The 72,089-nt window shown below is 41.5% G+C and overlaps 1 protein-coding gene across 1 annotated transcript; it reads right to left on the bottom strand.

Moving 5' to 3' along the window:
- Nucleotides 1-45,613: 45,613 nt before the first annotated feature.
- KLKB1 (kallikrein B1) lies at nt 45,614-67,052 on the bottom strand. The gene is made up of 15 exons (XM_050947739.1): nt 67,030-67,052; nt 66,330-66,388; nt 63,320-63,482; nt 62,225-62,331; nt 60,351-60,510; nt 57,817-57,926; nt 53,543-53,702; nt 52,209-52,318; nt 51,909-52,068; nt 51,688-51,803; nt 51,085-51,253; nt 48,578-48,753; nt 48,018-48,113; nt 46,557-46,696; nt 45,614-45,769 (listed from the first exon to the last, which is right to left on the bottom strand). Exons 1-15 carry the CDS (start codon nt 67,050-67,052, stop codon nt 45,614-45,616), a joined length of 1,905 nt encoding a protein of 634 aa, XP_050803696.1.
- Between the last annotated feature and the right edge of the window lie 5,037 nt (nt 67,053-72,089).

Raw genomic sequence — 72,089 nt, 5'->3', positions numbered from 1 at the left:
GGAGAGCGGTTCACCAGCAACGGAAACAACCCCATCACCTACATCGCTTCCAGAGGGACCAAGCCCAAGTCCCCAGTCTGAGGAAGAACTGGTGACCCCAGCCTCAAGGGAACAGTTCCAGACTGAGCAGGAAGCAGATGACAGCCGTCAGAAAGCGTGGGCGGCGGCACGGAGCACCCCACCGCCTCTCAGCTCTTCTAATCGATCCCGGTTTGTTATAGACCAAGGACTTTTATACAAGGAGATTCTTTCTGGTGGACACCGGGAAGAATGGCAGCCGCAAAAACAGTTGGTGGTTCCAACTAAGTACCGGGGGAAGCTCTTAAGCTTAGCCCATGATCATCCCAGTGGCCATGCTGGGGTGAACAGAACCAAGGACTGGTTGGGGAAGTCTTTCCACAGGGAGGGGATGGGCAAGGACGTTGCCAAGTATGTCCGGTCTTGTGAGGTATGCCAAAGAGTGGGAAAACCCCAAGACCAGGTCAAGGCCCCTCTCCAGCCACTCCCCATAATTGAGGTCCCATTTCAGCGAGTAGCTGTGGATATTCTGGGTCCTTTCCCAAAAAAGACGCCCAGAGGAAAGCAGTACGTACTGACTTTCATGGACTTTGCTACCCGATGGCCGGAAGCAGTAGCTCTAGGCAACACCAGGGCTAACACTGTGTGCCTGGCCCTAACAGACATTTTTGCCAGGGTAGGTTGGCCCTCCGACATCCTTACTGATTCAGGATCTAATTTCCTGGCAGGGACCATGCAAAAACTGTGGGAAACGCATGGGGTGAACCACTTGGTTGCCACCCCGTACCACCATCAAACCAATGGCCTGGTGGAAAGGTTTAATGGAACTTTGGGGGCCATGATACGTAAATTCGTCAACGAATACTCCAATAATTGAGACCTAATGTTGCAGCAGTTGCTGTTTGCCTACAGAGCTGTACCACATCCCAGTTTAGAGTTTTCACCGTTTGAACTTGTGTATGGTCACGAAGTTAAGGGGCCATTACAGTTGGTGAAGCAGCAATGGGAGGGGTTTACGCCTTCTCCAGGAACTAACATTCTGGACTTTGTAAGCAACCTACAAAGCACCCTCCGACACTCTTTAGCCCTTGCTAGAGAGAACCTAAAGGATGCTCAGGAAGAGCAAAAGGCCTGGTATGACAAACATGCCAAAGAACGTTCCTTCAAGGTAGGAGACCAGGTTATGGTCTTGAAGGCACAACAGGCCCATAAGATGGAAGCATCATGGGAAGGGCCATTCATGGTCCAAGAGCGCCTGGGAACTGTGAACTACCTCATAGCATTTCCCAATTCCTCACTAAAGCCTAGAGTGTACCATGTTAATTCTCTCAAGCCTTTCCAATCCAGAGACTTACAGGTTTGTCAGTTTACAGTCCAGGGAGATGATGCTGAGTGGCCTGATGGTGTCTACTACAAAGGGAAAAAAGACGGTGGCGTGGAAGAGGTGAACCTCTCAAGCACCCTGGAACGTCTGCAGCGGCGACAAATCAAGGAGCTGTGCACTAGCTTCGCCCCATTGTTCTCAGCCACCCCAGGACGGACTGAACGGGCATACCACTCCATTGACACAGGTAATGCTCACCCAATCAGAACCCCACCCTACCGGGTGTCTCCTCATGCCCAAGCTGCTATAGAACGGGAGATCCAGAACATGCTACAGATGGGTATAATCCACTCATCTACCAGTGCATGGGCATCTCCAGTGGTTCTGGTACCCAAACCAGATGGGGAAATACGCTTTTGCATGGACTACCGTAAGCTAAATGCGGTAACTCGTCCGGACAACTATTCAATGCCCCGCACCGATGAGCTATTGGAAAAGTTGGGACGGGCCCAGTTCATCTCTACAATAGACTTAACCAAGGGGTACTGGCAAGTACCGCTAGATGAACCTGCCAAGGAGAGGTCAGCATTCGTCACCCATGCGGGGGTGTATGAATTTAATGTCCTTCCTTTCGGGCTGCGAAATGCACCCGCCACCTTCCAGAGGCTGGTAGATGGTCTACTAGCAGGACTGGGAGAATATGCAGTTGCCTACCTCGATGATGTGGCCATTTTTTCAGACTCCTGGCCCGAACACCTACTACACCTGGAAAAGGTCTGTGAGCACATCAGGCAGGCCGGACTAACTGTTAAGGCCAAAAAGTGTCAAATAGGCCAAAACAGAGTGACTTACCTGGGGCACCAGGTGGGTCGAGGAACCATAAACCCCCTACAGGCCAAGGTGGATGCTATCCAAAAGTGGCCTGTCCCAAGGTCAAAGAAACAGGTCCAATCCTTCTTAGGCTTGGCCAGGTACTACAGGCGATTTGTACCACACTACAGCCAAATCGCTGCCCCACTGACCGACCTGACCAAAAAGACCCAGCCAAATGCAGTTAAGTGGACTGATGAGGTCAAAAGGCCTTTACCCAGCTTAAGGCGATGCTCATGTCTGACCCTGTACTCAGGGCCCCGGACTTTGACAAGCCATTCCTAGTAACCACGGATGCATCTGAGCGTGGTATAGGAGCAGTGCTCATGCAGGAAGCAACAGATCACAACTTCCATCCTGTCGTGTTTCTCAGCAAGAAACTGTCTGAGAGGGAAAGTCACTGGTCAGTCAGTGAAAAGGAATGCTATGCCATTGTGTACGCCCTGGAAAAGCTACGCCCATATGTTTGGGGACGGCGGTTCCAACTACAAACTGACCATGCTGCACTAAAGTGGCTTCATACTGCCAAGGGGAACAACAAGAAACTTCTTCGTTGGAGTTTAGCTCTCCAAGATTTTGATTTTGAAATTCAGCACATCACAGGAGCTTCTAACAAAGTAGCTGATGCACTCTCCCGTGAGAGTTTCCCAGACTCTAGTAGTTAAAAAGTGTTCTTAAAATGTAGAAGTCTGTTAGTTATATACTTAGTGGTATATGTAAAGGTGCATGTGTTGTAGTAATTTGTTTATTTTAAAGTTCTATAAGGAAATCGCCGCCAGTGAGCTTCCCCACTGTCTGCAATTTGGGGGGCGTGTCATAAACAGATAGCTAAGGGTTAATGTCTCTTTCACCTGGAAAGAAGTAATCTGAACCACCTGACCAGAGGACCAATCAGGAAACCGGATTTTTTCAACTCTGGGTGGAGGGAAGGTTGTGTCTGAGTTCTTTGTTTTCTGTCTACCTGCCTCTCTCTCAGCTTTGAGGAGTGATTTCTATTTCCTGCTCTCTAATCTTCTGTTTCCAAGTTGTGAGTACAGAGATCATAAAAGCAATAAGGGTTATTGTTTTTTTCCTTTTGTATTTACATGCCTATAGTTGCTGGAGTGCTTTGAATTGTATTCTTTTTGAATAAGGCTGTTTATTCAATATTCTTTTAAGCAATTGACCCTGTATTTGTCACCTTAATACAGAGAGACCATTTGTATGTATTTTTCTTTCTTTTTTATATAAAGCTTTCTTTTAAGACCTGTTGGAGTTTTTCTTTACTGGGGGAAATTCAGGGAAATTGAGTCTGTACTCACCAGGGAATTAGTTGGAGGAAGAAGTCAGAGGGAGATCTGTGTGTGTTAGATTTATTCACCTGACTTTGCATACCCTGTGTGTGAGGGGGGAAAGAGAGATTAACTCTCAGTAATTCTGTTCTCCAGGACTGGGAACGGGGAGGGGGGCGTCCCTCTGTTTAGATTCACAGAGCTTGTGTCTGTGTATCTCTCCAGGAGCACCTGGAGGGGGGAAGGGAAAAACGATTATTTCCCTTTGTTGTGAGACTCAAGGGATTTGGGTCTTGGGGTCCTCAGGGAAGGTTTTTGTGGGGACCAGAGTGCCCCAAAGCACTCTAATTTTTTGGGTGGTGGCAGCCGTACCAGGTCCAAGCTGGTAACTAAGCTTGGAGGTTTTCATGCTAACCCCCATATTTTGGATGCTAAGGTCCAAATCTGGGACTAGGTTATGACAACAGTCCATGTTGCAGATCTATTTGAATTAAATTGGAAAATTACCTCTTATTAGTGAGCTGCTACTTACATCTTTCTGAAACTGAATTGTTGCAGAACACATCAAATAATTATAGCACATTGCATATCACAGCTTGCTCATATAATTTTGTTGTTGAGGGGTGGGAAATGTGGTTTTTTTTCTACATGTATCCATCTCTTTAAATCTGGAACTCTGCTCCCAGGTCATCTCAGCTCCATGGAACTGGATGTGCTTGGCAGCTGGCATCCGAGATCCCTTTACACTTCCTTGACCCAGAAATCAATGGCAAGTCTTCCAACTGACTTTATTTGGATCAGATCCATAAAGAGCCATGTCTTCTTGAAGTTGCAGATGTATCAATCAAGTGTATCTTGTCTACACAATACCATGGTATTTGAGTAACAACCTCACCCCCAGATCTGTTTGGACTTTGCAAGGTTTGGTCACATAGGAGTTCACCTTACTGGATCTGCTTGAAGATCTGAATTAAGAGACATGTAAAGTTATGGGTCCAAATGCTACCTCCCACTCTGTGATGCAAAGAGAAGGAAAAGAGTGAGCAAAATGAGCAGAAAGGCTATATAAATAGTTACATGACAATACATAGCTATGTGTCAAGTGCATTGGCTGTCCAGCTAGTGAGGCAGTAGCCAAGAAGCAACAGCAGCATGGTAACCTTAACAATTGGCATTGTGATTGGGTGTCCACCCCGTACAGATCTGGAAGAGGTGAAGGTGGCCAGGTAGGCCTATTAACTTCACAAGCAGCATCTGTAGGAAGACCCAGGGAACAGGAAATTGACTGCAAGCAAGTTCAGCTGCGCATGAACAGGTGGGGCCTATAAAGCCAGGAAGCTGGCAACAGACAGGGGCAGTTGCTAGGAAAGAGGGAGAGGGAGAAGGGCTGGAGCTGATATTCCCATAGAAGGGGGAAATTAGAAGTGGTAGGAAGGAGCAGTGAGGTCTGGGAGAATAAAGACCAGAACTGTTGGGTTGAGGGTCCCTAGACTGGAACTCAGAGTGGAGGGTGGGCCTGGGTTCCCCTGCCAGCCACTGAGAGAGTGGTACCTGAGGCAGTGGATGGGAAGACTGCCCAGGACTGCTGAAGTAAATACTTTGTTATACCCTAAGAAGAGGAGAACACTGAATGACATGGGCTGAGTCATGAAAAGGACTCTGCAGTTCCTGGACTGAGAGAGGGGCTGCAGATCTGAGGGAGAGAGATGAGTGAATACATTCAACTATGGGAAAGGGCATCTGACGAGTGGCAAGCTAATCCACAGAGTGGCCAGGAGGAGGCACCAGACTAGCAGTCAGTGAACCATCCCGTGACAGGCATATTTCCCAGTATAAATCTTCATGAAAGTTTAAGGCTGCTGCAAGCTGCTTTATGTTCCATCTTTAGCTCCCATTCCCTTAGAAAAGAGAGTAGTGACCAGTCTTTGTGCAGGAAAAGAGTGGCAGCCTGCCTCTTGAGTGAGCCATGCTGCCAGAGAGAGGTACAGCAAGGCATAATGTGCTGGGATGCTCAAAACAATTTCCCCTATTGTTCAAAATTGTTTGACTACACTTGCGGGTCATTCTTAAAAAAGCTTGAGAGATCAAATAACCAAACTTAACTAAATTCTTTATCTAAAGACAAAACAGTACAATACAAAAAAGAGATGTGTATTCATTTTCCAAGAAGCAAATTCTTGCTGTGTGCTCACCTTACAGAGAAGGTATGCTCCTAAAATTAGCATTTCAGCTTGTAGTATTTACAGGATGATTTCATAAATTAAACTCTTGAAACACACAAAAATTCAACCCTCCAGTTTTTTCCAGTTCCCTAACTTGTTCTGTACCTATTTTATCTTTATTTGAATTCTAGTATTCGAGGAACAGGTCTGTGAAGGCACCACCCCAGCATGTACCAGGCAGAACAGTAATGTATTTTTGCCTTTGACAAGTTTCCTAATTTCTGTTGCAAAAGTTGACTTCAGCTTTGTAAACTGTAGTAAGATGAGGCCCTGAAACATCAACTCTTGTGTCAGAGGCCCATTCTGAGGCCTGAAGCCTGAACCAAAGTACTTCCAGGCATTGCTAAGCAAAAACTGGGCTGTGAGCCAGAGGCAGGCCCCACTCACAGAAGTTGGTGAGAAGAGGGTTGCTAGAATCAGGTGCATCCACACGTAAGTGCTAATAAGAGGAACTTGTGCCAGGATGACATCAGAACACTCCAGAGATAACGAGGAACAGGCAGGTGCATCTTAAAAACAAGGTCAAAAGGACATCATGATGGATAGATCTGTTTGAAACAACATGGTCAAAGGAGGACACAGCTCCCAAAGAGTCAAGGGGCTGTGCTTCAATACATCAGTAGGGATGAGTAATCTGTCCTGTAACTGTATAAAAGTAGGTCCCGGAGTGCACATCTGTGTCTGGCCTAGGGGGCAATGGAAATTCCTGCCACAGACTGAGCCAGTCCATTGTCAGGGGGCACAAATTCAAAGCATGTCTTATAGAGTCTAAAGGAAACTATTAACTGTGCTTCGTTTGACAATAAACCTGGCTCGGGTTCTGTCATAAACAGATGGTTAAGGGTTAATGCCTCTTTTACCTATAAAGGGTTAAAAAGTTCACCTAGCCTAGCTAATACCTGACCAGAGGAACCAATGGGGGAACAAGATGTTTCAAAAGGAAGGAGGGAAGTTTTTCCTTTGTTTAGAGTTTCAGTTTCAGCCGGAGTGAAAAAGATCAAGGAACCAGGCTCTTATCATAGTAGTAAGTTTTAGAAAGGAATAAATAGGTTTATGTTTATTTCTTTGTAACTAGTCTTATGCAATTAAAGGTAGAATCAAATTGGGTATTTGGGTATTTTTTTGTGTAACTAAATTTGTGCCCAGGGTAACATCCTCTGTGTTTTGAATCTGTTTTTGTGAGAGTAGCTGGTATGCTAATCTCCCCCAGAGGGTTTTCTTTTACCTTTCTTTTCTTTAATTAAAAGGCTTTTTCTTAATACCTGATTGATTTTTCCTTGTTTTTAGATCCAAGGGGATTGGATCTGGACTCACCAGGGATTGATGGGGGAAAGGAGGGGGTTGGTTAATTTCTCCTTGTTTTAAGATCCAAGGGGTTTGGATCTGTGTTCACCAGAAAATTGGTGAGTCCCTCAAAACTACCCAGGGAAAAAAGTAGTGCTTGGGGGATGGTGGCAGCGATACCAGATCTAAGCTGGTAATTAAGCTTAGAAGTGTCCATGCAGGTCCCCACATCTGTACCCTAAAGTTCAGAGTGGGGAAGGAACCTCAACAGGTTCCTTCGTACCTTACTCAAGTCTGTGGTCTTTGGGGGTTCTCTCAGGGTCTGATATGTCAGCTCTCTGCGCAGAACTGGGGCAGCACACAGAGGGAACACGCACGCAGCCGACTGTTATCATCATTGAACAAGAGCAGAGTGCTGCACTGGTAGCTACTGACAGCATAAACTATTGTGAGATACTTGACATGAGTGAACAGAATTATCGGGAGAGCATAATATATTCAGTTAACATAACTTCCCAACACATATGTAATGTACATTCGTATCATGCACATAATACTTAATGAGGTATATTCTATGCCTAACATTTATATATTGCCTAACATGCCATAGACCTTTTAAATCCATAGGGTGTCAATAATATGACCTCTGTTTTCTGTGCATAATCATAACCCTAAAGGGCTTTCCATATTAGAGGAAGCAGTTGGCTTCTGATTCCCATTTATCAATTATAGTATGCAAAAGGAGCCCATTTTTAAACAAATAATTTCTAAGAGAGTGAAATTCAGCAAAACTTCACTTATTAAATCATTTATTATGTTCTGCTTGTTCAGAGCCCATGGATGATGTGACTGCTATATTTATCACATTTATTCTGCCAGTGTGACTTTCACTAATAAAAATGTGTGAAATTAAAGAATAAGCATTATGTGGAAAACGAGATCTTAATTGAAATGTTCTCCTTTTTTAAAGAAACTCTGTAAAAGTTGCACACTATGCAAATATTTTTATCATACTAAGGTTCAATAGTACTTCAGAAATAGTTCCACTTTTCCTTTGATGAAAACACAAGATAATTCACTTTAGGTCTTTATGAAGGAAAATTGATTTTTTTAACTTTTTTTTTAATGCAGATGTTGACTTTCTTTTTATGTCAAACTCTTGTGTGTTTCCTTACACAGCTATTTCATCATTTACATTTGGTGTCCTTCCAACAAGGCAGAGTTTTCAGATCTTAGCTTTTGCATCAGAATTTCAGTGCTACACAGTCAAAATGCAGGTAACACTGCTCTACAGCCAAATGCTTCTGAAATAAATGTAGTCCAAATTTACTAATTCTGGGTCACTGAGAACGAAAATGATGCTTAAAATTGTTGATTGGCTCTAGTTTTCAAGATATGCTATTGGGTCAGTATATACGACCCTTGACTTGGGAATGGCAGAGGATAAGTGAGTTATAAAGGGAAGGGATCTCAATTTAAACCAGAAATGACTAAAATACATCTTTGACTGGATCTATGAATAAATCTATGACTGGGTTTGGACAGTACTTGCTTTTGAGGCAAAACAATGAATGATGCAATCTGAAGCTGGTATTGCGTCATACATTATATGAATTGCATCAAGTTATTCCTAGAAATCATGGATGATGCACTCATAACGAAGCTTACATCACTCTGCTGAACAAATTGCCCTATATCAGCTCTAGAAATCATACAGTGTCGCGCTCTCTTATTTGTCAGTGTTTGATTTTGCAAAGGGACACATTTCTGTTTAGCCAAAGTGAGCAGAGATGCCTCATACTTGTGTGAACAGTGCAGATAACTTCTGCTATATTTGTGGTGAAGTGACTTTTGCATCACAAAAGCGCAGTATAACCACTATGGTTTAGAATGCCTATCACCTTTATTTTGGCTGCAAAATTGGAGATCAAGACAAGAGGTGGGCCCCACACATATGCTGCAACACTTATGCAACAAATCTTCACCAGTGGTTGAACAGGAAAAGGAAAATCTATGCCTTTTGCAGTGCCAATGATTTGGAGAGAGCCAACGGATCGTACCAGCAATTGTTCCTTCTGCATGGTGCCTCCAGTTGGGAAAGGTGTGTCAAAGAAGAAAAAGTGGACTGTGCATTATCCAAACATTCCATCAGCTATACGCCCAGTACCCCACGGAGAAGGACTGCCGGTTCCTGATGCACCAGAATCATTCTCACTTGAGTCAGACGAGGAAGAGGAAGAGGATGAAACTTCTGGTCCTGAACCATCAATGTCACAGGACCCACCTTTTCTCCCATCCTTCTCCTCTGAACCACACCTCATAACACAAGGTGAACTGAATGACTTTGTCAGGGATTTGGAACTACCCAAGAGTAAGGTAGAGCTGTTGGGCTCCAGACTACAGCAGTGGAATCTCCTGGCAGGCTAGCAGGGCAAATGGAGCCCATCAATGCTTGCAGACTATTGCTGGACAGTGACAAGAGATGCTCCATTTAATGAATACAAGAGACAAGCCAAGAAGCGCCGAGTAGACACTGAATAGGACTAAACTATGTACATAATAGTTTTTTGCTTTTTGTTTCATAATAAATTTTATTTATATAACTCTTTTGCTGATTTTTAAAGTGTTACATAAACAGGACAGGTGAAATATTATCATGTAAAGCAACCATAAACACATGAAAAGACCTAGGTTTACAATTTATAATTAAAACTCAACTATCTACACAATATACATAGACATAAAATGTAAAAAGTTAAATATCTTAGAAACAGTAGCCAGTTGTTTTAATTGTCATATTTGAATTCAGCACATCAAAATACATAATAAATATCACATTTTACCTCTGAAGCAGACTACTGCTCAAAAATTGTAGACCAGTGTAATAAGAATATTTGTATTAAGAATATTTGCTGCCACTGGAAATTAACAACAAACAACAACAAAACATATAAATGCTTGCTTTTTATATCCAGACAATAAATTTAATTTCTTCCCTGGAAGATTATCAAATAATTAATAGTTAGCTTTCCCACCTATATGAATAGAAAATGACTTGCTGTGGCACTGTGACAGAAGAAAGGCAGAAATGAGAGATGAGCTTTCTGTCTTCTAGAGCAGAGGTTTCAACCTATGGTTTGCAGACCCCTGGGGGTCCACAGACTATCTGAGTCCATGAAAGGTAACTATGAAAATAAAGTTGAGATCCCAGAAAAGATATTCTGTTTTTCTGATCAAAGGTACGTGAATAACACCACCTACAGGTCAAAAGCCAAAGGTGTTGTCGTTACCATAGAAGCCCACAATTTAATGCCTTTTCTTATGCTGCACATGCTTGGCCCTGCATTTGACACAGCATTTATAGTTTAATGCTGTTCAGTTTTCAGTCTAAGACTACTATGGTAGGGGTTTGTAGACCACAGGTTGAATTTCTAAAGGGGTCTGCACCTCCATTTGAAAATGTTTAGGGGTCCACAAACAAAAAAAGGTTAAAAACCAGTGTTCTAGAGGAGTAAGTAACCACTCTGAGGATTGTTCCCTTATGAGTTAGAGTTTCTGGTTCCTAATTATCAGTCCTATGTACTGTGTAACCTAAGGTGACAGACTGTTCCTGCTACAGTGAAATGTAGGATAGAAAACTTCACTATGCTGTAGCAAGGCTCTGAGTGAACAACAGAAAATGCCTAAATAAAATTAAAAGGTAGTTTGCAAGTGTTGCCTTGGCAGTATAGATGCCAATGTGTAAGTGCTCACTGGAACATCACCACCTCTATTTAAATGATCCATAAAGTAGGACAAGCTTTGCAGTGCTGCTGATTGATATGCACTTCATGCCACTAATTCTTCCAGGAAGCACTTTAATCAGCATTAAGACAGTGTGAAGTGTTTGTTTGTAACTATAAAATGGACATTAAAAATACCATGTCTAGTGTTTAGACTAAGCTAATTGTTTCATAATAGAAAATCATTCGTCATAATTAGAATGGCTCCTAATAAGAATTCATCTATGGAACTACTGTATAATCCTTCCTGGGTTTCTTTTAAAAGCAAACTGGAACGCAGTCTGAAGGAACACCAGGGAAGCCTCTGCCTGGCAGAGCACTGAAGAAAAACAATCCGTCTTCAATTTCAGAGTCTGAAGGTTTCCCAAGCACTTTTCCCATACCCCAACCAGATGGTATATTTCAGTTTGTATTTTAAAAAACAAAACAAAAAACCCTCACTCAAGAACATTAAGCACCTTGATGCAGAACATAATAAAATAATGTTCATTGTTTCATTTTATATTACAATCAATTCAGGCCATATAAAAAGTACTGAGGAAATCTTCAGCCATGTCTAGAGCAGTAAAGGAGGGGAGAGACTGACTGTCTATACTGTTATTGTCATCATTTTTACAAGACTATGACAAATTTTCTGCAAAGTATGCCTTGTGAGATATCATTTGAAAACTCAGTCTGCTGAATATTGTTCTCCTTGTAAAATGTGTATATCAACATCATATGAGAAGTTATTAGATTCTACTATGTATCATTGTTGTAACATGCTCTAAGGCAGGGGTTCCCAAACTTGGTTCGCAGCTTGTTCAGGATAAGCCCCTGGCGGGCTGCGAGACGTTTTGTTTACTTGAGCTTCCGCAGGTATGGCCGCTCCCAGCTCCACAGCTTCTGTGCCACTTCCCACAGCTCCCATTGGCCGGAAACGGTGAACCATGGCCACTGGGAGCTGCGAGCAGCCATAACTGCAGATGCTCAGGTAAACAAAGCATCTCATGGCCCACACAGGGGCTTACCCTGAACAAGCCGTGAGCCAAGTTTGGGAACCCCTGCCTTAAGGTTAAGACAAGCAGACACAAACCAGTTTTTCAGAGACAAAGACACATTAGTACCCAGCCAGGTGTTGGAGCTATCCCTGACTTAAGCAGCCATTATTCAGCAATGGGAAGGTGTAAATAATAAATTTAGATTTCATCACTGAGACAGTTCAACCCACATGTCCACAAGAGACTACTTGTCGCCTGCACCCCAGTTGGGGGTAATCCTCAAAGAGGCAATGGTAGTATAGGAGAGGGAGAGACAATGGCCTCCATTTCACCTCTTCTCCTCCCATTGCTCTGCTCCATGACAAGAACTCAAAGAATTGAACTAAGGTGGAGTGGTCCTAGGAAGAAAGGAGACCTACCCTGTGAAATTTACAATAGTGTATGGTGGGACAAAATGTTTGCTTTTATGTTCACTTTGCTTGTTAAATTAGGTAATAGCTTGTGTTTTACTCTATTTTCTTTTTGTAACCAATCCTGACTTTCATGTATCATCACTTAAGTTTACTAACTACAGAAATGTAGATTTGTATTGTATTGGTCTATTTTAACCAGTGTTTTTGGATTAAGTTGTGTGGGGATAACAAAGCTGGTGCATATGTCATTTTCCTCTGATGAAATGATGTACTTTCTATGAGCTTGCATTGTTCAGTAGTGTACTGGACAGTACAAGGTGCTCATTTCTGGGGGAACAAGCCTGGGACTTGAATTTGTGGATATAACCCTGTATGTAATTCATGAGTGATTGGTCAGAATGCTCATGTATTTAGCTCAGGTGAATATGCATGCTGACACCTGTGAGAGCAGGTCAGAAGTGGCTGTTCTGAGAGCAAAGCAATATAAAAGGCAACCCAGGCTAGAGAATTTAGGGGACACAGCTGTTCAGGTGACCAGATTGTACCATAGGTAATCTCACAAGGACACGCAGGAGTAAAGCAGAAATAAGGTGCAGGGTGGATAATAGACAAAGCCTGATCCAAAGCCCACCGAAGTCAATGGAGAAAATCCTATTCGTTTCTTCAGGCCATAGGTCAGACCCTGATGAGCCCAGCTATATATAGTTTATAGCCCAGCAATAAAAACTGCACCAAAAAAAAATCACATTTCTCCCATGCTTAGAATCTACAGAATTTTGCTGCCAGACTCTATCTGCAGTGAGCATGCTCCCTCCCCATAGAAGAACCAAGTGTGCTCTAGCCCAGGGCTGTAGGAGGTGAGCAGGCCTTCCCTTGCAATTGCTCCACTCAGCACCTGTGATGTGGGAAAAATAATACTCTCCTACCTACCAGGGGTGTTGTAAAATAAATTGATTAATTTTTGTGAATCACTCAGATGTCATAGTGATAAGCACCACAGAAAAGCCCATGAGGTAATTAAGAATTCTGTATTAGAGTAGGGTTTTGATGGTGTACAATAAATAAGGCCCAGGGCTACACATTGAAAGATAAAGATAAAATGAAAGATATAATGGCTGCTTGTTCAGTGAGCACTGTCCACCTGTGCACTCAGTAAGGCTGTGAGCCTGTGGGGAAAGATAGTATGTGATCATTAATTAAAGACTGTCGCATAATGCATATGCACAAGTGGAATATTTAAGATTTCACAGGCAACCTTAATTTTGGCATTTCCTAACTTCTGAGTGCTTGATTTTGGATCCTTAATAATGTGCTTTTAATGGAGTTGTTAATGTTATATGTTTAGACATCAGAAAAGTCCTACATTAAAAACATTCCTGAGTGCTTCGTTATTCCACTTGGACAGCTAGCAAGTGCCAGAATTAAGGTGGTTTATAGTACCTTAATTTTGCCCCTTTGTTCATACATATTGCTATATATAGTCTTTAGTTATATGATTCCATTATATCACAGTGGTTGTTTAACTATCTAGTGTAAATAATTCTAAATGGTATACTATGTATTTTTATTCCTGATTATTGTAAGTCAAGTTTTTTGTTTGTTTGTTTTTTGTTATTAGCTTTGATTATGTATCCCTTCTGGGTGCCCAGTATAAAAAATAAAAGATCAAGTCATCCTGTGCTAGCAGCTCCTTGGGACAGGGACTACTTTTTCTGTGGTGCTTAACAAATTATAACAACCACCTGCTAGGAGGTCAAGAGCTGTATTTATCATGAATTGCACATATTTGCATTAAAATGTACCCAACCAGAATATTTGAAATGTTTCTTTGCACTTGTACCTCTCAGACTGATTGAATAAAAAATACTCGTGGTTTGAATTTACTAATGCTGAAACCCCAAAGTTGATCAGCTTTGCCCATATTCTAGTTCTAGCAAGATGGCGGTCTCAAGACACATTTTAGAAATTGCCTCTGATCCAGAGGGAAGCTTTTTTCAGTCTTCATAGAAGAAATAGTTATTTCTGCCATGACAAAGTCCTAAGCAGCTGTCATCTTGATTCTCCTATGTTTTGGCAAGGAGATGGAGACAGACATAATCAGCAACAGTGAATGAGTAACTTCTGAAACTAGACAGCTTTACTGACAGCTGAACATAAAAGTTAAATACTGTATCTGATGTGAGACTTCAGCCCTAGGGGGGAAGACAACTTTCAAACTTGTCATTCTATTTATGGTCAAACTCCTGCTTGTTATACAAATTTATATAAGCCAAGAAATCTATATATCCACATTTTAATTTCACAGAAATAGTAAGATCTCTCTCCTTTTAAACCAAAAAAAAAATCCCACATTTAAAACCTAATCTGGTCACATTTTATATTAAGGCTCCATTATAAAATGATTTACAAGTAATTAAAAGATGTTATAAGTGTGTTACAGACATGAGTAGTATGTGTTTGGATGGTTAACACATTCTATTGATGTGTTCATATGAGACTTAGGCTGATAAGCATCTGAAATGAGATTTAGGCACTTAAGTCATTTAGGCACAAATTCTCAAAGAGATTTGGGTGCCTAAATCCCCCTGATTACAATGGGAGTTAGGTACCTTTGAGCATCTGTGCCTTAGGCACTTTTCAGAAATGTTACCTATGTAATAAATTTCAAATTCAAGTTAAAAATTCAAATGCCAGTATCATATTAAGGATAATAATGTCTGTCTGAATTAAAATCTAGATCTGACAAATTACACTAGTCTAATCCTCCACTAGTGCTGCCTGATGTTGCATGTTCTCTGCCAGTGTGTCCACACATGTATTTTGTTCTCAGTCCACCTGGCCTGATGGGGCTGGAAGGCATATACACTTTCATGACTGCACCAAGTCCTAAAGTATACTTTGCTTCACATATGGGCATCGGCTTGATTTGGTTACGCTCGTTCAGGAAAACAAATCATATTCTATCTCCTCAGTGCTATAGGACAATAAGAAAAATATTCTTACCAAACACACCTCCCCCTGAAGGGCAGATTGCACAGTGGATAAAAGTTACATTAAACATTTAAGCACACTATTCTTTATTGAGAATTTGATAGTATTTAAGTGTAATCTAAGCCAACTACTTCCCTCAGGACTAATACCACAAAGTGTTAAACACCCTCACTCCCCATTGACTTCAGCACTCAAAACCAGGGCCACCCAGAGGGGGGGGGCAAGTGGGGCAATTTGCCCCAGGCCCCGGGCCCCACAGGGGCCCCATGAGCCATTCTGGGTTTTCGGCAGCACTTCGACGTGGGCCCTTCACTTTCTCCAGGTCTTCGTCAGCTGGTCCTTCAGTGCAGCAGAAGACTCAGAGCGAGTGAAGGACCCGCTGCTGAAGCCTCAGTGTGCCACCCGGTGAGTACAAGCGGCACAAGCGGCGGGGCGGGGGAGGGGAGAAGCCACGATCGGCAGCACTTAGGCTGCTCTACCGCTGCCACTTCATTCTTCAGCTGCATTCGGCGGCGGGTCCTTCCCTCTGAGAGGGACCCACTACTGAATTGCCGCCGAAAACCTGGCCCTTCCCCAGGCCCACTGAATACTCTGTGAAGCCCTGCTCAAAACCTGTGGAAAACAGTCTAATACATTTTAGGTTTGCACATCTATTGTCCTTGCAGCATAGAAAAGAATAAGGACAGAAAAGAAAAAGGAATTAAGTTAAATTTCTGGTTCTCCTCTTTTCTCCCTCTTTCCAGGAATACAGAGAAAATGCAGGTCTACTTGGGACCATGCATACAATTAAGGAATGTGCTCAGATACCACAATGATGGGTGCTGTATGTGTGAATGGCAAATGGACAGATAGATCAAGAGGGACAGAGGGAGATAACTATTTTAAACTAGAAGTATAATTAGTAATGGAAGCTATAGGAAAATTATGGAAAGCATGAAAAGTAAATGCATATTGTACACATTTTCAACTTATCATAGTCTTTAAGAATTAACTGATAAAGAAAAATGAAAGAACCAACAGCAAATAAAACATTCATGTAATAGCTGCTCTTCTGTATGCTTTTTTAAATAAAGAGATACATCCTCTTTCTAAAAACTTTCAATGTTTTCTTCACCTTCCATCAAGGAAGAGTTAGAAACACCTTGTAGAGGTAACTGCTCACCCAGGGTAAATGATGAGGAAATGATTTTAATTTGAAAAGAGAATATTATTTTTCACATGTCCCTAATAAATTGCTTTCTGACCAGGCAAGCAGACTTTGACATAAATGCTTTTTCTGGCAGATGGTGAAACCACAACAATGCTTAAGCTTACATTGGAACAAAGTTGTTATTTAACTTACACAAGATAGGGGAATATAATTCTTTAATACTTTTTTCCTAGCACATAACCAGACTTCATTTAATGTTTATATATATATCTAATGGCCCATTACGGGATTTACCTCTGACTACCAGGTGAAAAGTATTTGCTAATATCTTATTCTAAAGAGTCGGAAGACTGATTCAAATTTCTCCTCTTTGGACTCGGAAGAATACACAATAAGCTTAAAAGCCTCGATACATTTATGGAGTACAAACTAGACCATTGTCCCCAAAAAAGCTCCCTTCAGTACTGATGTCCTCAAAGACAGGTATTCCCAAGCAACACAAGTGGTGCTAAAACTATTCTGGGGACATACAATAGCCAAGGTTGGGGTTGTGAGATAGACATCAACAACAAAAACTAACTATTTGTGGTAGGGGAGGGAGAGAGAAAAGGAGTAGCCTAAAAACTTTATCCATTTTAATTTGAGATCTTAGATTTTTAATGCAGCAACATTCAAGTCTTGAGTCCCAAATGAGCCTCTCTACTTACCACACCCTCCCTCCTCCATTCACTGTAAATTTCACTTTCCATTATTCTAGAAGGATATTAATATAAAAAATCATGTTTTCCATTAACCGTGAAGGAAATACCATAGTCATTACAGCAGACACCAACCATGAACAAATAGGATATTTTGTTGTAGAATAAAATATTGATGCAGAGTATCTTTAAAATGTCACAGGTGATGGACTGGTAAGTAAAACTGGGTTTTGCCAACATCTCACACTGCATGAGTGATTTCCACTATAGGACCAGTTCCTTGGCAGGCGTAGACCATCATATCAAAATGATGATGTATTTAGGCCCATACCCAGTCTCTGACAGTGGCCATTACCAGATGCTGAGAGGAAGGAGCAAGAAACCATTTTGTAGTGAATTATGGAATACTTTAAAAAAGTCAGATTGGTTCATGACCTGAAGCATGATGGTTTATATTCCATATAAAAAAGGGAATAGCTTATCCTAGTAGAACTGAAGATGTTCCCATAACTCTCATACTATGGCTAATCCTTCTCCAGGGTGGCCACACACGCATTCCCAGAATACTGGACATTCCAGTACCTCTAAGAACAGTGTGGACCTGCTCCTGCAAATATGGTGCAAGCAAGGTCATGCCGATGGGGGCAGGGCAGCATGCTCTTCAAAATAGCATCCCCACCTAGTACTGGACAAAAGAACATTTGTTTTTGTCTCTATGAGACACACGAACCTTAGAAAAGCAATACTATCCAGCATAAAACCAGACAAATGGCCCACCTATGTTGTGGCACTGAGTTCTGCAGATTAAGTATGTGTAAAATATAATTCATTGTATTAATTTTAAATTGTTGCCTTTTGATTTAATTGATTATCCTTGTTCTTGCATTGTGATAAAGGGTAAATAGAACAATCTGATTTACCTTGTTTTATTATTAGTTCTTCCATCAATGTGTAATTTGTCCTGTGCAGACATTTAAAGACCTCATAGCACTTTTTGTAAAAAAATAGGATTTTGCCTTAGTGTCTTGGGTCAAAAATATCCAGTGTCATACACTGTGTTGTGTATCAGTTTGTTAATACCCTCTACCTCCAAGGAGCCAAATTTCAATGGTTCTGGATGTACCAGACATTTGGACCCTGCAGTCCTTTCTGAATGTCAATGAATATTTTTATTTAAAAAAAAATCACAGAAAATATATATGCTGCATATTTTAAAGTTACATTAGTATAGTACATTCAAAATTGTATGATACAAATACAATGCTGCCCATGATATGTAATTTGTCATCTAACAGCACTGAAAGACAAAGCATTTATTAGTAAACTCTGGCATGCATTGGTGTATTGGGACAAAATTTGCTGCATAAACAGCAGTTTTCTTACAAATGCACTACATTACCTCATCTGCCAGCTGTGGGCAAAATGAGATGCAATTAACGACCATATTAAATCACAGCTCAGAAAATGGGCCAACCAGCTCCTACAGATATATACGCTGATATCAATAATTTCCCACAAGGTACATGTATCAGCTATTTAAAGTTCAATACTGTACTGGAGATTTCCAGTTCAAAATATGGGGGCTCTATTGAGAGCTTGGGTGATGGCTCAGGAGGCCACATTTGGGTGTTGTGTTTGTAATACTTGTTCCAGGCAGGTTTTGCAAAACCAAAACCAAGAACAGGTCAGAATCAAGGTTCTGCTTTATCTGAAATGAAGTGATTAAAAGCTTTTGGTTTCTTCACTCACACAGCAACAATACAATCTTTTGTCCCCAGGGCAAAAAAGTGTCAACTATAGGAATCACAACATTAATCATTTCGTATTGCACTGGCACCTACAGGCCCCAATCAGTGATGCCAGACACTTTAGCCACATGTAATTAAAATACAGTGCCTGCCTTTTTATTCTATGTGTGTGACCTCTGATAACAAGAAGAAACCTGCTGAACTTTTCTCCATTAAAGATAATGGAGACTCATTCAGTATCCCTTATCAGCTAAAACAACCTCATTTGGAAAAGTTCATGAATCGAAAGGTGGAACTCTCTACATCAGATCAGAGATGGAATGGGCGTGTTGTTGGCCAATCCTCACCTTGCAAGACATTGGTACAGTTGGTTAAATGCAGTCTATATCACTCTTGTTGTTGCTCATCAGAATTTCAAAAGGCCATTGAATTTAAGGTCAATCTTTGGGTTTCATTGTTACGTTGACTTTACCATCTCATGCAAAATAAGACCTTCACCAAACATTATTGGCAAGCTGCAAGACTTTACTCAGCCAAACAATCTCACTTTGCTGGTTATTGTGTAGCCATCATATTCTAGCCATGCTCACTTATTGTCTGACCTTGGAATTAAGTGTCTTCTTTCGGGGGGAAAAGCTATGCAATTTTTTCCCCTGGCCCTAGAGTGTCCTATTTCATACTTGTTCCTAACCACCCCAGAAAGCAACACTGATATCTGTCACTTAAAAAAAAACAAACTACTCACCCCTTGTAGAATCCAAAGTCTCTTGATAGCACTGAATCTGAGACGGAGCTAACTGCTGTCCTGGTCACTTGGCAAATCAGTGGCCAAAAATAACAGCTTGGATCAATTTTATTTCACCTGAGATATTTTACAAGACCTTATAGCTGCTTGTCTCCATTTCTGTGTCTTTTCTCTCCCTTTTCTTTATCTTTTTACTCTAACTTTTAGAATATATTCTATTGGCCAGAGTCTGCTGTGACTTAAATCTTGTGAGACTCTATTTATTTTAACGATACAGATCTGGAGTATTAAAATCCCACCAGTCATGCATGGAATATCCTGCCCTGCAAACAGAATCACATGGAATAAGACTAAGTTCCTGACAAAAAGGTGGTGGTTTTATTTTTAGGCTCTGCAGCTGTAAACTAGGGCAAAATTTGCCCCTCGGCATCTAGGTCTTGAATCAGAAAAACAACATTTAACTACATGCTTAGATCCATCCCTATTCACCATGTACTTAAGGTACTGAATTGGAGCCCTACCGGTAATCTTACATATAGAGACTTAGATAGGGAAGAGTTACATATGTATATTCTGTTTGGAGTAGGGTGGAAATTCCACATGTTTTAGCTGTTATACAAAGTTATTTTTTAACCAAAATGCATTCCATCAAAAATTAGGAAATGTTCTGCTAAATAAAGCCACTGTGTATGGCTGTCTATGAATGATTAAACGTTAATTAAAGTTGCCTTAAATTATTTCAATTTAAAATACCTATCTGGAAAAACACATAGCTGGAACTGAAAACTCTGTGTATATATTGGAGAGATTTTCTACTTCCCAGAGTATGCTATGGCAAAAACACAGTGCTTCAAAGCTAAAGATTAAGTAATGGAAGCAAAATTTATGTCTGGTATCTCTCTGCTGACTTTTAAGCAGTTATACCAAAAATGAACTTGAGATGAAGAGCCCTATTTTGCCTTATGCTAAATCCTCTTTACACCACTCCTGCAGCACAAAAAAGGATTGAAAACCACCTTAAAGGGGCATCTTGGGACTTCGCTTAAGAAGGAGAATCTCTGGGTGGAGTAGAGCCGGCATAGCCAGCACTCTGCCACCTGCTGCTGCCCCCTGGACTACACGTTATACCGGGGCAGGAGAGGGCGTAGCTGGAATGTGCTGCACTGACAATCCTTGCTGACATGGCAGTGTGTGCTGAACCAGCACCCATCTGCTCCAGGGATAGAGAGGCAGAAAAGTGGCAAAATAATATCCTTGCTTCCCTTCTCAGATGCATCAGCAGAGCTCTGGTTACCTGAGAATTAAGCCCAGAATTCTTCAGTTCAATAGCATTTGATAACCTTTTAACAAACCAAGCCTCATCCTTTTCCCAACACAGTCAATGGAAGGAGAATTTGGACCATAACAGGCTTACAAAAATCACACTGAAATATTAGTTAGAAAGATGTATCAAGAGGCTGACATAATCCTACCATCATCGGTGCAATAAAATGCTGATGCTGAATCTACCATTACACTGTTTTTTTCCTCCAGAAGAGAAATGCTGCTGTATCATTTCCGTAAGTCTTGTCATTTAACAATGATTCTACTGTAGAAAAAAATATTGTTTTGAAATATTTATGACTACATTTAAAACAATTTTAATCTAGTCTGAATGTTGCACCTTCAGTTAGGACAACATTTAGCTATCACTTTATTTGTTAAATTTCTCAATGTTAATATTTTCTAAACCCAGCTTGGTCCCCAGTTATTCTTCCATTAACCTTTCTAGGAGCAGAAACAGTCCTCTGCATATTATACAGATTGTCTGCCACTTAAATACCAGGTGAAATCCTTTCCCACAGAAGTCAATGGGTTTTTTGCCATGGACTTCAGATTTCACCTTCTATCAAATTCATCTTTTAATTCTTTTAAAGTCACACTGAGGAAGAATTTGTTTTTCATCTATAATCTGAGAAATAATGTTATATGCCACAGCAAAAAGAAAGTCTTTTACATTTATACAGCATTTTGATTTCAGAATTCCTTTTTTCCTAATGAGAAGATATTGTAATGATTCAAAATAATTTAAATCTGTTTTTATTTCATTAAAGTTCCATCACTTATATGCAGCTTTATCAAGGCATTACATTTTCTAGTTTTGGATTGAGTGGATTTTGAAAAAGAAACTGTTTATAACAGTGTAAGCAGATGCAGTTCTCACCCTGCTCCAAGTACATGGAATACACTGCATTAAGTTCCACATTTACCAGTTTCCCAGGCTTTGCTTTCATTGTTAAACAACAACAGGTAACATGGGGAGGCAACACAGCCCATGATAGGGCACTAGAATGGGAATGAGGATACCCAGGTTCACTTCCCAGCTCTTCCATTGGCCTCCTTGGGCAAGTCACTTCTCTCCCCGTGCACAGTTTTCCAGTATGTAAGACAGGGATAACGATACTAACTTCCTTAGTAAAGTGCTTTGAGATCCATGGATAAGAGTGAGGCATTATTATAAACATCAGTCCAAGCTTCTTTCTGAGCTTGGTTATACCTAGAGTTTGTCTGCAGGACACTTTCTCTCTCTATCCTTACCCTTAATTCCCTATGTCTCAGAGCAATACTCCAACCCCTCTCATATTTCTGGATTGGAGTTAAAAAAAAAAAACTGTGGTCACCAGATGCCCGATCCTCCACTCTTCAGCTATATGCGCATAACTCCATTGACCTGGTGGAGTTATTCCTGATTTAAACTAAAGATCAAACATCAGGATCCGTGACTTTAAAGGAAGCTAGTCATATCTCTGAAAAGTGAGAAGCTATTTCATTAGTCACATATTGCTCCATGTCTTGAGACCTTGGGCATGTCTCAAAGACAATGACTTTAGAGGCCCTTATGCACAGTGTTGACACATGTAGGCTTTCTGTAGCCAACAATCTATATTTATTTATTCAAATCCCACAAGGAAAGCATTTTTTGCTAAGCTGATGGGCTAACTAGAACTGGATTTGACTGCTGAAGAAAGAATCCAGCCCTTTAAAGCAAGAAACAGGCTTTTCTGTAGAAAAATAGAAAATAGACACTCTGGTACAAATTCATCCCAGATCTAACTCCATTGGCTACAAAGCAGTCTTCATTTATTCACTCTAATTTAAAGGTTTCACATGCCAGTAATACAGTTTAATGTTTTTAGAAGGTCTCTTTCTATAAGTCTATAATATATAACTAAACTATTGTTGTATGTAAAGTAAATAAGGTTTTTAAAATGTTTAAGAAGCTTCATTTAAAATTACATTAAAATGCAGAGCTCCCTGGACCGGTGGCCAGGACCTAGGCAGTGTGAGTGCCACTGAAAATCAGCTTGCATGCCGCTTTCGGCACACGTGCCATAGTTTGCCTACCCCTGCAATAAAGGATACATTTGAAGTTCATGGTTCTTGTCACCTTATTTAAGAATGTATGTATATGCCAAGGCAGCTCACTTGACTGCAGAAAAAAAAAGTATTCATAAACGTTCATACAAATGAAAGCTGTAGGTCTGCTAAGGCAGTATACAAAAGCCCTCTGTTCACCTTCCATAAACATTGGTATGAGTGTATGTATTGACAAATAATGTTTGTGAAAAGCAAGTGCAACACAAATACCTGTGTGAATTCCCCCAAGTATCCATACAGACATCTTGAAAGCTTTTTGTAAAGAAAGTGTTTTGTTATTTCATTTTTAAGCCATTGTAATGTGGATGCAATCTATATTAATCAGAGAAAACAGCTTTTTAAAACCATAGGCCAAAACTTTCAAACTTGAATGCTTAAAGCTAAGCAATTTAAGTCCACGTTTAGGTACATTGTAAGTTGCTGCATTTTCAGAAGTGCTGAGAACCTGTACTTCTCATAGAAATCCATGATACTGTAATAGGGGGTGCTTTGCATTTCTGAAACTCTGAGCATGTATTTAGCTGCCTAACTTTAAACATTCAAGTTTGCCAACATTTTTATCACAATATTTTAACAAATATACAAAGCCTACTAAGGCATAGTCTCAAGCACGCCTTATGGTTTCTGAATGATCAAAGAATCACTTAGTTTTCAAAATATGGCTTATCTGTAGTGCAGACAGATATAGACTGTTAAAGCATATTAAATCAGACAGAACTAAATGAATGAATTTTTTCCTGAATATACATTTAATTAGAGACTGTAGCAATTGAAACTTGCCAAATTTCTTTGTTTGTTTTTTAAAACAAGCTTTAAACATTCATAAATAATGCAGTGTACAAATGCTAGGCACACCAACTTCATCGTAAATGACTAAAAACTTGATCTAATACTTTAAAAATATTCCAAGTTTGTTAGATATGTTTACAATGTATTTTTAAAGTGGGAAAAAAAACCTCCATTTTCTTTCATGTCCTCTAACTTCCTCTTAACAGGCTAACTGTCAAGTACACTAATATGATTAACATCTATCTGGGTGTTTATGCGTTAGATACAGAATATATATTTTTTTTCATTTTATTTAGTAATATTCTGGTGAACTTATCTATTCTTTTGAAGTAAAACTACAAGTAAACCTTCAGAGCTGTGCATTCATTCTACAAATTGCTCTAATTTGCTCTAGTACATCTGTTTACTTGGCTTGATTAGCATTTGATTCCTTTTAAACATTTCATACTCCAGAAGTAGAGCTTCTGTTTTCCAGGGTTTATTTTATTTTTAGCCATTTGAGTTCTATATAAATGTCAAAAAATGTTTTCAGGACTCTGATACTGTAATGAGAAGACTTTCTGGTACTTCCCAAACTATCTATATAGGATCTATTTTTATTATGGATACCAATAATGAGGTTAGTTTAAGCTCTATTTAGTTAGTGAACCCCTGATTTAGTGTTTGTTTCCTAGTGCACTTCAATATAGTACTGTTTCAAATACCACTACATGAAAGCAGGGCCTGCTCTGGCTTTTTTGCCGCCCCAGGCCAAAAAAAAAAATGCGGAACAGCCAGAGCCAGGATGCAGGAGGACTCCCTGCGCTTCAGAAGTGTCCTGGCTAGCGGAGGGGAGGATGAGGGAGTGGGAGGGAGAGAGAGAGACGGGGGGTGGCCAGGGACTCAACAGGGCGCTCACCACGCGGCCCCAACTGCCGCGCCACCTGCCGGGTGGGCTCCGCGCTGCTCCAGTTGGCAGGGAAGGAAGGACGTGGGCTGCCGGGCTTTCTACAGACCTGGCACTGGCTGGGGCAGATGGAGCGCGCAGCCTGCTCCCAGCAGGGAACTCCCCTCCTCCATGCCGCTGCCCCCTACAGGATGGATGAATCAGCGAACCAAAGTGTGGGGGGTGGGGGCAATGGGGAAACTAGCCATGTCTGGCAGCCTGGCTGGAGGAGGAGGAGGGAGAGAAACCTATGTGACAGTGAGTTTTCCCCCTTCCACTGACTTTTATGAGCTCTGGATTTAAGCTGTGCAGTCAAATGCCTATTTGTTCTGCTCCTGCCTTGGTCTCACACACACATTCCCTCCCCTGCTGCCAGCAACAACCCTGAGTAAAATTAACAAGGATGCCAGAAATAGCCCCTAATCCTGTAGTTCCCACCATGGGGTGAACAGCTAAATTTAAACTGTTCTTATGCAGGCAGCAGGCTACCTGGGAATGCTTCTCCCTCAGCCAGTCCCCTTGCTACAAGCTAGAGGGGAGCCCCTGCTGAGTGGGAGGGTCGGGGGAACACAGAGCCTAGCTGCATCTGGCAGCCTGGCTGGAGGAGGAGAGGAAGAGAAACAACAAACAAATGTGACAGTGAGTTTTCCCTTTCCAAGCTTTTATTAGCTTTGAGTTTGAACTTTTTGTTATGCAGCCAAAAGAGGTGAAAGTAAGCCAATACTGAATGCTCCACTTATTTGCCAGTACCCTACTGCACCTTTTTTTTTTTTTTTTTTTTTACCAGTACTCCATACCGGGCCATACCAGCTTACTTTCAGCCCTGGCCTTACCATCTCACTTCTCCCATGGGTGTAAACTATTGGGCTAATTAAGCCAGAAGACTGTTAACCCTTTATTTGCCAGTGTGGAGTATTCATCTCATCAGACCCAGATCTTAGGTTCTTTGGATCTGAAGTGTATATTTAGCCCAGTCTAATGATAGGGTCCAGTTGTAAAATTCAGATCCAGCTGTAGGTTTGAATTCCAAAATATGTCACTTCTTTCCTCAAAATTTATAGTATGTGATTTGGGATATTGGTTGGAGCCAACTGTAATGGTACATGGTAGGCATGTTATAAATCTACCTTTTTGACTTCAGATATTGTAGCAAATAATAAACTGATTGGATGTCAAGTGCTCCTCCAGGTAATAAGACTCTGGAAACAATTGGCTGAAAATAAAAATGTCTCATTTTCAAAGCATTTGAGACTCACCCTGGGATGTGTATCCTTTGCATTCACATAGGGCATTTAATGGGTCTAGTTTTCTGTCTGGAACCTTGTCTGCAATAGATCATATCGCATAGCCAGAACCATTACAACCGCATAGCATAAGACACCACAGTCTAGAGACTGACAGAAGCCATTTGTCCATCAATACCAGTGGCATAGACATCAGCAGCAAAGTTTTGCCATACTTCACTAATTATTGATTTTTATGTTATAGTAGCATATGGAGGCCCATGCAAACTCATAGTAAGAGATAGTCCTTGAAGCACTGAAAGATTGCTACTTGCACGAGGAAGAACAGGAAATCTATAACAGCTGGGAATTGAACCCAGATCCCCTGGATCCCATTCTAAACCACAAGATCAGCCTGCCTCTCACATCTTCCAGTAAGTTTCTACCCTGCCCTATTTTATCTATTTATCTGGCAGGCGCCAGCCGAAGGACCACAGCGGTGGTGGAGCACTCGCCAAAATGCCGCCGAATTTCAGCGGCGACGCCTTTCGATGACACCACTTGCCGTCGACAAGCAACATCATCAAGAGGCATCCCTGCCGAAATTCAGGGGCGACGCCTCTCCATGATGTCACTTGTCAACAGCAAGCAACGTCAGCAAGAGGTGTCCCTGCTGAAATGCCGCTGAAATTTGGCGGCATTTCGGCGAGTGCTCTCCCGGGAGCCAGGACATGGGAGCATTAAGATGCCTCCCCGGGCACCATGGCGCTCGTGGGCACCGCATTGGGGACCACTGATCTAGGTATTTTTATTTTTGAACTGAAAGGACTGTTTCATTCTGGAATGAAAGTGTAATTATATCTCACTGCCCTTTCACCTATTGCCTCTGTTGAGACTGCCAAAGGCTCTCAACGGTGGTGGTAAGTTTTGTGATGTGGACATTTGTCTATGGAGAATTGGACAAACCACTAACTGAGGTCTGTTTTGGCAGGGGGAGAACTTTTTCAAACTTGCAAAGGGTTCAAGTTAGATTTGGTTTAAGTTGAGTTTCAGTGGAATGTCTAGTTTGTATTTTATCTAAACTGACTTCCTCTCCCTCTGGTAATCAGGTATACAAAGTATTGCCAACCATAAGCATGCAAAAATCATGAGTCAGGCCTCAAAAATTATGATTTATTATTTAAATAATAAATTTGGGGCTCCTTTCTCAGCCTTTATGCTGCACTTGAGTAACATTTTCTCCACAAACATGCGGGCTGCAAACTTACTTTAAAAATTTACGAATAACCTGAAAGCTGAGATTCTCACTGAATCCCATGAAGCCAGGAGCTTGGGTTTTAGGCAAAAAATCAAAGTACTCTGATTTTATCAAGAGATTTGCTATGAGAGTTACCATCATGGTTTACATACACTGTAAAACTCAATATAAAACATTTGTTACATTACTATTTGCTAAGATAGGTCATTGCAGCACACACCTGTGTATAAAACATAACAGGATATACATTTATAGGTTAATTATTCTATAGTGTATTATTTGTATTATACAAGTACCTATAGGCTAACCAAGAACAAGGTCCCATTGTGCTAGGCACTCTACAAGTAGAATAGTAGATGGTTCCTGCCCTGAAAAGCTTACAGTCTAAAAAGACTAAACACAAAAGGCCAGGGGAAAGAGATACTACAGGCAAGTAGAGTGAACAGAGTGATGACTGACAAACTTCAGGTTAGTGCCATGATTATTTTGTTTTTAAACCTTTAAGGTAGGGGTAAAGTTCCGGATTAGCTAAATAAAAAGTCAAAGGGCAGCAAGGACGGGGAGAACTGGAGGCTCTTGGGGCAGATGAAATGAAGTTGAGGTGAGGAGGTTGGCACAAACATCCAGCCAAAACTGGAACAAGTCTGATGACATCCTTACTGTCTGAAGGAACCCTGGCTGCTTCTGGGGCTGCTCCTGGCAGCTTGAATTTGTCTGGCTCCTCCCTGTCATTTTTCTTCTTCAAACCCACATGCCTACAGGGAAGGGGAGCCCAACATGGGTCCGAGTGCCCCCCAGGATGATGGGTTATCTCCCGAGCACTGTTCTGAGAGGTTTTGGGGGGGAGGGAAATAGCCCTGGTGAACACATATTAAACTGTGTGTTTGCACCAAGATAAAAAGTTATTTTTTCCTCTGGCTGTTATGTTTATGGTGAAGCATACTCAAAACTCATCTTTGTATCCTACCCCTTGGGTTGGCTTTCTGCTTGGATGCCTCTGTTCCCACAGGTGAATCTTCAACTAGACTGCTAGCCCATGCCTGCATATTTGTCACATTTAAGCCTGGATCCTTTCTTCCTACCTTTCATTTCCTCCCCCTCCACTCCTTTCCATTTGTTCTTTGTTACTTTCCTTTTCTAGTGTTTAAAAATTAATTGTATTTTTTAAACAAACAAACAAAGACAGAAATGAAAATGCCCTAAATGTAAAACAGTTATTTAAAGTAAAATGAACTGAGTGAATAGGCAAAAAATGTCTAAAAATAAAACTGATGTTCTTTTCTGATAATTCAAGTTTGAAAAGTTTGCATATATTGAAAGAAAAAGATGCATATCTTATTAATTTTGATTGTCTTGTTTGTTTACATTATAGAAACTTTATCCACCTCATCCCACCAACACCTACTAAAACTCTTCATCTGCAGTAAATGGTGCCATCCTCAGTAGGACCAGTAACTTTCTGAAACACTGAACTAACAGTAAAATTACAACATATTTACCTTTTCTTCCTGAGGAGGGAAATACTGTAAAAAACATCTTTCTTGAGGTATTTGAATGAAACATTTCTCAAACATAAGTTGCTCGGACATTCAGATTTGTTTTTCTCTAAATTATGTAGAAACCAATTAAGACAGGTAAGTGTAAAAAACATTAACTAGCTAAAGAAGCTCTTGTTTTGGGTGTTGAGAACAAGAAATATATTACTAATGAATCTTCTAGATTAGGTTTAAACGTGATATACATTGTATTTGTTGTGCCTGCTGACTGAGGAAATGTGTCCAATGTCCCCACCACCTAGCCAACCTGTCTTTCTAATCAGAAACACACACTCTGTGGGCACACTGGCACCCACTTGATGGAAGGTTTCAGTCACTCACTTCCATGGTACCTTCCCACCACCTCTATCAAACTTTCTTCTGCTGCCTATACTGGTGAAAGTTGGTGTAGATATAGATTGTAAAGTGAGTTTGCTATGTTAACTTATTTTCAAAAAGAACTATAACTAATTCATAGTATTTAGTCCATAGGCATGTGCAGCACATTTCATTAGGGTGGGCACTCAGGGAATTTTTTTTTAAGCGAACATTTATTGAATACTCAGTCATAAAGGACATTTTTATTCAAACAAACAAACTAAAGGAACTAAAACTTAACTAAACAATTTTTAAATTAACTTTACTTAAAAAAATGAGACAAAATACTAAAGTTTTGCTATAGTGCTAACCAGGTGTATACAAAGATAGTCAATTTTCATGATCTTGATCTTTAAGCCAAGATCTAGATCTTTGAGCTAACCCAAATTGACCAAAACAAATTAAGGTTTCTTCATCTTCCTGTCCTAGAGAAAGACATAGCTCAGCAGGTGTTATGGATTTAAATTCCTCAATCACATCATTGTAATTAACTGACAAAGCCAATTCTTATTCAATGTACAAAATCATGAGTGAGTTGAGGTGATGTTGGGACATTGTATTACTTAGGTTTTTTTGTTTTTTAACGTGCTAATTTCGAATCCATATTTTAAAATTAAAAGGGGGTATCATACGATTGAATTAAAATGTAAAGCCACAGGCTTGTTATGCTATTTCAGTAGAGTACACGCAACAAAGATTACAAACATGTAGACACTGTCCTGGCCACACCTGACGCAGCTGCTTGTATAGGTCAAAGAATTTTCTAGAATAGTGGTCGGAGGAGAGGGGGAGGACCAATGGTAATGCAGCGCCGCAGTGGTGGGGATGCATGCTGTGACAAACACAGGCTTTCTATATAGAGTGCATCATGCAATTAAAACGCAAAGCCACTTTTTCTTTTTGAGACATTTTGGCAGGTGTGAGCAAACTTTTTGGCCCAAGGGCCACATCAAGGTTCCAAAATCATATGAAGGGCCAAGTAGGGAAGGCTGTGCCTCCCCAAACAGCCTGGCCCTGCCCCCTATCTGAAACCTACCCACTTCCTGCCCCCCCGACTGCCCTCCTCAGAATCCCTGACCCACCCTGCTCCTTGTCCCTTGACTGCACCCCTGAGAGAGACACCTCCAGCCATCACCCTGGGACCTCACCCCCGCACCAACCCCCCAGCTCCCTGTTCCCTGACTGCCCAACCCCTATCCACACCCCCACCAACCCCCTGCTCCCTGTCCCTTGACTGCCCCAACCCCTATCCACACCCCCACCAAGTCCTGACAGACCCCTGAATGCCCACGATCCAACCTCCTGTTCTCCATCCTTTGACAGCCCCTCCCCAGAACCTCTGCCCCATCCAAACACCCTTCTCCTCCCCACACTCTCCCCCTCCATTCCCTGTCCCGACTGTCGCTGGGACTCCTGCCCCTTATCCAACCCCACCTCCGGTCCCAGCCTCTTACCATACTGCTTACCCCCGCCTCCTCTTCTCCTGGGGGCTCAGTGTGCAGCATCTAGGAGCTCCTGCTGCTCAGCTCGCAGGAGCTCGCAGCCCCACCCCCTTACCACAGCAGCAGGAGCTCAGGTCCCGCCAGAGCCACGCCACTGCAGTGCTGTCCATGGCTGCTCCTGGACACAGCACACTGCATGCTGGGGGAAGGTGGGAGTGGGGCCAGAGGGGAGCATCCCTAGCCAGGAGCTCAGGCGGGCCAGGAAGGATGAGCTTGCCCACCCCTGTATTAGAGTGTGTCTGGGCACACCCTGCACACCTCGTATGCATGCCTATGACTTAGTTTCAAGTCTACAGGTACATTGCAGCATAAGGAAATTGCATTTTCAGTGACCTTCACCCTTGTACTGTACAGCTAATAAAGTGAAATATTCAGCCTAGTAGAAAGGCAGCTAAATTGAGTAGAGCACAAGATGGCCTGGATGCCAACAATGTCCTGACTTTCTGTGTGACACTGAGCAAGTCTCTAAACTATTCTGTACCTCACTTGCACCATATGGAAAAGGATGGCTAATGACACTGTAGCAAGGTGATGACTCACCGGCACAGCACCTCCTGCTAGCCATCCTGGGAATTAGCTCTCCAGCTCCAGAGCACTCTCTGCTGGCCAGTGGCTCACCTGTCACTGGTTCCCCATGTCCCTCCTTGACCCCAGTGCTCTTCACCCAGGGGTTCTGCCCAATGCAGCAACCCCCCAATCTGGGTCTCCCTGCTCAGGGGAACCCTCAACTCCCTATCCCCACCTTGCCTCAGCAGCTACTGCCAGTTACCATCTAGTCCCCACTCACTGGGGCAGACTGCAGTCTGTAATGGCCACTTATCATTGGCAAGGGGGGGTTGGACCTGCTGCCTCTGCCTATGCCCCGTCTATTCCCCTGTAGCCCCAGTACCTTTAATAGGCCATTAGCTAGGCCTGCAGCCTGGGGGGTTTCCAGGCTGGAGCTCCCCAGCTCCTCTAGCCTTCCCCCAGCCCTGCTCCACTCTCAGTACCCTGCTCAGCTCCCAGACAGACAGGTCCCTCTCTCTCTCTAGCTCCTGCCTAGCAGTTCCTTTATAGGGCCAGCTGTGGTCTGATTGGGGCATGGCCCCAGCTGAGGCTGCTTCCCCAATCAGTCTAGCAATTGGTTCCCGGGGGCAGCCTTTTTCCCCAGGCTGCTTTAAGCCCTTTCAGGGCTGGAGCGGGAAACCACCCCACTACAGACACCAACCATCTTAGAGCCCTTTGAGCGCTACAAACAAAAATGCTACATATTAACTGTCATTTCTCTATGGTGGATAGAGGTAGAAAAATGTTATCTTCTCAGATCTATGCCACTTTGACCAACTGCTATAACAAAGCCCTATAAAAATGTGAAAATAATTTACCTCTTCTCACTGTTTGGTCAATGCAAGACAAATTAGAGCAAAGGTGCCACCTAGTGACATATGGTCACAATGATTTCACGTTATTTAGGAATATATGAAAAGCAATTTCCCTTTTCCTATAATTGAATTGAGCATCTAGTGGATGATGACAAAGAAACTAGACATTTTCAGATATCTGTGGTAACCTGGACAAGGGCTTCTTTCTAGGGAAGAAATTCATGCTGCCTCTTCTCCTACCATTAAAGTGGTGTTTAGAATTTTTAAATGCCTCCATCAGCCCATGCTGACAAGTTCACTCTTCACTATCTGACCACTTACTGGTGAACAGAATCAAAATTTTGTTAAGCAATCCCAAGGTATTCTTTCTAGAAATATAAATACAATGCAGTGAAAGGGATGCATGGATTAGGAGGGGCTGAGCATCATCAGTGGAGCAGACCCTTCCTACTTTACGGCTATTTTTACTCCTACAGAGGCACAAAGCAGACTTAAAACTGGCCTGAATGGCCTACTGAAAAATCCACTAATGTGGAATAGCAGGAAGATGACAACTAGCTCCTGCCACCACCCAAGTTCTTGATGTCAGGCTACGTGAGATAGCTGCTGTGCTCCAGTGATTCCCTAGGGGTTGCTGCTGCAAGGCATCAGTTCAATCAGTTCCTTAGCCTAGTCTAAGGAAGCCATGAAGACCAGGGAAGTATAAAAGTGGCATATCTTTGCAACTCACCATGTGGTATGCAGCCACATTCACTCCCTCCTTACCCAGTCACCTTGAGCCATTGGCTGGATCCCAGGTCTGGAGTCATCATGTTGATTGAGGCTCCAAAAGAATATGTATCAATTGGGTAGCAAGCCAGGTACCAGGCGGAAGCTTCTGTTTTCTCCTTTTGTCTTATTATCCCTTCTGGTTTACAATATATCATTCATATTGCACAAATGAGTCTGAAGTGGTGTAGCTGGCTGGTTTCACTCTCTTTTTAATGAGGTTCCCCCCAAACCCAGTTCAGCTCACAAAACAAATTTACATTTTATACTCAGTACTACTGACAAACAGAAATAGCTTTTTCAAAGAAACTACAACTTCATTCACAACATAAAAATCACAGGAAAAATCTATCCACTTATTATTCAAGTAGATGCTGGAGCATGAATATTTAATATCCTGTTTCTAGTATGTTATTGTTCAAGAGAGCTAAACTCACATAGCCCTTCTTTGGAAGGGAAGTGAACTTGAAATAGTGAATAACAATGATTTAAATCAGCCAGTGGATTCTCCCTACAAAGTGGAAACTAGGCAAGGATTGAGAATCCACATTTCAATTTAATTGGGCAAATACTTCCACTGTAAAGAACTGCCTCACAAATAATTGGTTCTACCCAGTCTCATGCTTTCAAACATTTGATGCACAGCATTTGTCTCAGCAGACTAGTCATTTTCTATTTTAAATCACAAACAGCATCCCAAAAAGATTTCCTTTAAAAACATTAAACCTAGCTTGTAAAATAAGAACATCCTGATTATAATAATTTTAAATCACATTAAATGCCTAAGAATCATTCTTATTTCATTTCCACTTTTTAATTTCTCCCTCTGTGTTCTCTCTGGGCAGAGGCAGTTGTTTAAGGCAAACTCAGCTATTAAATTCATGGGGGGGGGCTATATATGAACCTAGCTAGCCAAAAGAACAAACGAAACAAAAGAAAGCTATACCTCACCAGCATATGAACTCCCCATTCTTGAATAATGGCCAGGTTTTTCACCTGAATAAATAAGCAACCTTATCATTCCTTCCCCTCAATGAACTTCTGCAAAAGGGGAGAGAGAGAGAGAGAGAGTCAGGCAGTAAATTTCTTTTGATCTTTACTATAGATCATTTTCTTATAATGCCTACAGGCATCAAAGCTCCGAGGGTGCACCTGTTTCCCTCTTCAATGTGGATCAGCCTTCAGCAAGCTACAGTAGAGCCCTGAATTAGATAAGGTACCAACAATGGTAGGGAAAGGCATTTAATATAACTGTGAAAGGAAGTAGGTTGTTTCTGCATGGTTCATATCTCTTGCTAAAATATGACATAATTTACATTATTATGAAGTGTGGCCTGCAAGTAGAATAGGCTAGTGGCTGGTTAGCTAAAAGGAGTGCATTTTAGAAAGACCTTAGTGGAGAATTAATTTGCTGGATGCACGAAGGGAAGAGTGGCAAAGAACAACTGAGGTCTGTCCCTGACTGGAGGCACTAGAATCCATCACAATACAAATAGTAAGTAGTGATGATGGTAGTACAACATAACTGATGCTAAAACAATTCTTTCACCTTGTTAAAATTGCTGGATCTTTACCAGTTGCACCCACTGAATTGCATTGTCTTTTCAGCGTGACTAGAGGCCATTACGAATGTTCCTTTTTGAGAGCTATGTTATTTTAGAAGTGTCTACTGTATAACTTTGTTTACTGCCAGAAAGACATTTGTCATAACAAGGGTCCAGATCTTTATACTGTAGTCAGAAAAATGTTAACTCTGGGAGATTTAGGAGGTGACGCAAGTGTCAGTTTAATCACAGAACCTTAGTTCAGGAGTGGGGCTATTCTCCAATTAACATACATAACTCCCACAAATGTAACTTGAGGTTGCACTCATAAATCCTTCACACATTAATAGAATAAATTAGTCTCTGACTGTAACTTCTGTTTTTCAAGTTTCATATGTAGACCACTCAGCTCAGTCAATTCTCCAAAAAGGTTCATCTGGGGTTTGATTTACAAAGAGCTTTTACTAACATTCATCTTATTCACTCTGCTATCTATATGAACCCTACAACTGCGGCTAGGCACTCAGCAAGTTCTTCATTTAAAAAAGAAATTAGCATAGAAATCTCTGCATCTCTACAGCAAGAGCTTCATTTGCTGAGAAATCTCAAATTGCTGATCTAAATTTGTCTGAGGCTTTTCATTTTCTGACTGAAGTTCTTGGAATTCCTGTTCCTTTTTGTATTACTTTTCTGTATTTCTGCCTCTTCCTCTGCCTACACCACTACTAGTTATCTGCATAGAGAATTATCATCTGAAAGCAGAGTTTCCAAAGATTCTCCTTTTGATTGAAGAATGGTCTCCAATTCTGGCTCCTTCACACAAATGCCCCTAAAGAATGGAATTTGCTTCTTTTATGTGCTCATTTGTATGTTCAGCAAGTTTTAGCCAAAATTAATTTTATTCTTAGTTTCTTAAGCTGAAAAAGCAAATGTTTTGTTATAGCTGGAGCAAAAATTGAGTGAAAATAAGCAGCAGCAGCAGCTTGCATTTCATGCTGTCTTAGGCCTCTATCTTCTGAAACTCCAAAGTGACAAGGCTAATCCAACTTCTGGTTATTTTATGAAGTAAGGTCCTTAAGCATGCTTAATTCCTATGGACTTCAACAAGATTCAGATATGATTCCCAGTCAATGCTCTATACACTGGACCAAACTTCCACTCATAGGACTATAATGTCACAGCCCTTAAACCCCAATTCAGGAAACCTTTCCTTTTCAGCACTTAAGCATATGCTTAAATACTGTTGAAGTCAACGGGCCACATTAAAAGTGCATGCTTAAGTGTTTTTCTGAATTTTTGCCATAGTCAGCTGCACAGGGAAGTAACGGGGAGTAGATCCTTATTCCTATCTTTGGCCCTGCTCAGATTGTGACTAGCTGTGGGGAAGAGAAGAGGAGAGTAGAGGCTGCTCCCTACTGCAAGCAAATGGGCAGGACAGGAGGAGAAAGACAGGGAGTGAAAGGATCCTTAGTATCTCAGTAGCTGGCTGAGTGTATGGCAGGGAGGGGCAGAATAAGCAGCTCCTGCAAAGGGTTGAAGTAGCTGAGGTGTTGCAACAATGAGCATTGAGATGCTAATTTTAGGCACCTAGAAAAGCACTGGAAGAACAATGGGATCCACAAACTCTGAGTTAGGCATCCAGGTTTTCAGTACAATGAATGGGAAGAGAGATGCCTAACGGTATGGCTACACTTGAAACTTCAAAGCGCTGCCACGGCAGCACTTTGAAGAGCGAGTGTGGTTGCAGCGCCAGCGATGGGAGAGAGCTCTCCCAGCGCTGCACGTACTCCACATCCTGATGGGGTTTAGATTGCAGCGCTGGGAGCCACGCTCCCAGCTCTGCGGCACTGTTTACACTGGTGCTTTATAGCACTGTATCTTGCAGCTCTCAGGGGCGTGTTTTTTTCACACCCCTGAGCAAGAAAGTTGCAGCGCTGTAAAGTGCCAGTGTAGCCAAGGCCTAAAAGAATGGGATCCAGAAAAGCCAGCATGCTGTGCAGGGAGGCACCTAACTAACCGAAGGGAGATGCCAAAGATTCCTGCCCCTCTTACAGACTGAGGGGCCTAAATCTGGGCTGCAGGGAGGTGTGGATCACAAGCAGAGACAGACAACTAGGAACCCCTCTTCTGGAGTCAAGCAGCTTGGACACGTACCTAACTACACACAAAATTGAAAAGGAGCAGGAGCTGCTTATAACCTTCAGCCCAGTGATTAGGTTACTTATCTAGGAAGTGGGAGACTCTGGTGCAATTCCCCCTTCTGTCTGGGTATGTCTACACTACAGGATTATTCTGGTTTTACAGAAACCGTTTTTTTAAAACAGATTGTATAAAGTCGAGTGCATGCGGCCACACTAAGCACATTAATTTGGTGGTGTGCGTCCACGTACCGAGGCTAGTGTCGATTTTCGAAGTGTTGCACTGTGGGTAGCTATCCCGTAGCTATCCCATAGTTCCCGCAGTCTCCCCCACCCATTGGAATTCTGGGTTGAGATCCCAGTGCCTGATGGGGCAAAAAACATTGTCGCGGGTGGTTCTGGGTACAGCCTCACCCCTCCCTCTGTGCAAGTAGCAGACAACCATTTCGCACCTTTTTTCCTAAGTGAATTGTGCAGACGCCATAGCATGGCAAGCATGGACCTGCTCAGCTCAAGACAGCAATCATGGACGTTGTAAACACCTCGCGCATTCTTGTGCAGTCTATGCTGAACCAGGACCTGCAAAACCAGGCGAGGAGGAGGAGGCTATGGCAGCGTGGCGATGAGAGTGATGAGGACATGAACATAGAATTCTCTCAAACCGCGGGCCCCTGCACTTTGGAGATCATGCTGGTAATGGGGCAGGTTCTAGCCATTGAATGCCAATTTTGGGCCTGGGAAACAAGCACAGACTGGTGGGACTGCATAGTGGGGCAGATGTGGGACGATTCCCAGTGGCTGCGAAACTTTCGCATGCGTAAGGGCACTTTCATGGAACTTTGTGACTTGCTTTCCCCTGCCCTGAAATGCCAGAATACCAAGATGAGAGCAGCCCTCACAGTTGAGAAGTGAGTGGCGATAGCCCTCAGGAAGCTTGCAACGCCAGACAGCTACCGGTCAGTCGGGAATCAATTTGGAGTGGGAAAATCTACTGTGGGGGCTGCTGTGATGCAAGTAGCCAAAGCAATCATTAAGCTGCTGCTACAAAAGGTTGTGACTCTGGGAAACATGCAGGTCATAGTGGATGGCTTTGCTGCAATGGGATTCCCTAACTATGGGGGCCGAAAGATGGAACCTATATCCCTATCTTGGCACTGGAGCACCAGGGCACCCAGTACATAAACCGCAAGGGGTACTTTTCCATGGTGCTGCAAGCACTGGTGGATCACAAGGGACGTTTCATCAACATCCACGTGGGATGGCCAGGAAGGGTTCATGACGCTCACGTCTTCAGGAACACTACTCTGTTTAAACGGCTGCAGCAAGGGAATTACTTGGGGATGTTGAAATGCCTGTAGTTAACCTGGTGGACCCAGCCTACCCCTTGATTCCATGGCTCATGAAGCCATACACAGGCAGCCTGGACAGTAGTCAGGAGTTGTTCAGCTACAGGTTGAGCAAGTGCAGAATGGTGGTAGAACGTGCATTTTACTGACTCGCTCAGACCTCAGCCAAACCAATGTCCCCTTTGTTATTGCTGCTTGCTGTGTGCTCCACAGTCTCTGTGAGAGTAAGGGGGAGACCTTTATGGCGGGGTGGGAGGCTGAGGCAAATCACCTGGCCGCTGATTACGCGCAGCCACACACCAGGGCCATTAGAAGAGCACACCAGGAAGCAATGGGCATCAGAAAAGCTTTGAAAACCAGTTTCATCAAGGGCCAGGATATGGTGTGACTGTTGTGTTTGTTTCTCCTTGATGAAACCCCCTCCCCTTGATTGACTCATTCCCTATAAGCAGGACCGGCGCTAGGGTTTTGAGCGCCCTAGGTGGACGGAAATTTCACCGCCCCACGTGCTGGTCCCACGGCTCCGGTGGAGCTGCTGCAGTGCTGCCTGCCGGTGGAGCTGCCGCAGCCGACCATCTGCAGGCATGACTGCGGCAGCTCCACAGGAGCTGCCTGCCGCCCCTCCGGACACCCTGGGCTGCCGGCTGCCATGGCGGCGCCCTGACCCAGGGTCAGTGTGCCTCCGCCGCGGCCGGCAGCCCAGGGTTTCCCTGGGCCAGGGGACCCCCGCCCCTGGGCTGCCGGCTGCCGGGGCAGCGCCCTGACCCAGGGGATCCCCTGGACTGCCAGCTGCTGCAGTGGCGCCCAGACCCAGGGGATCCCCTGGGCTGCCGGTTGCCAGGGCGGCGCCCTGACCCAGGGGATCCCCTGGACTGCTGGCTGCCGCCGGCAGCTCTGACTCCCTCTCTGTCCCAGCAGGAGCAGCTGCTCAACTATTTAAAAAAAATTGGGGGGCCCTTTTTGGCGCCCTCAAATCTCGGCGCCCTAGGCAACCGCCTAGTCCGCCTAAATGGTTGCACTGGCCCTGCCTATAAGTCACCCACCCTCCCCCTTCGATTACTGCTTGCTTCCTAAGGAAATAAAGTCACTCTCCTTTAAAAATAATGTATTCTTTATGAATTAATTATAAAAAGAGGAAGAGAACTGACAAGGTAGCCCAGGTGGGCTTTGGGAGGAGGATAGGAGGGAAGGAAAAGGCCACTAAAAAAATTTCAAAATAATGACAGCCTTTTGGTTGGGTGTCCACTGGGGTGGAATGGGAGGGTGCACGGAGCCTCCCCCCACACGTTCTTAGTCATCTGGTGGGTGAGGAGGCTAAGGAACATGGTGAGGGGGGAGAGTGGTTATACAGGGACTGCAGCGGTACTCTGTGATCCTGCTGCTGTTCCTGAAGCTCCACCAGATGCCGGAGCACGTCAGTTTGATCACACAGCAGCCCCAGAGTTGCATCCCGCCACCGCTGATCTTCCTGCTGCCACCTCTGATCTCGAGTGTCTCTCCTCTCCTCACGTTAATCCCTCCTGTCCTCACTTTGGTCCCTCCTGTCCTCACGTTCACTGGCATCTTTCCTGTACTTTGATACCACGTCCTTCCACTCATTCAGATGAGCTCTTTCATTGTGGGTCACTTCCATGATTTCCGAGAACATTTTGTCTTGTGTCTTTTTTTTCCCGCCACCTTATCTGAGATAGCCTTCGGGATGGAGGAGGGAAACTTGAAAAATTTGCAGCTGCAGGAGGGAAGGAAAAAAGGGAGAGAAGTATTTTAAAAGATACATTTTACAGAACAATGGTTATACTCGTTCACTGTGAACAACACTATTCACCTTACATTGCACATGTGATCTCACTACAAGGTTCCATTTTGCATCTAAATATTGAGTGCCTGAGGCTTTGGTGTTAGAGATCACAGATACAGGTCTGGGAATCAGAATTCGGCTTGTATGCGGCCATGATAAGCCACTGTCTTTCGGCTTCTGCAGTCTTCATATATCCAGCACCCTCCTTTCCCAAAAAGCAAGCAAAGCTCGTTGAGTGCTGCTCCTTTCCTGTTAATGTGCAGCACTAGAACCGCCCTCATCCAATTCTCTGGGATGATCGCTTTACCCCTCCCCCCACCGCGTGGCTGGTAGCAGGGAAGATCCCAGCTAGCCAAACGTGAAAAAGCTCAGTGCCGATCACCCCTTGCCCTCCTCCCCATGCTTGGCTAAATGCAGGGAAGGATTTCTTTTAAGCCACAGACAAACAGCCCAACCATCTCTGTCCCCTTAATTAAATTCCAGTATTTCAACCAGGTTACCATGAACAATATCACTCTCCTGAGGATAACACAGCGAAATAAAGAACGGATGTTGCTTGAATGCCAGCAAACAACCGGGACCATACGCAGCTAGGCTTTGTCATGCAAGGATATCAGATTACTTGCTACATGTATGGTGTGGTCAAGTGTCCTACCATGGAGGACGGAATAAGGCTGCCCTGCCCAGAAACCTTCTGCAAAGGCTTTTGGAGTACCTCCAGGAGAGCTTCATGGAGATGCCCCTGGAGGATTTCCGCTCCATCCCCAGACATGTTAACAGACTTTTCCAGTAACTGTACTGGCTGCGAATGCATCCTAAGTTGTCAGGGCAAATTAATCATTAAAAACGCTTGCTTTTAAACCATGTTTTATATTTACAAAGGTACACTCACCAGAGGTCCCTTCCATGGCTTCGTTGTCTGGGATAGTGGCTTGGGAAGGCTGGGAGGGTACTTCTGTCAGGCTGAGAAAAAGCTCCTGGCTGTTGGGGAGAACAAAGTGCTGTGTGCTCTCTGCAAGCTCGTCCTCCTCTTCCTCTTCCTCTTCCTCTTCCTCCTCCTTCTCCTCATCTTCCCCTCCGCAGAATCCTCAGGCAAGGCTAAGATTACCCCCACCTCGGAATCCACAGACAGGGGTGGGATAGTGGTGGCGGACCCTCCTAGAATTGCATGCAGCTCAGTGTAGAAGCGACATGTTTTCAGCCCTGCCCGGGATCTTCCGTTTGCTTCTTTGGTTTTCTGGTAGGCTTGTCTGAGCTCCTTAACTTTCACTCTGCACTGCACTGAGTCCCTGGTGTGGCCTCTTTCCATCATGGCCTTGGAAATTTTTTCAAATGTTTTTTCATTTCATCTTTTGGAACAGAGTTCTGTTAGCACGGAATCCTCCCCCTATATAGTGATCAGATCCAGTACCTCCTGTGCAGTCCATGCTGGAGCTCTTCTTCGATTCTCAGACTGCATAGTTACCTGTGCTGATGAGCTCTGCGTGGTCACCTGTACTGGTGAGCTCTCCACGCTGGGCAAACAGGAAATGAAATTCAAAAGTTCGCAGGCCTCTTCCTGTCTACCTAGCCAGTGCATCCAACTCCAGATTGCTGTCCAGAGCAGTCACAATGGTGCACTGTGGGATAGCTCCCGGAGGCCAATACCATCAAATTGCGGCCGCACTAACCCTATTCCAAAATGGCAATACCGATTTGAGTGCTACTCCCCTCGTCGGGGAGGAGTACAGATATCGATATAAAGGGCTTTGTTGTATGGACGGGTGCAGGGTTAATTTGGTTTAACGCTGCTAAATTCAGTATAAATCCGTAGTGTAGACCAGGCCTCTGATGAGACAAAGAGTTTCAGACGCAGGCGAGTGCCTATAGAACTGGATTATGGGTTATTCTGATGTGAGGTTTCTTCAGTCTCTCCTGTTGAAGTTATTTCACTTTAATTGAATATCAATTGAGCTAAAGAGAGTGGAAATCACTCTATAGTCCAGTGTTCAGGGCACTCAGCTGAGAGGTAGGGTAGGGAAACCCTGCTCAGATCCGTTGTCCTTATTAGGCAGAGTGAGGAATTGAAGGGGGATCTCCCAGTTGCTGGGTGAGTACCCTAACCACTAGGCTGAAGGAAGCATCTACTCCTTTGTCAGAGGTAGGCAGTCTCTGGGCATGCACACCAGATCAGGCATGATTGGCAGCCCTCCACCTATCTTCCCCTGTTTTATGCATGGTGCTGGCAGTTAGGTAATAAATAGACATCTGGACAGCTAAAGTAAGGGAGTGTGCAGAGGCAGAAACTTAGAGAAGCCTAGGGAACTTTGGCTCCAAAACTAACTGAGTTTTGATGCCTCCAGAGTTAGGCAGCAGCAAAGTAGGGGGGTTGTGGATTGAAATAGTTCCTAGATCTGGGGTTTAGACACCTACTGGTATGTCAGCACAGTGCTTTAAAGCTGTGGCTTGGGCCGGAGGTTGGTTTCTGAAGCCCACTCCAATCAGTGGCACGAGCCCCGAGAACCTGAGTCTGCTGGCCCAGGCTGGGAGACTCACTGCCATAGGGTGCATGGACATCTCTATGCCCCTTTGTGGATCTGGCCATTACTTGCTCCCCTGCCTTGGGACCAGAAGCAGCTTTTCACCATCTGCAGCTGCTCCATAAATACCTCTTACTACCTTGAATTGGTTTTTGCTATGTCTCACAGCAATCTGTCCTCCACAAAATCTTTATGTTCCTTACTGCTACAGTTCTTGCAGCTCTACATGTACCGTAGAATCATACATCCTGTGTTTGCAACACTCATGACAATAGTGAAGAGCTGTGCAGCCTCCATGCTTCTGTTAGACAGTGAAAAGTGCCATAAGGGTTTGTGGAATTATTTTAAAAGGCGCAAAAATTATGGGATGGAGAAAGTTACACTCCATTCACCCTTCACTGCCAGTCACCCCTGCACAATTTGTTTCTACCCTACCATGCATTTCCCAAATTTCCCAAAAGAGAGTGCTGGACAATGGCAAATACCTACCCAGGGTGCACCTCACTGTGCATAGACACAAACACTCCTGGTGAGAACATGCAGTGCCAGTACAAGGAGTTATGTATGAATGTGCACAAGTGATATATTAACTGTGGCAGCTTCAGGCCAACATAACTTGACTCAACCAAAGTTTGTAGAGTAGTGTAATCAGGTGCAGACTCACTTCCTGCTGGTCATCTCAGGAATTAGCTCACCAGTCATCAGAGAGCCCTCTACAGGCCAGGTGTCCCACCTGTCATTGGCCCCTCATGTCCCTCCCAGACCCCGGTGCCCTTGTCCTGGGTGCTGCCCCCCTGGCAGTACCCCACTCTCTCTGGGTCTCCCCACCCAGGGGAACCTCCATCCCCTAACCCCATGTTGCCTCAGTCATGGCTACTGCCAGACACCATCTAGCCCCCATGCCCTGGGGCAGACTGTAGTCTATCAGCCAAACATCACAGGCAACAAGGGGTTTGGACTGGCTGTCTTTACCCACCCTCAGGCTGCCCCCTGCAACCCTAATACCTATGTGGGCCTAGGACCAGGCCCTGCAGCCTGGGGAGTTGCTGGCCTAGGGCTTCCCAGCCCCCAAGGCCTTTCCCCAGCCCTGCCTCACTCTAGGTCCCCAGGTGTATTTCCCCAGAAGCCAGGCTTGTCTCTCTCCAGTTAGAGTGAGACTACTGAGCTTCTGGCTGCCCTGGCCTTCTTATAAGGCCTAGTTGCTCAGTTTGGGGCGTTGCCCCAGCTGCAGCCACTTCCACCAATCAGCCAGAATTTTGCTCTCTTCTGCAGCCCCAGCCCTCTGCAGGGCTTTTCCAACCCCTTCAGGGCTGGAGCAGGTGTTCACCCCGCTACAGTAGACATGGCCAAGACAAGTTATTTGCAGAATCTGTGAGAGAACCCAAGAACCTTGACTCCCAGTTCCCTATTCTAATCACTAAAGGGTAGGAGCAGTATAATAGCAGTGATTGTAATTTACAAGTGTTGGCCAAAGAGCACTTTTCATGGTGTAATGATAATTTGTACAGCAATTTCCCTCTCATTAAGTGAGGGATATTTCACCTTACAACATTTAAAAATAATACTTTCTTGCTGCCTATTGTCCTCACAGTAGTTTGCTGTGATACTGACAGTGAAATACGTCTGTTATTTGTCACACAAAATATATTTGTGAAAAGAAGAAAAGCAATCTCGATGTTTTAAAAATAAAAGTAACCAGGATTCTTCCTCAAGCAATGATAAGCTAGAATTCTCCATAGTACAATATATTGTGCTAAGGAAATAATAACATAGGATGTCTCTGAATAGAGTGATACTTGACTTCTCCCTCAGATAGATCACCTATTTCCATCCCTTGCTACCCACACACCCACCAAATCACAGACCATGATGGCCTTACCTCGTGTAAACAGTACCATTTCAACACTTGGTCATGTAAGTTTAATTGCTATTGACTGAGCTTTAGCTGGTCTCCACAAACCACCCAGAAATCCAAAGACATGGAGATAAGTCACCAGGTCCTGATGGTATTCAACCAAGAGTTCTGAAGGAATTCATACATGAAATTGCAGAACTAACTGTGGTATGTAACTGGTCACTTAAATCAGATTTTGTACCAGATGACTAGAAGATAGCTGATGTACCCCTTCACTTAACATAAGGACCAGGGGTCACCCAATTAAATTGATAGATAGCTGTTTAAAACAAACAAAAGTAGATACTTCTTCACATAATGCATAGTCAGCTTGTGGAACTCACTGTCAGGGGATGTTGTGAAGGCAAAAAATATAACTGGGTTCAAAAAAGGATTAGATAAGTTAATGGAGAATAGGTCAATCAATCAATGCTACTAGCCAGGATGGTCAGGAATGCAACCCCATGCTGTGTGTCTCCCTAAGCCTCTGACTGACAGATACTGGGATTGGATCACTCAATAATTACCCTGTTCTGTTCATTCCCTTTGAAGCATCTGGCACTGGTCACTGTTAGAAGACAGGATACTAAGCTAGATGGACCATTGGTCTGACCTAATATGGTTGTTCTTATAAGTTCTGCTTCAACCAGCAATTAGTCTATAAGTGTGGAAGAGAATAAACCCTGGTCAGCACCAATTCAAGAAAAGAGAATGCTACTGTTGTTTTTACCACCCCATTACAAAGTTGAAAACCTATTTCAGATTTCAGTCTTAGAAGTAGCCATTGAGGCAACTTTCTGGCAAAGTTACAGAACATTAAAAAAAGAGATACCAATGTTAAGATGTGTAAATACCCCATTCCCTGATGGAGCACCAAGAGCTCTGACTAGATTCCCTTCTCATCCTTCATTTAAAAAAAAAATGTTCAAGAAATTAGTCTAAAGTAAATATACAACACCCAATGTAAAAATTTGCTTGTGCAGCGTTTAGCTGCTAAAGGGATGGCCAGTATAGAAATATCTTTGTATGAAGTTTACTAAACAATTATAGAAATCACGTGCCCTCCTTCCTTGTAATAATCTAAATGTAACTTCAGGAGACTACATATTCCACTAACAATGATCCCCTATCCTATTAACCTCTTCACATCACCAATGGTAAATAGCCATCTCATCAACAAACAGAGACCATGAAAATCCCAAGAAAGGAGCTGAAAAATGTTTTGATATCAAATCCCAGCCTGAGACTAATGACTATTGAATCTTGTAGAGGCAGCATCAGCCAAGACTGTCTTGAAATTTTTATGCTTTTTCCTAAACCCAGAATTTATCTGTGTCCATTCACCTCCTTCTTATGCTACAGGCTGAGATCCTTCTCTCATTGATGAGAAAGGCAAATCTTGTCACTGATTTCAGTGGGAGAGGGACCAGGTCCAGTAGAACGATTATTGGCATGCATGTGGAAATCAACAGTTTAGAACATAGTCTTTATTATTCCAGATCAGTGACTATAAAACAGGATTTTATTTTTATTACTCTTCTTATTACATACAATTGTAAATCAGTTCATTCTTGCATTTCTGCCTTACTAAACCTATCTGCAGTGCTTTAGATGAAAGAAGACCACAATTTACCATATTTCAACAAGTCACAAAATTGCTTTCAGGATTATTGTTTCATGCCATGATTTAGGTATCCACATATTTTCAACAATTTTCTTAAGTTACATGGTTTTTTCTAGAATCCAGTCTGCATATTCTGCCACTTTTGTATAAACACCTGGTTGCTCTGGGCGAGCGCATCCTTCACCCCAGCTGGTAATGCCCACCACATACCAGATTTCCTCATGTTTGCATGATAATGGCCCACCTGAGTCTCCCTGTATCACAGAAGAAAAAGACAGGATGTGCAAAGGATGATTTTGGTTATTACTTCTTTTACAAAGAAGGGCCAGATTCACCACAACATTACTCCCATTTCAGACCATTCCAAATCCATCCATTTCCATGGAATTGCACTGCATAACACAGGCCCAGATCCACAAAGTTATTAGATGCTTAATTCCAACTCATTTCAATGGGAGGTAGGCACCTAAATGCCTTTGAAGATCTGGGCTACAGGAGTTTGTATCAGGCTCATGTGTTTCATGAAAGTTAACTTCTACATATTTTTCATTCAGTTAGACAAATTTCCACTTAACACTATCCAGCAGAGTTCCAACCAATATCTACATCTTCTTGTTTAAAGCCTAATGAAATACACATTTATATTTCTAATTAGGGGTTTCCTCTCCTTTATATGCTAGTGAGAGGAAAAAAGATGACAATTTGCAGGCTTTTATCTTGCGATCTTGATCTGAACATCCCTTTGTCCTCAGCTTTTTGACTAAGGTCAAATGTAACATAAGCTTTCTATCTGGTTTGTCCTCTGTTAGGGAGACCATCTCCTCCCCACCACTACTGTGCCAAAAAAGCAGGTGCATTATTGTCCCTGCGTGCTAGCTGAAAAGAAATCTTTAACTCACTTATCTATGCTTTTGGCAGATACAAGTGAGAATTTATGTTATAGCCATGTATATATCCATGCACCCATCCACTTCTTAATAGCTGAGGCAAGATTGTAGCCAGTGATTAGAATGCATGACTGTGCACTTATCGTCCCATTACCTTACAAGCATCCTTTCCACCTTTTCTATCACCAGCACATATCATCTTGTCGGTTACTCTGTCCTGCTGGTATCTTGTCTGGCATTCTTCATTTGATATTAGAGGAACAGTAGCCTTCTGAAGAATATCTTGCACTTGACCTATAAGCAACACAATACATGGCAAAAATCACAGAAGTGTCACTTGTATCAAAACAAGGAAAATAAAACTCTAGGAACCCCAAAGTAGAGTTATTACAAAGAGGGCACACTGAACAGCCCCACTCAGCATGAACTTGCAAGAGCCATGGGCCAGATTCTGCTCAGATAATGCAGTGTAAATCCAGAGTAATGCCATGGATTGTTGTCTTCTTTGACAATTTCAACCCAAAGTGCATAATTTTTAGCAAAAAATTTACTCCGTTTTTTTTAGTTGTAGATCAGTGAATTAAAAAAAAGGACCTGATTTTTAGTGAGGCCTCAGCCATACCTATATAATTCTGGCAAAGTGCAGCAGCAAGATTGTCCAATAAGCAGCAAGACCAAGTTCAGAAGGGTTCTTTAAAAAAAAAACCTCAATTTTTTAAAATAAGTTTTTAAAGGAATACATTCCACAACACAACTCCAGTGGGCCCAGGTTCCTCCAAGTGACCCTTCTTAATGCAACTCCCACTCTCAACTGGAAGCTGGGGAGTTTTACAAAGGGCTCCCCTATCCAGAATTGTTTGGTAGGAAGAGAAGATCCATCCCTGTCTCTCTGGGTAACTGACAGCTCAGCCAGCCAATCATCTCTTTTCCCCTCACTCTGGGTTCTACAAGAGCTTCACACCCATCATAATTATGTTCTGAGAGCCACTTATTAAACATATCATCCCTCGCCCTATTTCCTGCCATGATATGGAGGTTTGCTGACTCAGTAGGCTAGATTGTGAACCATGTCCTCATAATGGTATGGGGAAATATTCATGTGAATAACTGCTCACTAGGATGAGTAAGGAGTTCGCAATCTAGCCCCATGTAAGAAAAAATACTAAATGTGTAAACATTTGAAGGACCAGGCCCTAAATGTAGAACAGGTATATGGATGCACTATGGAATGGATGGATATCCTATGGACCAACAAATTGGCATCATTTACCTCACTATCACATTACCATCAGTGCATATGATGTATATTTGTGACTTGTTGGGAATTCACTGAGAATACAATGTGAAGTGACACACCACAAGGAGTAAATTGCACTCTCAGTTGTAACATCAATAAAGCTTCTAGAAGACGTATATGTATAAATATAAAGGGTCTTTGTATAGTTTAGGAATAGTCTTATTCATGCACACTCATTCTGGTGGGAGCTCATATAAGTAAAATAGTGAGCAAATGACTGCCTTATATGTAGAGTGAAACCTCAGTTCCTGTTTACAGGTATCAGCATGATATGGTCCTTGAAATATAGGTATTCATGGGTTAAATATTTGTCTGTACCTTGTTCTTTTGTGTAACCCCATCCAATCACCCAGCAGTTGGTATAAATTATGTTTGTTTCTTCTTTTGATGGCAAGCATATGGGATGTTGTAAATCTAAAATTTAATTAAAAATACGAGTTTAGTGAGAAGAAAGATTTAATTTTAAGGTTCTTTGTGTCCCCATTGAAGCCCTGATGCTATTCTTCTCCATAGGCTTCTCCCTGCAGACTGTACAGTGCCCCTATGTTTCTGTCCAAGGTGAACAGGGTGAGTCTCATAAGAACATAAGAACGGCCATACTGGATCAGACCAAAGGTCCATCTAGCCCAGTATCATGTCTTCCGACAGTGGCCTATGCCAGGTGCCCCAGAGGAAATGAACAGAACAGGTAATCATCAAGTAATCCATCTCCTGTTGCCCATTCCCAATTTCTGACTTCCCTCAGAACCCATCAGCTGTATATTCGAGCAATGGAACCCTAGCTTCATGCACAGCAGTGCTGAGAACTACGTTAGGTCACCCTACCAGGCTTCCAAATTTAGAGAAATAATTTTATTATAATGTAATATTCTATGTACCAGTAAAATTCATAGGCTTATCAAGTTTCATTAAGGCGATGTCATATCCAGTTTCTGCGGTCACATATTGAGGGTGAATAATAATCTCTTGGACTTTGAAGACAGGTGTATCCTCATTTATTTCTGATAGTTTTAAAATGTCAGCATAAACACGCCAAATGTTGGGATTCTCGAGACTAAAGGAAAAAGACAAACAAGCAATCTCAAGTTCAGAGAATTTCACTATTTTATATTGTTTGCAAGTGCCAATGTTTTCAGTTACCCATGGGTGCACAGAAGCAAGCACTGATGCCATTCTTTCCATTGCTGCCTTTTCATAGTGTCAAACTAAAAAGAGATTCAGCTTTTCCCTCTCCTCTGCTTTGCATGTCTCCTGTTCCTCTTCTCATTTATATTCCCATCTTCACATCAGCTTTCTCTCTCCTTTATAGTCAAATTCTTTCTGGTCCCTTTTAATCTTCTTTCTATCTCTCCCTTCTGGTCTCTTTTTAGTCTCTACTCTCCTTATTTTCTTTTCTAAGGGCCTGATCCAACCAACACTGAAGTCAATGTGAGTCTTTTCATTGATTCAGTGTGCCATTTTTTATTAGCCAAAATAGAACTGAAAATGTAAATTCCAGTAGAGTATATTCAAGGACTTATCTAATATAAAGATGACTCTTACCACTAAAAATTCTGCTGTAAATATAAAGGAGAAAATTTAATTACATAGAGCTATATGAAAAATTCCGGTTCATTTCTCTACATTCAAATTTCATATGAGTGCATGTACTAGTGACTTTGTAGGCAATTATGTGATTTCAGTATTATACTATTAAGTCATTGTTAAAAGTTCAGTAAATGCATAAATTAAGTAAATATAAATATAAATTATCTTAAATTGATTTCCTACAGAAAGTTTATATGTGAACTGGCAAATATCAGTTAACTAATTTTCCATCAACGGAGTAAAGCTATTTTTCTTTTAATAGGGTGCCCTCTTGTCTTTTAAAACATTGGAAAGATTCTACTCCTGTAAATAAACTTTTGATAACATGCATGTAAAGATAATCTTTACACTATTGGACTTGTCACTCTGGGCCAGAGTTTGACAACCTTAGGTAACACTACTTGCAGAGTAAGGTGCCTGATTTTGAGGTCCCTGTGACTAATGGTAGCCATGTTACTGGATCAATGCTCTCCTTCTTTTGGGCCTGTCACCTGTCATCTCCTTCATGTTCAGCATGGTTCCCACAGCACTGGGGGCAACATCCAGAGACATCAGTTTCATCAGTAATTAACAGGACGAGCTGCTTTTTTAAAATGTAGATGACACAATAAGGCAAAGGGAGCAGCTAAATGTCCGTTGTGTATATCTGGTCTCCAAAATATTAATGGCTTCATCTGTACTCCCAAACTTGTCAACCATTAAAGGTATGTGTTGTATGTTTCTATGCACTTTAGCATTCAGTACTTGCTGGCTGCACTAAATTCCATGGTAGTTTTACAAATCACTAATAATTAGAACATAAAAATAACTGATTCATACAAAGAAGCTTTAGAAGAGGGACAGGCTATCCAATGAGTCACTTAAATTGAAGCATTTCAAATGTAACACCCTAGTAATTATGCTTTAGAGATCAGTTCCAGTGTAAGTCCCTGTTTCCAGGAACTTTTAAACAGAGTAGGGCAGAATCTCTGAGGTGCTCCAGACCCTTGACACTACTCCAGGCAAACAGAATGGAAATTGACCAGATCTTGCCAGCTGTGAGTTCCGCTAGCATGGCAGAGTCCTCAGCTAGCAAAGAGCTAGTTCCTATGTCTCACAGCCAGCATTGGGGGATGTGCTGTGGAGAGAAGAGTGCAGGGATACAGTGCTGCTGTATTCTAGCTATTTTCAACTGGCAACCAGATGCTGGGGGCTATAACCAGCTGTCACAGAATAGAACAGATTAGAGCAATCCCAGAGATTAGCATACAGTTCATGTTCAACACTGTATGCAATTATTCAACACTTTATCTGTAGGCAAACTTTTTTAAACATGTCAAAGACACTAATCTCCATTCATGTCCAAGTCTTTGACAAATTTTGTCTTCAACAAAAGCCCTCGGAACACAGCATCCTTTGTGGGGGGAAATAACTTGGTGAAAAATACATTTTTTTCACACTCACTGTACAGTGGCTACACAAAACTTGACAACATTTTCCAGTGAAATTCACCTTTCAGCTGAAAACAAGAGAAATTTCAGTCTGTGGTGTTTTAAAAGACATTATAAATTACTGAAAATATTGGTACAGGAAGTGTCTTCTCATACAGGACAATACTTCAGAGCTCCAGTTGTTGTGGAAACCTGAATTTTCTGCTTTAAAAATCTCACTTATTGGTTTCATTAAAATAGTTGCTTCCTCCCTACTCCTCATTTTTACTATTTATATTTATTTTTTGTGAAAGACAGGTGTTAACTGAGACCTCACATGGTGTCAGAAAGAGCTTACACTAATTCATTCCTCTATGAGTAGTACTCACTTATCAATGCAATGTGCAGCTGTTAGAATCCACTGATTGCTGATAATTGATCCTCCACAGAGATGTCTCTGAGTAGATAACTTGACTTGCAAGGTCACTTGCCATGGCCATTCACCACGGAGAGAATCCATCCCTCCGACAACTTTTACTTTAGATGGTTGCGTACACACTATGGAAAGAATTAAAAGCCTGTATAGCTTTATTTAGCAGTTTGCATCCCAAAAGATCTGAAAGTGTTCTGCAAACGATATATGAACTATATGTTGGAAACATTTCACCCACCAGTGGAATTTCAGCCACGTCTGTAGCATGAGCTAAGTACTAAGAGGAAGAGTGACACCTACTGAATTCTGATTCCTTTATGAGTATGATCTCAGTGTAAATCTATTGTTTTAACACTGTGCACATTATTTACCACTAGATTTTGCCACTCTTAGTCTTGTGGAACAACACCTTATGGGACTATTCATGGAAAAAGATACCATTTATGTGAATAATTGTGGTAATTAGGTTTACTCATATTGACGTCAATGGAGCTATACACCATAGTGGAATTTTGTCCATTAACTTTGCACAGCTTTAGTAAGTGAAACTTTTGCTTACCAGTGCTGGCTTTTCTTTTACATAATCTTAATGTGTAGCCAGAGATCCTTCCTTTCTCATACACTATTCCAGTTGGGGATCCATCTGACGACATTCTCAAGGAGCATTTGCATTTACTGTAGATCAGATGAATATACAGATTAAATTATAATTTTTTACCTAATATACTTGCTGTTTGACTTCTTCAGCAAACTTTAAAACATTACAAAATATTATCTTACCTTTCTTTGTTGCACGATTCTTGGAGTGGAAAATAAGTAAAAAACTGGCAGCGGACTTTGTCTGTGCAAACTTGCTGACAAGCTTTGTGTCCTTTAACATAGGTAACATTCAATTCATCTCCCAAAAAGTTTGTGTCCATGTAAATGCGGGAATGGCAGGCTGTAAGGCATTAACATTGCATATGTCAATAAAGCAACATGTTCCTTGCACTGGTGTTCCATTCTCAGACTAATTTTCTATTGCTTATTAAAATTAACCATTGAAATTGATGTGGGTTTTTATTGTAATGCATGCTTTACCAGGAAAAGATTTTCTGCAGTTTAGAAGACTAAAACCGGACATAGCATTTTCCCTTTCTACACGTGCAAGTGGTACCCCAGTTCTCGAGGTCTTAAGGAAACAAAGATTTCTAAAAGAAAAATTAAAAATAGTATTAAGTCACTGAACATGGCCTAACACTGATCTCCCAAACTAAATGCCCCCTCAGTATAGATCAAACTATAAATTGCACAGTCTGGCTCTAGGGTAATTAGACATTGTGTAAATTGGCATAGCACAGCGTTGTACCAGCTGTGGATCTGGCCTGTTATTACCAAGGTTTTGAAAAGCAGCAGCGCTTCCAAGTCCTAGCAAGTGAAGCTCCTTTTTTATCTGTATTGTTTTACATTTCTGCAAAAATAATTCCATATAAAAAGACATTAAGAGAATGCTACGATTCCATGGTTCGACATCAAAGGTGCTAGATATAAAAGTGTATGGTAGTATTTTTGTGAAATGCCGTGCGGTTATGCTATTAAAAACTGCATGGTAATAATGCTTATGCAAAAGGGGTGAGTTTAGGTTCTGCACAGCCTTAGCTTTGCAAGGAAAGAGGAGGCTACTTACCTGTAACTGGAGGTTCTTTGAGATGTGTGGTCCCTATCTGTATTCCAGTGAGGGTTATGCACATATGCCATGCGCCCAGAGCCAGAGCTTTCCAAAGTAGTTTTGCCCATCGGTCTGCACATGCACCCTTGAAATGGCAACCTCAATCATAGGCACTGACTCTGTGGGTGCTCTGGGGCCAGAGCACCCACGGGAAAAAATAGTGGGTTCTCAGCACCACAAGCAGCCTCACCGATCAGTGCTGCCCCTTCCTCCTCCCTCCAGCGCCTCCTGCCCACTGGCGGCCCCGCTGATCAGCTCTTCCCTCTTCCTTCCAGTGCCTTCCACACGCCACGATCAGCTGCTCAGTGTCAGGGGCAGGAAGAGTCAGGCATGGGGGGGCTTCGAAGGAGGGGTGAAGCGCAGGCAGGGCCTCGGGCGAAGGTAGGGTCAAGCACCCCCCAAGAACTGAGGAAGTTGGTGCTTATGACCTCAACATTCTTTTCACATAAGACTTTATGGGTATGTCTACACAACCCACAGCAGCAATTTGCCCAGCCTGGACCGACAGACTCAGGCTAGCCGGGCTTGTACTAGTGATCTATAAATAGCTGTGTAGACAGTGCTTTGAAGTTGTGGCTCAGGCTGGAGCTAGGGCTCTGAAACCTAGAAAGAGTGGTCCAGAACTTTTATTGTTTGTTATTTAAAATGGACATAAGTATTTTTAATATTTCTAATTAGAATTTTAAAAATTAACTGTCATATTCACCTTTGTGTTTCTACTTCCCATTCCCTGGTCAAAAAGGTAAAGAATAAGCAGTTTGGATAATAAGTACAAATTGTTCGACAAACAAAGCTATCAGGAGTGAAAACACTTGTAAGATCAATTCCTGAAAATGTTGTTTCTTGAAAAATGTCCATACGACAATCTGTATAAAAGAAGGGGAAAAAAATCTAAACTCTAGTAATTACTGATATCAGAAAACTGAGATGCATTTATATACAAACCTTATTAGTTTTCCTCTCTGTTTGAAGGATAGCATAAGATTTTAATAAGAAATCATATTTTTATGAACATCTTACAAAAAGATCTCTCTTTGTGCTCCTTCATTCTTTCTTTCTTTTCTCATATATGTCAAGAAGCAAAAGGAAAAAGACAAATATTTTCAGGGCTGTCAATTAATTGCAGTTAACTCATGCAGTTAACTCAAAAAAATTAATCATGATTAATCACACATAACAATAGAATACCAATTGAAACATATTAAATATTTTGGATGTTTTTCTACATTTTCAATATTGATTTCAATTATAACACAGAATACAAAATGCACAGTGCTCATTTTATATTATTATTTTTATTACAAATATATACACTGTAAAAATGATAAAATAGTCTTTTTCAATTCACCTCATACAAGTACTGAAATGCGATCTCTTAATTGTGAAAGTGTAACTTACAAATTCAGATTTCTTTTGTTACATACCTGCATTCAAAAACAAAACAGTGTTAAACTTTTAGAGCCTACAAGTCCACTCAGTCCTACTTCTTATTCTGCCAGTCGCTAAAACAAACAAGTTTGTTTACATTGACGGGAGATACTGCTGCCCGCTTCTTACTTACAAAGCCACCTGAAAGTGAGAATAGACATTCACATGGCACTTTTGTAACCAGCGTTGCTAAGTATTTACATGCCAGATATGCTAAACATTTGTATGCCCCTTCATGCTTCGGCTCACATTTCAGATGACATGCTTTCATGCTGATGATGCTCGTTAAAAAAATAATGCATCAATTAAATTTGTGACTGTACTCCTTGGGGGGAGAATTGTGTCTCCTGCTCTGTTTTACCTGCATTCTGCATACATTTCATGTTATAGCAGACTCAGATGATGACCCAGCATGCGTTAGTTTTAAGAACATTTTCACAGCAGATTTGACAAAATGCAAAGAAGGTACCGATGTGAGATTTCTAAAAATAGCTACAGCATTCGACGCAAGGTTTAAGAATCTGAAGTGCCATCCAAAATCCGAGAGGGATGAGGTGTGGAGCATGCTTTTAAAAGTCTTAAAAGAGCAAGACTCTGATACAGAAACTACAGAATCCAAACCACCAAAAAAGAAAATCACCCTTCTGCTGGTGGCATCTGACTCAGATGATGAAAATGACCATGCATCAGTCCGCACTGCTTTGGATCTTTATCAAGCGACCCCATCATCAGCATGGAAGCATGTCTTCTGGAATGGTGGCTGAAGCATTAATATCTTGCAACGCCAACTACAACAGTGCCATATGAATGCCTTTTCTCACTTTCAGGTGACATTGTAAACAAGAAGCAGGCAGCATTATCTCCTGCAAATTGTAACCAACTTTGTTTGTCTGTGTGATTGGCTGACTGTAATGGGGTGGTCACCCACTCCTGCCTTAAAAGGTTTAAAACAGCCCAGGGAGAGGGCTGTGGCAGGGAAGGAAAATCTAGGCTGATTGGGGGAAGCAGACACAGCTGGGGCCGTGCCCCAATCAGGCCAGAGCTGGCCCTATAAGAAAGCTAAGGGCCAGAGGCTGACAGACTCTCTCTAGTGTTGAGAGGGAGGGACTTGGCTGCAGGGAGCTCAGAAAAAGTACCAGGTGTGGAGCAGGGCTTGGGGAAGGCCAAGGGAGCTGGGGAGCTCTGGCAGGGAAACCCCCAGGCTGTGGCCTAGTGGAAGGTCAATTAGGTACTGGGGTTGCAGGGGGCAGCCCATGGGTAGGCAGAGGCAGCAAGTCCAAACCGCCCTTGCCTATGATGAGTGGCTTTTTACACTGCAATGAGCAGGGGCTAGATAGTGAGTAGCCCATGACTGAGGCAAGGTGGGGGATAGAGGGTTGGGGGTTCCCCTGGGTGGGAAGACCCTGCGTTTGCAGGGATATTGGCAGGAGGCAGCATACCAAAGACAAGGGACACTGGGTCCTGGGAGGGACATGGGAGCCAGTGGCAGTGAGACACTGGCCTGCAGAGGGTGCTCTGGAGGCTGGAAATGCTAATTCCCTGAGATAACCAGTAGGAGGTGCCACAAGGGTGAGTCCCGCACATTTACACTGACCAAGAAGTAGGACTGAGTGGATTTGTAGATTCTAAAGTTTTACATCGCTTTATTTTTGAATGCAGTTTTTCTGGTACATAATTCTACATTTGTAAGTTAAACTTTCATGATAAAGAGATTGCACTGCAGTACCTGTATGAGGTGAATTTTAAAAAATGTGTTTTACAGTGCAAATATTTGTAATAAAAAATAAATATTAAGTGAGCACTACACATTTTGTATTCTGTGCTGTAACTGAAATTAATATATTTGAAAATGTAGTGAACATCCAAAAATATTTAAAATAAATGGTATTTTATTAACAGTGAGATTAATCATGTGATTATCACAATTTTTTTATCACACAATTATTCACGATTAATGTTTTTAATCACTTGACAGCCCTAATATTTTTCAAATGTACTTAGCAGTTTGATTTCACGACATTTGTGATAACTACTTGTGACATCACAATTACTGTAACTCATGCAATTCTTTTGATAAGACTTCAAATTGGTCTCAAATTTTTCTCATACTTAAACACATTATATTGCCATATATTTTAGCCTCCCATCTATGATGGCTAAAACCAGTGAGTGTGATTTCACTAAATGTCAATGGATTTTCTTCTATATACATGTCTGTGTCTATCTAATATAAACTAAAACTGGACAATGTGAAAAGCCATTCCTTAGTTTTTACTGCTTTACAGCTGGCATGGGCACTGATACGACTTAACATCATCTCTCTTATTCACACCCCATTCCATTTCCTCTTCATTATCTTCTACACTTTAGTGAGCAGGTGTCATCACTGATAATATTAATATTGGATTATACTATTTTTGAGATCGTTTCCAGATAATATTTCTATAATGGGACTAGCAGAGTCCGATAAGACACTCTAATGCAGAAAAAGACAAATAACAGAAAGATCAAGAAATCCAAAATGGTGTTACAATTATGGGAAGAGATTTCTAGTAAAGGAAGTGCTAGGTCCTGTGTTATACAGGAGAGATGATCACAGATCTCTTCTGGCCTTGGAGTCTATGAATCTGTGAACTAAGATAATGCATGAAGAAGAAAAATGTCACAACTAAGATAGGAGAATGCCAGACAATATGAGGAGGATGAGAGAGATAAGAAAAGGATGAAGCAGGATGTTACAGTTAAGTACAAGAGGGAATAATACCCAGAATCTGAGCCTGTAGTCTGGAGAATTTTGCCTGGATAGTAGGAACAGGCTCAAATCGTACATTAGGCTTAGCAACAGGATTTCCGCATTTTACAGAGAACTTATTCTCTGATCAGTTTTATCTTTGCTTTAAAGATCTTCAAGAGCTAGTCTATACTTCCCCACTACATCAGCACAGCTGCACCTCTGTAGCACATCTGGTGAAGATGTGCTGTGCCGATGGGAGAGTGCTCTCCCATTAGCATATTTACTCCTCCTCAATGAGAGGCAGAAGTTATGTCGGAAGTGAGCAGCTCCTGCCTACGTAACGTGGTGTGGACACTGCTTTAAATCAATACAACTTGAATCGCTCAGGGGGTAGCTTTTTCACACCCTTGAGTGACATAAGTTACATTGACTTAAGTGGTAGTGTAGCCAAGCCCCAAGTGTATACACTGCACATAATTTGAAGCAGCAAACTTTATTCTATTCCTGATCTTCTGATTTTGATGGAATTTTATCTTACAGTTTTTGTATCCATGATACAAAGGTAAAGCACAAAAACAAAATTTTGAGATCTTCATCTCCAAAGGCATTTTCCATAGCAATGATAAGAAAGAGAAGTTAAATAAGTCAGATCCTGTAATCTGAAGTTTACTACTGGCTACAGGTTCTAAAAAAGGAATGAGTTGATACTACTGTCTTTTTACATCATGCATATAACGCTTCTACACATGAGGTCTTTATAGAATACCTTGTTCCATTTGCTTTCAATCTAAGTTAAATCAATAGATGTAAATAGTTACCTGTTTGAGAAAGTTGGCAGGGTTTTAATGAAAATCCAGATACAACATTATTAAGCAGTCTTATACTGGTTGGTGTTCCCGTCCTGCTATTTTTCAAGAAGCATTTTTTACTGAATTGGGGGGAAAAATGTATTTAGTAAGACAACAAACCAGATTCTTTGATCCAAGAAGTCAACTTTGTGCTACTCAAGTGGACTTAAACTTGGCAGAAATGGCCATCGGAGAATTCTCCCTGAGCAAGGTAGCTCTCTGCTCTTGCACCAGCACTACTTGCCTGCCACAGTACACAGCGTAGAACAGGTAGTGAGGAGTTTGGCAGAGCAGAGTCTCCCATACAACAACTGATTAGCTGAACCCTGTTTAGCTTGTAAGATCTGACAGGATCACAGCACAAACACAGTATAACTACTAATCATGTAACTTCTCAGGTCCCAGTTCATGGTACCCTGTTTTCTAATCACTTCCTAGAGCACTAACCAGATCTTTGTGGAGTAGCCTGTGAAACAGTGTTTTACTCAAGTCCTCAGCAGTAAGTGATCCCTATTCATCCTGATTCACCACTGTGCACTGAGCCTTCCCTGGGATTTTTGGGCAGCATAAGAGGATTCTTTGTGGTGCATTTTAAATTAAATGTATGGGACGGAGAGGAAGAATATTCAGCCAAATACAGGGGAAGAAGTGGAGCCCAGATACCTGGTCATAATTGTCACCATTTTAAAAGTTTGCAAAGGACTTTGAGCCTAATAAATAGGGAAATTGAGAGCTACAGACCCACAGCTACTGCAGGATTTGGGGTGCATTGGGAAACAGTAGCACTTCATATAGTAGCATTTTACAAGCATGAACTAAATGAACAGCTCAATATTCCTGTTAGCAGAAAATTATTATTGTCTCTAAGTATCTGGTATAATATTGCCTTAAAAATATAGGTTGGCAAATGAACACACTGACATATTGTGTTGAGGAATGAAAGTAATAAAATGTTATATTTAAAAGGTCCAACTTTCATGTAAATTTCTCAAAAAATATGTGATGGGTCAGAAAAATACAGAAGATATTTACTAATAGTGCAATTTGATTATTAGTAATTATTTTTATTATGGTAGTGTCTGTGACAAACATAGCAGTTTCCTGTGATATCCTTGGAAAAACCTTATTGTATTAAATGCAAAGTTTATGTATTTTTGTGGGCCAGGATTGTATGGAACCTTTCTAGAATAGAGATGTGATATGAGTCTTGGGAGTTCAGAGGATTATATTGAAATTGTGCCAGACAAAAAAATGGATTTTTGGATAAATAACCTGGAGTTTAAAGTGACCTGCAGCCTTCCTTCTGATCCAGAAAATGGGTAGGACTTTTTGTCCAAGGGGGGGAACCCAACCCTTGCATCAAGGTTGGAAGGACTTGATCTTCTAGGGCCCTGTAAAACTAATGGGTGACCGATGGTAAGCTTTTTAGCATGTGTGTAAGTTCTTTTATTATTTTTAATATGTTTTTTGTAATGCTTTAACCTTACAAATAAATGTGCTAGCTTAGAAAAAAGCTGTGTAATAACTTGTAACTGCTGGCAATTACTCTGTTCATAGCCTCTGGAGAGGAAGCAAAGTACAGACATTGGTTTGCTTAAGCAGTCTGGCTTGCTGGGAATATCACTGTGTAGGAATGGAATTGGACAGCCAAGAACAGGAGCTTATTGTGCTGTTCAAATATAGAGTAATAAGATAGGAATAGAATATTTATCAAAGTTTTCTGTAGCGCATCAGAAGTTGTATTATTATAATTGAAACTTAATTTACATTTTTAAATATGCCAGCAAAGAAAAAATAACAAACTTTAATCATAGCAACACTAATGGCAATAATATAGTAGTAATCAATAATAATTTAAAAATTCATCCTAGGTTCCTGATCTTGCACTGAGCTGAATGCATGTGGATCCCTGAGGTCAGTGGGATACTGTTCAGGTGCTGTGCAGATGGAGCTTAGTGAAGGCTCAGGGACATAGCTTCCTCAGTTGCTTTTTCTATTAAATAAAACAAAATACTCTAGTAATAACATTAGAATTTATCAATATCTCCATTTTAACAACAATTACACCTCTCTCTGATCTAGCATTTGTCATCTAGAGATCTCAGAGTACTTTACAAGGGAATGAAGTATCATTATCCCCATTTCACAGATGGGAACACTGAAAAAGAGGGGTGGCAATAACTTGTAATTAACCAGAGAATGATAGCCAATATTACGTGAAATCTTTACATCTCCCCTGCATTTTAGACTCTCCAGTATTGTAATACCAAGCTTGCCTTTTCACCCAGGAATAAATCCAAGTTAAACCACTACAGACCTTTTTCTACCAATAAGTCTAGACCTGATTTGAATAGGGAAAAAGATATTTGTGATTAATTTCTACATTTTGAAGAGAACAATGCAATGTAAATGCTATTTCCTTAGCTTCCCTTTTCTTAAATTTTGCCTATAAATTTCAGTGCTAACCCATACTGCTGTTCAGTTAGAGTCAAAATGTTATTTACCGAAAAGCTGCACTGTGAAATGCTCCTGAAGCATACGTAAAAAAATAACAGTTGTCGTCATTGGTGCATCTTTTTTGACACTGTTGATAGTTGTCAGCAGTAGTTACATTATAATTTGTCCCTTGCATATCCAGTCCTGTATGGACATCCATGCTGCAAGCTGGGGAATACAAATAAACTACTATTCTGAATATATTCTATTTTAGAAGTGCCAAAGATACAGCAGTTCACATGAAGCAACCTTATTGACTTGATTCTGCAGCTCTTATACACTTGAGTAGCACCTTATTTTGTACATAGCCCTATTCATAACACTGGGATTGCAAAGTCAGGTGCTACTTGATACAAGTAAGAGTGACAGAATCTAGTCTTAAAGATGCATCTGTGTCTTTGCAAGAGGAAAGAGCTGAGGACAGTCAGATCACTGAGTCACCGTGATGGGATTTCAACCATGTGGCAGCTCACATTGATACATCAGAGTTTGTCTTTCTACTTTCAAAATTCAAAAAGCATAAACCAGCACTTTTAACAGGAAAATTCTGTCCTCAGACACAATAGCCAACTCCCGTTGGCGTCCATCAGAGTTGTTCACATGCATCCAAAGGGAAAATTTGGACCAAAGAAATTTAAATAAATCTCTCTTTCTCCCCCCACCCTCCTCAGTAGATGGAGGCTTTACTTTTTACATTTTGGGGCACCAGGTTGTATTCACCCAGCACATTTGTCAGCTAGCCAGAGCTGTTTCCTTATCATGAAGGCAAAGGGCCAGATTTTGATTTGAACTACACTAGTCTGATTCCAGAATAACTCCAGAGGCATTAATTAGAATGAACAGCAGGAAAAATGCCCTTATAGCAAGATCTATTAGACTGGGCAAAAGCAATTTAGAATTATGAATATGAGTTAAATAACTCTGGCATCAGTACATAATTCAACAAAAAACGACTTCAAGATAGTAGTGAATGCTGTCAGATGAGTGCCTGTGAGAGGTGAGATGCTGAATTTTGAATAAGCTGCAGTCTAGTGTTATATAATAGGCCACATTTAACAGTGATGTAAGCAGGCATCTCTCCAATGAAGAAAATAGAGTTGTGCCCACATATGCCAGGCTCTGCTTGGCCCAATATCAGCAAGGGGTTCCTAAAAGAAATAATTGCAAAAAATATAATCTCGCATGTGCAGTGAAAGCATTTATCAATCATGCAAAATCTGTTTTGCTGAGCAATAGTCTCAGCTTGGTGTCATCTTGATGGTGGTATGAAGAAGTTTTAATAATGGATTTAAAACAAGCATCCATTGATATGTCTTAGATATGGCACACTGACTCCCAGACTGGGTTAAATATTTAAAGATGAACTCAGTAATGATTTCTCAAAGGGCATCATCAAGGTGGGAGCATCACACAGGAACAACAGAGAGCCAATATTATGTGCTTTTGTTTTGACTGACGTATTCTCCATAGAGCTATGGGGCATACATTGCCAAATATCTCATAAGCAACTGGATGGAGTAAAAATGACAGAGTACTCAGATGGAGGAGCAAAATATATTTGAGAATAATCAGGAAAGCTGCAGCATAGAATTGCAGAGTGCTCCGCCTTGTAATTAAACCAAGTGGAAGAATAAAGTTGTACTGATAGAATTTCCTTACTACCCTGTTGCTGGGAATCTAGAAGTCAGGGATCTGGGATTCAAAAAGAAGTTAGGAAAGGAATTGTCAGTTGTTACTGAAAAGAGTTCCCATGAAGTGATTATCCACCATGGTTATCTTTCTAGTTCATTTTTTAGTTCCATTCTAACTCTTTGAAATATATGTTGTGTGACACACTGTAAAATAGATTCAGTTTCACAGTAGATGAATAACCATATCTTACCCCTGATTTGTGTGTTACATTGTTTTAAGGAATGTCCAGAGATTGCACCTGCCATGCCCACCTTTGGCAATATTTCAGTATCACTGTCTTTCAAGAAGCAGGTAAACCTGTATTTAAAAAGCAGTGTTAGGTCAAATTAACCTACAAAGCCCAAATGCATGGAAAATAGCTTGTGTTCAGTGTAGGGTATCCCAATTTCATAGGGACAGTCCTGATTTTTGGGTCGTTTTCATATATAGGCTCCTATTACCCCCCTCACCCCCATCCCAGTTTTTCACACTGGCTGTCTGGTCACCCTAGTTCAGTGTTTCTATTCTCAAAGAGCAAAATGTGCTTTCAGGGCCAGCGCCTCAGCCTCACTTTAGCCCCTTCTGGTGCAAGAAGAATTAAAACTGCCTTAAGGCAGCAGTTATGGAGTCCCCTAACCTAGCCCTTCCTGACCCCTTCCAGCATAAGGGGTGTTCTGGGGTAAGGAAATCTAGGCATTCCCAAATTCCCCAGCATCATTATATCTAGGCACCAAATGCTTGCAGATTTAAAATCTTAGGGCTGGATCATGCTGTGTAGTCCATGCTCCATTTTTGGCAGCACTTACTATTCATGTGGGGACTCCAGGAGGCCATGTGGCTCAAGGAGGCAAAATACCTCTAGAATACTCTGTGTGGGGTCTAAGCATAATCCTTTTTGCTATATCCCTGGGTGCAGGGCACACCCCACTGTGAGGGGTGCATGCTGGGTTAGCTATGGGAAGGGAGTATCTAAAGAAGATCTAGACATTAAAATGAGTAGTCCTTTAACAACACACAGCAGATCTGAAGGAGTGCACAAGTGGTTTCCTTTCCTGAGGGGGAAGTTCAGCTTCCAAAGGTCTGGGAAACGCTGCTTTAGATGATCCTTTCTAAGGAAATGTGAGTGTTACCCAAAGCAACCTGCTCTTCTACTGTGAGAGCCACCATTGTGTTCTTCCTTTAAGCACATTTCAGCATTTCCTATGTAATAATATTACATTGATGGAGTGGTGCTGAGTACCTAAAATACATTTCGCATCCGTAACACAGAAAAATCTGCTTCTGTTACAGAGACGTGGTATGTTACCTTTTGACAGGGTCTTTAGTCCATGTTGCTGGAAGGTAGGTGAACAACAGACACGTAGGATGGTAAGTACACACTATTCGACAGTAATCAAGGTTTGGTGTGAAAACTGTAGACACATCTCCTCCTTCGAAGTATGTATTTTCATAGATCTGAGTTATACATTCTGATATAGAATAGTGAAATGCATTAGTTTGTATTACTGAAGGTGGTAAATCTCACAATATGTTGACCATATTGGTCTAGGACTAAGGCAGGGTCCTGAAGCCAGATTCACATGTGGTGGAAATCTGCATAACTCCAGTGGACTCCAACTTTTGATGGACCCTCTATTTCCTCTTAATCCATCCAGGATCTAGCTTTACCTGCTTTATACCAAGGAACGAAACACTCTCGAAACACAAAACTAAATACTGAACTTGAAGTGAAGTGAAAAAGTAAAAGTTTAGGAACTGTAGAGAACCTAAAGAGCGATAATATAATCTCAAATTTATAGGTACACCTCATCAAGCATGTATTAACTCTTCTACAGCAAAACACATCCACATAGCTTGTATGTGTGAATAATAGAATAAAGGCTGCAGTGATCTGTTCATATGTTTCAAAAAAGGGGTAGGTGCTAAATCTGAGGGCAGATCTACACTACCACTTAAGTCTAACTTACGTCACTGGGGGTGTGAAAAAAAACACACCCCTGTGCAATGCAAGTTAGATCGACCTAAGCGCTGTCTAAACTGGTGCTAGGTTGGCAGGAAACACTCTCCCACTGACTCTCATGGAGGTGGAGTAATTATGCTGACAGGAAAGTGCTCTCCCCATCAGCATACAGCATCTTCACCAGAAGCACTAAAGCGGCGCAGCTGCACCAATGTTGCACTTCTAGCGTAGACTTGCCCTCGGTTTTAAAACACATACAATGCAGGTTTAGCGATGCATACACTATGCTGCTTGTTGTTTTGCCCTCTGGAATGTTAAGAGGTGTTGCTATGTATATCCATCTGTATATATGAGAGTTTTCCTCAGGATGCAGTTCTACTATTAAAAGAAACAATGGATAAAGGGAAATTATTCTATTCTATATGGACTGGAAAGAAATTCCAGTGAAATATATTTACTAAATTGATTACTGTAATTGATTGTTATTTGACAGCCTTCACACTGAATTGAAAACTATATTCAAAACACTTTAAACAAAAGAAAAAAATTAAATATATTTAAGTTTAACCCTTTTAAAAATGCTCATCTCAGTTAAACTATTTAAATCTTAACCCCTTCCAGGACTTTAAAACCATTTTTATCTCCTAACATATTAAATGTAGGACGCATTAATACACATTATTATAAAACATATTTTAGGGGATTAGGTATATCAGTGAAAATACATATTTTAAAGGAATTCAGTTGGAAAGGATCCAAGCTATTTTGGCTTTCACAATTTGTCAAAAAATAAGTGCAGCTCTTTGTTTATGCAAAAAAGCATTTTATAAATATAGCATGTGACTATGGTCTCTCTCTCTCTCTCTCTGTATGTGTGTATATGTATATGTTTTCTGAAAATATATTATCACTAGAACTTATTTCCATAAGCTTTAATTATGACAACAAAAGGAATGCCATCTGCTACAATTTGAAACATTTAGCATAGTAAATACATTTTTTAAATAGTACTAATTATCTGATTCAGATGCTCAGTAACTTATTTACCTTTTTGTACAGACTACAGAAGAAGTTAAGAATTTAGTATTCTGATTTTGGGGTGCTCTACTTTAGTAGGGGACATTGCTTACACAACCTTTTGACAAAGTTCAAAGCTTTTAGTTTTCTAGAGCTTCCACTCCAAATACATTTATTTAAAAATGTTAAATGAATCTGTCAGTCTGTTCTTGTTAAATACTCTATTAGCTAACTCCATCCTGTGTGAAAATAGATAATTCATTAGGAGAAATACCAACTACAGTTTTATGCTTCCTAACTTATTGGCCTAGAGCTCATCATGGAAACATGATGGAACGTTTGTCAATCAAGTGAAGTAAATCATTAACATATGCTGACATTGAAAAATGTACACAAGAGTTTTACTTTTCTCTGATTGCTACCTTTCAGCTACTTCAACAGAACCATAATGCACAGTCAGATAAATGGTTTTAGAGTTATTCAGACTTCTTACAATAGAATTTTCCATTTAATAATAGGCAGATGTTAAAAGGATGCTACTAGTATCCTGAACTGTTTCCTCAGCTGTGTTTTTTTTTTTTTTGGCTTGTTTGTTTTTTTTAATAAAGCATAATAGTGTCACCAAAGAAATGTGTAAGACTGAAGCTTTTTAAAAGTATGTTGCTTACTTTTAGGCCAAGTTTCTCTCTTCAATATGGCTGCTTGGCTGAACCGTTCTTAAACTGTACCCTTGCTCCTACCTGCTAGCATTGGGGAGTGACCAGGGGAAAGGATACTTGTCTGTGGCTTCCTCACACCATGGAAAGCTACAGCAATTTCCTGCTCCTGCTATGCAGATCCCTTGACAGCCAGCACAAGTTACAGCAGCTTTACGTTGCTCTAACTTAAACTGGGTGACTGGCTAGGAGGAAAGTCAGCCCTGGATCATGGGAGCAAAAGAGGTGGGTTAGAAGCGCTACCCACAGGAACTGTGCTGTGCACTCTTCAGCTGCAGCAAAGAATCTGGGTCCTAGTGTTCTGAGCTACATATACTTGGTCTGATTCTAATCTCACCTGCACTGGTTCATAATAGTTATACTGGAGTTACTCCTAATTTATATCAGTGTAACAGTAGAATCAGGTCTACTGTACAATCAGGCCAGGCTATACAATCTTTACTAACATGATCTCAAGGGCGATTCAATGGGATTGCTCAATGTGGGATAAGAGTAGCAGAATCTAGGACCCTCAGTTTGCATGCAAGTATTTAAGCTGTCATAAATATGATTCCCCTTACTCTTACTTTTTTTAAAGTTATATTACACTGTGTGCACATTTTAGGAAGTATGCATAAACTTACCACTGTAAACTGAAGTGAATAAGAAAATGAAATTAAAGGTCTGATAAATCCAAACCATCCTAAAAAATAAATACATCAAAATGTTTCTTTAGGATATAATTAACATGTGATGCAATTAATCTTAAAGAGTAGTAAAGCTACACATTATTGGGTGATTTACATGCAATTTTTCTGTCAGACAGTCATTTAAATAACATGTAAAGTCATAGGATACAATTTTAATGACTGTGCTGGTATATACGATAGCATGCATTAGCAGCAGAAGTTTCATACAGTGTTTGACTACAAAAATGAATTACATTTACAAATATTGGGACAAACTCTGCTCGGCTCTCCAATGGAGTTATCCTGGATTTTCACTTAATCAAACTGAGAGCCAAACTGGCCTGCTAATTATACATTTCAGCATTACCAATATGACCATCTCCTGCTAGTCATTTATTTCCAAATGGTTTTTAATCTAAACAGCTGCTAGCAATCATGTAGGCATTGCATTCATCCTTAGTATTTTAGCAAAATATGAAATCTTATAAAATCTTAAATTCTTCACTTCTAAAAATGTTATGCTGCAAATTTTAGGAGCAGCAAATGAATATTTGTCAGCAATATAACACAACCCATAACCAGATCAACATGCATTGTGTGGTGGATATTGCCAATCTTTTATTTGATAGCAATTAAAATAATGGAAGTTATTTACCTGAAAGCACAATAGCTGTACATGTGTGAGTAATTCTGGCTGGCTGGATAATGTGCGTGCTCTGCTAGGGTAAAAACCAGCACTTCCAGTTGTGTTAAATATTTTGCATGCAATGTTTGCCTGACTTGAATATTTACTTTAATGGGTACTCACTATGTCAACATTGTTTCTGTCTTTGGACCAGATCTTTAGCTGATGTAAAGTGGTAGCACTCCATTGAAGTCGATGTAGCTACAGCAGTTTACACCTGCTGAGAATCTGTCCCTTTTTTAATAAATGTCTAATCCCTGTTTCGCAATAGTCAAATCATCTGCATAGTGTGGGGCCCTGCACAAACTAATGAAGATTTATGTTTAAGGAAATCTTCAGGGCATAGGCAAAAGAGAATCTCCCTTCCTTTGTTCTGTTCTTCCCTCTTTGCCCCCACCCCAGGAAATAGGCCTGATCTCTCCTCACTTAAGTATGAATCTTACAATTATATGCGTGATTGTGAAATGGTGACTCGAGCCCAAGTGAGTTACACTGGTGTAAATCTGGTGTAATTGAGGAGAGACTTATGTCTGATATTTCTTTCCTTTTATCACAAATTGTGGTATCACAAGTAGAAACTGGTACCCTTTTCAGTTAGGGGAACTGCAATCTGCTGTCTCAAACATATATTCAAATTCCTAATTTTCAAAAGGCTCTCCATCAGCTACTCCGCCTGTGTCTCCAAACTCAATTTTCCCTACTGTTTTTTCTCACTTGTTATGCCTCCCAACATCCTCTTTCTTAACCACTTCCTTACTATTGGCTTCTGCATTGGGACCTTTTCATTTCTCTCTGTGGTTGATACTCTACTATAGGGGTAGGTAACCTATGGCACACGTGCCAAAGGTGACACACGAGCTGATTTTCAGTGGCACTCACCCTGCCCGGGTCACAGCAACCGGTCCTGGGGATTTTGCATTTTAATTTAATTTTAAATGAAGCTTCTTAAATATTTTAAAAACCTTATTTACTTTACATACAACAATCGTTTAGTTATATATTATAGATTTACAGAAAGACACCTTCTAAAAACATTAAAATGTATTACTGGAATGCAAAACCTTAAATTAAAATGAATAAATGAAGACTCGGCACACCACTTCTGAAACGTTGCTGACCCCTGGTCTACTATCTCTATGCCCAGTGACTTTCCTTTCCTTCACTAATTTACTCCTGTAATGAGACACATGGCCTTTTACAAACAGACCACAGGTGTGCAGCAGTATTCTGTTTCACCCAAAACAATGGCATTCTGGAGGTTGTACATCCCAGAGGGACCATTGGATTATAGGCTATGGGAAGAAATAGCCTATTATCCCTAGCCTACTCTGCCACAGACTCCCTGTGTGGTCTTGGCTGCCCTAACCTTTGGCTAGAATGATTCTTGCTCTTACACTCTGGCCCAGTGAATCAGGCAGAGGAGGGATTTGGCCAACAGCCTCCCACATCATGGATCAGTGGAACCACTTCTTCTGGTTGTGCTTTGTGCAGAGCTCAATCCAGTAAGCTTGCTCTGAGACACCTACCAGACTGAGGGCCCCCAGGCAAGATAGGTGGGGGAATGCAGAGTTTCAGAATTTAGATAGGGTTTAGGCATGAGCTATATGCTGGGCATCAGGACTGAGGCAGCACTCAATGCTCACCTGCAGAAAATTAAGTATCCAGGGAGTTTAGGCACCTACAGGGTTAGCAGAACCCTAGCAGGGGTTTTGAGCAGCTCACTTTTGGATTTAAGTGCCTTACATGCAAGTTAGGCACCTAAATCCCTTTGTGGATCTAGCCATTAGCCTTTCTATGCATCAATCCCCATTCATAAAATGAGACTAACAGTACTTTCCTGCTTCCCAGGGGTGTGTGAGTATAAATAGATCAAAAGATTCTAAGGCACTCTGATACTGTTGTAATAGAAGTCATAAAAGTACCATAGTTAAAAATGCTGGAAAACGGGACCAGAATGCAAACAAGCTGCTTTTTCGTCAGAACAGGGAGGTATGTGGAAGGAGCAGGAGCTCTACCTTGCTCCACTCACAGACAAAAGGATAAAGAACCCAAGAGAGGCACTGGGTGGCCCTGTGAAAGCCTAGGAAGAGAACTGTTGGATTTATGTATCTGTGGAAATATTGTTGACTGAGAATTTGTATTGGAAGCCCAGTACAGGAGAAAGTTTGAGCACGGTGAAGGAATGGCCTTGGGCAAAGAGGCAGAAAGGCTTGAGCCCCCGAATGGGCATCTGCATATTTAGCTGACCAAGTTTCTGCCCATCATGTCCAGTTCCACCATGAGGAGAAAAAAGCCTGCACCCTAGGTAAAGACTGGGAAAGAAAAAAATTTTTTAACTTGTTGACATGGAAGGAGTGGAGTTTTTGGTTTAGCTGGATGGGTAAACTACCCAACTAGCAAGGGGGAAGCTGAGGCAATGGCTGCAAGCACTAAGCCACTGCAACACATTTCTCTAATTTACAAACCTTTGAATTGACTAAATGTAATTCTGTGTCACAGGTATTCGGTGAATAATTTCTTTGTACAAATTTCATCCCAAGCACTTCTAGCACAATTTTTTAAAGAATGATTATTTGTGCTAAAAACCATTAAAATTTTAACTATTCAGATATTAACATTTTCACAAAACCTCAGCACCTGTCTGAATACAACAGCAAGCTGAACTTGCTATTTTTGTTCATGAAATAATTCAAAAAGTGGCTTGTAAATAATTTGACCAGCTCTAGGAAAGAGTGGATGTGACCTCTGAATTTCATATTAGAAACAATTAATCTTCTGAGTCGTTCTTAGACATTTTTCAATTTCTGGCTTGCGCGACCATACACACAGTATGTATTTACTTGTATTTGCATTTCTCAAAGATATCTGTAATTAGAAAAATATTAAATCATTGCATTAAGAGTCACAGTACAAACAGATTATTTAAGAATATATTGTTTTATTGATCTAGGGAGCAATGTAGCAAATTCAACATTTTATAAACAAATTCACAACACTGTAGGGCAACAACGTATTAAGTGTCTCTCTTGCATTTTTAATCTCTGCATTTTGTAACATCAGCACTATGTTTTCACATGGAACTGTTCACTGTGTAATATTTCTTCAGTTTAAAAATAGCTTTAACTAATAAACTTTATTGACAAATAATGTATATTGTCCAGATAGCTAAAAATATACCAAGGTTAGGTACATTAAATACATTACCAATATTTCCTATCTGAAAGTATTGTAAGGTGGGGGATTGCAACAACTGGGAGAGGGGTCCCAGGTCCCAGCCACACACCTCTGCACAAACACAAAAGGGATCAGAGCTGGAATATGAACTACACTTAAAATAGAACAATAGTTATCTAACCCAAGCAAACCAGGAGAAGACCTAGGTCAGGATCTCTAGTAGGGGTTATACAGACTTTCTTGCCCCGATAGAGCCACAGCTCCTCCCCCACTGGCTGGCTAGACACACACAGACTCTCTGCCCCATGCCAATGCAATCCCATCCTCTCCCCTTTGGGTCAGTCCAATCTGTGCGCTCAGAATAGTGGTCTCAACTGTCCTGTGAACTCCAGGCTGTGCATTTATGAAAGTCCTCTTTTGCAAGCAACTGGCTCCCCTCCAAGCAGCTCCAGGTTCAGTCTCTCTCTTTGCCCCAGCTCAGGTCTACTGCTTACTGGCCAGCTTCTTCTTTATTCCTTCTCTAAATCTTCCCAGGCTGATGAATCATCCCACCTCCTGTCTGGTCATTGGCTAAAACCCTTTCAGAGTTAATTCAGTGTCCTTGTTTTTGAGGGGCACTCCCCCCACAGCCAATCATGTTTGTGCTGCATGGAATTGGGGAGAGAAAGAAGAGCTTTCTGCCCAGCCCCACAGTACACAGTCATCATAAATTGCCATGATATTTCACTTCTGTGTCAGCTCTTTGTCCATTCGGTGACACTAGCAGCAATTTATGGCTGTGGGTCAAATTCTAATTCTCAATTACTAGGTGTAGCACCAACTGACTCAAGTAGGATTTGGACCAGGGGTTGGATCTCAAAGCGGACTTTGACCCTGAATGTCAAATTGTTACAATTATTTGTGCTGGCAACCAAATTTCTCACTTTGTGCAGGCAAACACAGATCCACCTCGTGCTAGTGTAACTGCTCTATTAAGGGAGGTAGCTTAGCATCCAAGCTACCTCGATTTTCTTTTTCTCCTAAGGAAAGAAGCCCAGCTACTGATTGCTTTTGTGAGCCAAGTGCCAGAAACTGAACAAAAAATCCATTCTCATAATTTATAACTATTTGTAAAGGACGTCAGTATCATTTAAAGTACAGAGGTTTACATAAATCTCAACCAGATTTGACTGTTAGATGAATGTATTATATCATACTGTATAATACAAGTTATGTTACAAATTAATCTGACAATCAAGGCTGCAATAACATTCAAAGATAACTGTGAAAAACATACATTTTGGAAAATATATTTCTCTCCCTCCAATAGGCACACTGGAAGTCATTTGTGAAATTCTCCCCTCATTCACACAGAGATAACTCTAATGAAGCCAGTAAAACTGCACTGCTTTAAGTGAGAGGAGAGTTTGGGACATGCCATAAATTGCAGAATGAACTCAATAACAACAAAAAACAATGTTGGATGAATAATCACTAAATATACTGAACCAGATCCTGAGCTGGTGAAAACTCACACAGCAACACTATAGACCATAGAGCTAAGTTGATTCACACCAGCTCAGGATCTGGCTCATTCTTTTCAGGTAGCTCCAAATTCACATATAGTTTTCTACATTTAGTGTGTCAAGGCTACAGTTCCATGCAAGAACTATAGTTGTCTGATTTCTCTTACATAAGCTATGGAGTTGTCCACCAAAAATATTCTAATGAAGACTGTAACAGTACCTTGTATTGGCAATTAAGAGACTATGGATGGAAGACCACCTTCATACACTCACCCTTGGGAGAGTGTAAGCTGGATATGTTCTGCAACTTTTCATCAAGGGGGAGAAGTCAGTCAGCTGACCATTTCATGG

This window comes from Gopherus flavomarginatus, chromosome 3, assembly GCF_025201925.1.
Source record: "Gopherus flavomarginatus isolate rGopFla2 chromosome 3, rGopFla2.mat.asm, whole genome shotgun sequence".
In the NCBI taxonomy this organism is placed as follows: domain Eukaryota; kingdom Metazoa; phylum Chordata; order Testudines; family Testudinidae; genus Gopherus; species Gopherus flavomarginatus.
This window is presented reverse-complemented; position numbering and strand designations above follow the sequence as displayed.

What these genes read in the sequence shown, in the direction of transcription:
- KLKB1 (XM_050947739.1), bottom strand. Translation starts at nt 67,052, where the DNA reads ATGTACAGCTATTGTGCTTTCAG. An exon ending in CTGCAGAAAATCTTTTCCTG is followed by an intron (nt 52,069 to 52,208) that starts GTAAAGCATGCA and finishes AATGCCTTACAG; the next exon opens with CCTGCCATTCCCGCATTTAC. An exon ending in GAATCGTGCAACAAAGAAAG is followed by an intron (nt 51,804 to 51,908) that starts GTAAGATAATAT and finishes TCTGATCTACAG; the next exon opens with TAAATGCAAATGCTCCTTGA.